The sequence below is a fragment of the Babylonia areolata genome, chromosome 10 (assembly GCF_041734735.1).
Source record: "Babylonia areolata isolate BAREFJ2019XMU chromosome 10, ASM4173473v1, whole genome shotgun sequence".
NCBI lineage: Eukaryota > Metazoa > Mollusca > Gastropoda > Neogastropoda > Buccinidae > Babylonia > Babylonia areolata.
In genome coordinates, this window is record NC_134885.1 from 5,970,542 (window position 1) to 6,033,234 (window position 62,693).

At 39.7% G+C, this 62,693-nt stretch overlaps 2 protein-coding genes across 6 annotated transcripts; both read right to left on the reverse strand.

The window, feature by feature from the left end:
- Positions 1-2,439: 2,439 nt before the first annotated feature.
- LOC143286745 (zinc finger CCHC domain-containing protein 17-like) lies at positions 2,440-18,039 on the reverse strand. Of its 2 annotated transcripts, XR_013055853.1 has the most exons (9): positions 17,862-18,039; positions 15,608-15,665; positions 15,227-15,327; positions 13,492-13,577; positions 12,068-12,168; positions 9,975-10,132; positions 8,500-8,661; positions 5,559-6,065; positions 2,440-5,504 (listed from the first exon to the last, which is right to left on the reverse strand). XR_013055853.1 is itself a non-coding variant. In XM_076594469.1 (8 exons), the coding sequence occupies exons 1-8, from the start codon at positions 17,949-17,951 to the stop codon at positions 6,036-6,038; spliced, it is 786 nt and encodes a 261-aa protein (XP_076450584.1). In that variant the 5' UTR covers positions 17,952-18,039; the 3' UTR covers positions 2,440-6,035. The 2 variants fall into 2 exon arrangements, 1 of the variants encoding a protein (XP_076450584.1); XM_076594469.1 differs by having other exon boundaries at positions 2,440-6,065.
- A 4,346-nt stretch (positions 18,040-22,385) lies between these two features.
- LOC143286746 (APOBEC1 complementation factor-like) lies at positions 22,386-57,997 on the reverse strand. Of its 4 annotated transcripts, none has more exons than XM_076594472.1 (10): positions 57,341-57,997; positions 53,772-53,949; positions 51,055-51,146; positions 47,910-47,998; positions 47,144-47,285; positions 45,518-45,601; positions 40,993-41,106; positions 40,031-40,160; positions 36,944-37,132; positions 22,386-31,887 (listed from the first exon to the last, which is right to left on the reverse strand). In XM_076594472.1, the coding sequence occupies exons 1-10, from the start codon at positions 57,932-57,934 to the stop codon at positions 31,805-31,807; spliced, it is 1,695 nt and encodes a 564-aa protein (XP_076450587.1). In that variant the 5' UTR covers positions 57,935-57,997; the 3' UTR covers positions 22,386-31,804. The 4 variants fall into 4 exon arrangements, with proteins under 4 accessions (XP_076450587.1, XP_076450588.1, XP_076450586.1 ...); XM_076594473.1 differs by having other exon boundaries at positions 37,013-37,132; positions 45,512-45,601; XM_076594471.1 differs by having other exon boundaries at positions 45,512-45,601.
- Positions 57,998-62,693: the final 4,696 nt, after the last annotated feature.

Here is a 62,693-nt window from a genome sequence, read left to right on the forward strand (position 1 = left end):
ATGGGGGAAACTCGATTGTATGGATGCATTTTCAGTAATTGGCTTAAATATTTAATGGGTCAACAGTGATGTTTTTTTTCTTTTTCTTTTCGTTGCTGGGTTCTGTGCAGTGATTGGCTGAGCAGTGAGATGAGTTAACTGACTCCACCACAAGTTGCCTTCGTTCAACATGTGTAAGCGGTCAATGTGTGTAGCGAGCGAGTATGAGTGAGTGAGTGAGTGTGTGTGTGTGTGTGTGTGTGTGTGTGTGTGTGTGTGTGTGTTTCCCTTTGTGTGTTTATTTGGCTGGTTGATTTGTTCTTTTCTTTCATTCTCTTTTCTAAAATAACGTTTCCATGTTCTGAATGTCTTCTATGAATCTGATCTATTTTCAGTGCAATCTTATATTCGAAAGGATGCTGACACAAACAGATGAACAAGTGAGCAAGCATGAAACGAACATTCTAAATAAATGTGACAGAAAAGGTTGCATCACAACAAACCTCTAAACTATTTGGTCAAGTTTTCATACACCTACGTGAGGATAAAGCATAGTGAAAGATCACATTTATGTAGAGAGTTGAATCATTTTGATGTTATTCCCATCATCCCTCGGGATTTGGTTGAAGTCGTATTATATCATATCATATCATATTACATTACCAATATTACTTTATATCATGCTATGTTATGTGATATATTTCTGTTTGAATACATGCCTTAATTTCGTTGTTTGCTATTGATTCCGAAGTTGAATTTGACTGAGGTCAACGCATAGCTGTGATCCATAATATGTGAAATGCAATAAATAGATGTGTTTCAGTGTCATTACTGTTGGCGTCTTCAATAACGCCACTGTCACTATTATTATCATCATTTCTAATTTCTTTTCTTCTCTATGATTTTTCTCTTAGATTTGCAGTAGGAAAAGACAAGAACCCAGCTCCGATGATAAAGGAAATTTTTTTTTTTTTTTAAATCAAAATAAGGGGGACTTCCCATGATTTCTCAAACACTGCGAGAAATTGTGGGCTTACAGAGTAGGGAGGATGGGGTGGGAGGGGGGATGAGGGGGGCGGGGAGGGGGGGGGGGCGAGGTAGGGGGAGGGGTTCCACAGGCCTACTTGACACTATCCACAAAAAAAAGAAGAAAATAATGATAATAATAATAATAATGCACCAATCTTTTCTCCTCCTATTGTGCACACACATATGCAAACACACACACACACACACACATATATATATATATATATACATGGATATATCTATATTTATATTATACACTTACAGTTACACACACACACACACACACACACACATATATATATATACATGGATATATCTATATTTATATTATACACTTACAGTTACACACACACACACACACACACACATATATATATATATATACATGGATATATCTATATTTATATTATACACTTACAGTTACACACACACACACACACACACACATATATATATATATATATATACATGGATATATCTATATTTATATTATACACTTACAGTTACACACACACACACACACACATATATATATAGTTTTGTTTCATTATCGTTGTCAGTCTATTTTGAATTCTCTCTCTTGTATGTATGTTTCAAAACATAGACACACACACACACATCTCCTGTGTTCCTAAGAAGCTTAAGTTAAAGGTGTGTTTTGGAGACATTCATATTCTTATTCATGTCTATATGTATGCGCATTTTATATGTGTGTGCGGATTAGCATGAGTACATGTATCGATGCGATGATGACAATGATAATGATGTGTTTGTGTGTGTGTGTGTGTGTGTGTGTGTGTGTACTTAGTATGTATGAGTATACATGCGTTTGTAAACAAGCTTGTGTATACATGCTTGTGTTCATACATAATTATGTATGTGTGTCTGTACACTCACAGGTTTGTTGGGGTGTAAGTGTACATGCATGCAAGAATAGTGCTTGTATCTGTGTGAAAGTGCTCCTTTGTCTGTTTAATGTATGCTCTTGTATGCGTGCACTCATGTTTGAGCGTATGTGAGCGCTTGTCTCTGTAGGCGTGCATGTGCGCATGCCAGTATGAGCATGTGAGTGTGTGTATGCAAGAGAAAGGAGGGAGAGAGAGTGTGTGTATGCGTGTGAGTGTGCATGTGTGTGAGTGTGTGCGCATGCGCATGTATACGTGTGTGAGTGTGTATACACGCGTACTGGAATTAAATCACTACAACAGTTAACTTTACAAGGAAGGATAAGGTTTATGTTCTTCTATACACAAGGACTGCAGCTATGTTTATTCCGAAGTGAGTGTAAGTGAATGGCCATTTTTGTCCCATTTTTCAGGCAACCATATTCCATTTTCCGGGACAAAATGTAAACCTTTTCACCTGACCAGTTCTATCAGGAATCAAGACTTGGAGTTTCTCAGCGAGCACACACACATCTAAACACACTGCGCATCCACTGGAAAATGGTGATTGGTCAAGATATCATATTCCATATTTAATTAGTTTTCAACATCTTTAACATAACACAACACAACAAATCTCATTACAAGTGACATGATGCTAAAAAATAATAGACATATCAAAAACATTCCTTTAATGAAGTTTTCTAACTGTGCAGATGAACAACTGCTCATGTCCGACTGAGCATTAAGTAAAAACCTGTCAGAATACTTTCAGTGTGAAAACTGCTAACACCAAGAATGAATAGTAAGTTATCATAACTCTGACAAAAACTATAACAGACAAGCACAGAACAGCATGCACACATTTCTCACTGCTAGAGATCAAAACTAAAAGCTTTTTAAAAAAAATGATATATATACATATATATTTTATTATTTATATATATATATAAAATGGAAGCCTGTCAAATCTAATGTTCAAAAACTTTTCAGATAAAAGAAAATTTGGGACAGACCACTACCCACTTACTGTCTGCTGCAAAAGAATTACTGATAAGATTTAGAATGGACTGTTACACAGAAGTAATGTCAATACCAGGGGGATGCTAGCTAAGACAGCACAAGACAGGCAACAGTGGAGACCTGCAGTGGCAGCCATTGTGTTCAACAATGCATGAAGACGATCAAGTCAGTAAAAAGTAAGCTACACAAAAGTGTATGGCAATAAAAACCAAAGTCACATTTGAAACATGGCAGCAGGTCCGATTCGCCTGTATTTCCTTTTCACCTACTCTGATGGTGCTGCCAACCTCAGTGGCCTCTTGAGAGTTCTGTTCTGTTTCACCTGCCTGCAGTTTTCATTTAGCCCATTCAGCCCTCCCCGCCTCTTTCTCTCACACACACAATCCATTGAAGAAAGTGGTATTTTTGTTTGTTTTTAAAACATACTCACACAGGCACATCTGCACACACACACATACACACACACACAGCAGTGTAATACATGAGCAAACTAGGAACAGCTGAATCAGGACCACCAAATAAGTGATAGGCGAACTGGGAATAGGCTATAGGGTAATCAGGAATAGTGGAACGGTGCTGACAACAGAAATCTGCAACCTAAATTCACTGCAGGTCAACATTACCCCAGTTCTCTCACGTTCATCATGCACCATGGAGAGTGGTCAGTGGTCATGGTCTTCAGCAGAAAAGGGAAAAACACAACTTTCACTTTCAGTTTCTCAAGAAGGCATCACTGCATTTGGGCAAATCCATAATTATACACGAACTTACAGCACATCTGCTAGACAACTAGATGCCTGACCAGCAGCATCACCCAATGCACTTGTCAGGCCTTCATTGCATGCATATGTATATTTGTGTACACGTCACAGCGGATTCCTTCTGCAGAATTTTGCTGGAGGACAACCCTTTTGTTGCCATGGGTTCTTTTTCAGTGCCCCAATGCGTGCTGCAAACGTGACCTCAGTGTATCGTTTCATCCGAACGACCAGATGCTCAGTTTGATTTTCCCGTCAAACTTGGAAGAAAGAATGAGACTGAGCTTCAAACTCAAGACTCTCATGGACGCTGTATTGGGGGATAATGGGTCTTAACCATCCTGCCACCTTCCTCTGAAAAAAATACAATAACATGGCTACGGCACTGTTACTTTTGTTTTAGACAAAGGCTACTTTGCCATTTTACATTTGAGCGTGATGTTACTGTGTGGAGTGATGGCCTAGAGGCAACGCGTCCGCCTAGGAAGCGAGCGAATCTGAGCGCGCTGGTTCGAATCACGGCTCAGCCGCCGATATTTTCTCCCCCTCCACTAGACCTTGAGTGGTGGTCTGGACGCTAGTCATTCGGATGAGATGATAAACCAAGGTCCCGTCTGCAGCATGCACCTAGCGCACGTAAAAGAACCCACGGCAACAAAAGGGTTGTTCCTGGCAAAATTCTGTAGAAAAGTCCACTTCGATAGGAAAAACAAATAAAACTGCACGCAGGAAAAAATACAAAAAAAATGGGTGGCGCTGTAGTGCAGTGACGCGCTCTCCCTGAGGAGGGCAGCCCGAATTTCACACAGAGAAATCTGTTGTGATAAAAAGAAATGCAAATACAACAAATACTGCAGTGAAGGTTAATTTTTGACTCACATGTAATGGTGTATGTGTAAACACAGTAAGTCTGTGTAATGAACAGGTGTCAGTGTGATAACTGTGATGTCAGCATTTTCTCAGCAACTACATGTGACATAGGATCCGAACCTGGTAGATGGTAGGTACGAATAAGACCTTGTAAAGATCCACTTTATGATGATATGTTAAGCAGGGTGAGGGGATCAAAGGTCAAGGTCATGTTCTATACTTCCTTTCATAATATACCCTGGTGACAACCAGGCCCAAGAGATACAGACACCAGCAGAGCGAGTCAGGAAATCTGAGCAACACTCCAAAAGACGCATCTGTGAAGTGCATAATTAAAACACAATCCTGCTGAAAAGGTTCATATACACAAGGATAATACACACCTACAGTGTAACGATCTTCAACAGCGCACCAATCAAACATCACTTTCTCACATTTCTGCAGATCTCTTGCTGCTTATGCCTTATACATTTCCTCCCAGAGAATTAACACTGATAGCAGTTCCACTTTAATTACACAGCAGTCGGAACATCAAAGTTCTTTGTGCACAGGTCACTGCCAACAGAACGCCTGCATCCCAGAAATGTATGCAGCAGAAAAAAACATGCATTCCTCTCCCCCAGGCCAACTCTGTGTACATGTGAGCTTTAACCCCTTGCCTGCTGCTAATCAGTATATCAACTGGTAAAGAGCTGTCACCTGACTGAGATAAGACAGAGCTTACAGGTCAGGATGTCAGTGAAGGGCTGTCACCTGACTGAGATAAGACAGAGCTTACAGGTCAGGATGTCAGTGAAGGGCTGTCACCTTACTGAGACAAGAGCTTACAGGTCAGGATGTCAGTGAAGGGCTGTCACCTCACTGAGATCAGAGTTAACAGGTCAGGGTGTCAGTGAAGGGCTGTCACCTCACATAGATTGGACAGAGCTTACAGGTAAGGGTGTCAGTGAAGGGCTGTCACCTTATGGAGACAGGACAGAGCTTACAGGTCAGGATGTCAGTGAAGGGCTGTCACGTAAATGAGATAAAACAGAGCTTACAGGTCAGGATGTCAGTGAAGGGCTGTCACCTGAATGAGATAAGACAGAGCTTACAGGTCAGGATGTCAGTGAAGGGCTGTCACCTCATGGAGATAAGACAGAGCTTACAGGTCAGGATGTCAGTCACCAGTCTTTATCTAGACTTCTTCCTCTTGGGGATTCTGTTCCCTTTGCTCAGCAAAATCACAATTACATCACTGAGAAGCACACACAATACAGGGCATGCAGATAAAACTCACACCACACTGATCTCATTATTTGACCAAGCTTCAGCAGTCAAGGGGTTAAGAACCCCCCACCCTCCCTCCCCTCCCCACACACACACACACAAAAGCTGACAAAGAATCATGAGAATGACGGTCCAAAGTGGGATAGTCACAACAAGCGCAGAGGGTGGTGATTCATACAGCTGACTGATGGGCAGTGTCAATGTCCTCATCTCCCGTGGCACCTCAGCTTCTGTGTTTGTGGCTTCCTTTTTTCTGCAATAACAACAGAAAAACAAATAAATAAATACATTAATAAACAAACGAATACATAAATAAATAAATACATGAATAAATAAACAAATTAATTAAAAAAATATATGATCATATGCTTGCAGATATAAACTGACACTGTCCATTTATCCATCAAGCGATCTGTAGATTTCATGCAGGAGAAATGGAGAGGGGAGAGAAGGGGAAGGCAGAGAGACAGAGAGAAAGAGGAAGGACTGAGAGGGGAGGACACAGAGAGTGGGAATGAATGAATGAATGGTTTATTCATTTATAGGCCACTGCCCCTTATGAAAGGGTGTCACAAATTCTTCATAGACAGCGGTATCGTGCATTGTAAAATGACATACGTTCGGCTAACATACATATATCATACCTTCTTTTAAGAAGTATACCCTTACCTAAGCAATACATAATACACATCATGAAACATACTGTATTCAACTGACATTTATACACCTAAATAATATATGATATACTCTCAATAATATATCTTACATGCTTGGTTAAGAGACACAGAGAGAGAGAAACAGTGAGGGAGACTTCTTATTCTTCTTCGTTCGTGGGCTGCAACTCCCATGTTCACTCGTATGCACACGAGTGGGCTTTTACGTGTATGACCATTTTTACCCCGTCATGTAGGCAGCCATTCTACGCTTTCGGGGGTGTGCATGCTGGGTATGTTCTTGTTTCCATAACCCACCCAACGCTGACATGGATTACAGGATCTTTAACGTGCGTATTTGATCTTCTGCTTGCATATACACACGAAGGGGGTTCAGGCACTAGCAGGTCTGCACATGTGTTGACCTGGGAGATAGTAAAAATCTCCACCCTTTACCCACCAGGCGCCGTCACCGTGATTCGAACCCGGGACCCTCAGATTGAAAGTCCAACGCTTTAACCACTCGGCTATTGCGCCCGTCAGTGAGGGAGACAAACTGACAAATTTTGGAAGGTGAAAGAACACTTTTTGCGAATTAACAGAACAGACACGGTGGACATTTTCACAGTTTCAGTGTGCTGTATGCAAAGCACTGTGTGGTGAAACAGTGGTCATGTTAACCATTAAAAAGGCCCCACAGTCTTTCATGGCTATCATGACAGAGAATTCATGTCCACTGTTTCAAACACTTGGCATAAGAAGGTGAAGCCCAATCCTCTACTACCTCTGCTGCTTTTAATTCACTCCGGACGATGGAACGCTACAGCGTTCTTGACGTAAGGTAGTGTTCCAGACGATGGAACGCTATAGCAGTTTCGAAGATTAAAAATTTTTCCACGTTTTCCCCATGGGGTAGCATAACAATCGCAGCTACACCGGGCATTACGAACGTGTCAAGGGTAGAATGGAAAGTTTCTTCATGCAATTCAGTAACAACACACTCCACAGCGAGTCAGTGAGTTCAGGACCCCACACGATAAGCTAATCTGCATACGTATTGAAAATGGCGTCGCAGACGATGCAAGTGGAAATTTTTGGAGTAAACTAGATCACAACAACGGCTTTTACCGCTGCTGAAGTGATTGAAATGCTTCAAACGAAAGGTTTCGACATCGACAAGGATGATGAAGACATTGAATAAAGTATCTGCAGTGAAGATAGCAACCAGCAAGAAGGTACTGAAAGTGACTCAGCTTCTGAGAGCAGTGAAGAGGGAGGGGGGTGGGCGTTCACACAACGTGAGGAGATGGGTCAGTGGGTCAAGTACAGTGAGTTTCATTCAGTTACTTTATGTTTTGCATTTTTTGTGATTTTTTTCCTAACCCGAACAAATGGGTCATCTGTAGGGAAAAGCAAGGGAGAGAACTAATCATCCGGAGTGAGTTAACCTTTCTCGACCCAAAGTCGGGCATCAATTCACACCTGTGTGGGGTGAGGAAAATCTGAGTAAAGTACCTTTCCCACTTTCCCCATCAACACAACACCATGATGAAAGGCAGACTTAAACTCTGATCACCAAAGAACACTGGATCTGAAGTCAATTGTGATAGAAGAGAGTTTTTGTTAGGTTCATGTGAGCATTGCTTCAGTGTTGTCAGCAATGAACTGCAATTTATTCTGAGTCAAACGTGTTGTCATCAATGAATTGTAATTCATTCTGAGTCAACCAGTTCTGAATGTCCGGGAAGCAGTCGGACGTGCCTTGCGAGAGAGGGGACAAATTTTCTGGGGCATTGCTTTTCTGGAGTTTAAGTGTCAGAATGTAAGAGTGTAACTGTGTTAAGACTGATGACTGACATTGTGGTGGTTAGTGATTTCAGCCAGGGGGGAGCAGTATATAGACTGAGAAGAACAGGACCTGAAACAGATCCTTATAAAACTCCTCGGCCACAATATTTTCTGACTAACATGGTTTCTTTTCTTCTTTTTTTCTCTTCTTCTTTTTTTCCCCTTTGCAGTGAAGGTTCTACTTACATGTTTTCTGTGTTTTTCATGAGTGCTGCTATCTGAGGAGTCTGAGTGGTGTCGTTTTCTTTTCTTTTTCTTCGCTGTCGGCCCACTGTCGCTGTCACTGTCGTCCGACGAAGAGGAGTGGCGTTTTCTTTTCTTCTTCTTCTCTTTTTTTACCTTTTTGTCCTGCAACACGTACACAGTCAACAAATCAGTTTCGCTGATAACTACGAACATGATGGGGAAAAACATTCATAAGACTTTTCACACAAAGTCAATCATTGATGGATTAATAAACAGGGCAAAAACATCCATGACTTTTCACAAAGTGAATAAGTGGGGGGTTGATAAACAGGGGGGGAAACATTTATCAGACTTTTTACAAAGTCAATAGTTGATAGATTGATAAATTACATAGTTTCTGTCATTTTCTGTGTACCAGAGTCTGTACAACTCAAAACAAAATGTGATTGGGTACTGGGCAGGGCATATGACTCAGTTTTGGACATTCAACCATGAACAGCAACTACATCCTGCCAACTGTATCAGACATACGAACAAATATACAGTCGAAAGCACTGAGAGAGGGAGAGAATGACAGAGAGAGAGAGAGAGAGAGAGAGGCATATGCCACATTTAAAACAAGAGAGGCATGGCCTTCAAGACTCACTTGTGATACACTTTTTAAAAAATCTAATCGTTAAAATGTGTTCTGTATTTGTTATTATAAAGCTTCGCATCAAAAAAATAAAAATAAAAAAATAAAAAATACTAACCAGATTCGAATTAAGTCCCCTAGCATTAATTACAGAGTACTTTCCTTTTTTTACTATCTGCACCAAAACGTTTGCAAAATAAATAAAACTTCCATGCTTAGCAAAAGAAGTTCCTGTTTGAACAAAAAATTATAATAATGACTGCTCTTGTTGTTGGGTCAGAATATCAGATCAAAGTGCCAAGTTTAGAGAATACAAAAAAATTAAAAAAAACAGTAAATGCAGTTTGCATATAATTAGGCTTCATTTTTTATTTTTTTGTGCCCATCCCAGAGGTGCAATATTGTTTTAAACAAGATGACTGGAAAGAACTGAATTTTTCCTATTTTTATGCCTAATTTGGTGTCAACTGACAAAGTATTTGCAGAGAAAATGTCAATGTTAAAGTTTACCACGGACACACAGACACACACACACACACACACACACACACACACAGAGACAACTGAACACCGGGTTAAAACATAGACTCACTTTGTTTACACAAGTGAGTCAAAAAATCATACTTCATATGCCATTTTTCATGTTATGTTATCAATCCTCGACACAGATCTAAACAGACAGAAAATTTGAACATCCACTTTTCTTCTTTTGTTCTTTTTTTTTTTTTTTAATCACATTTTGTGTGTGTGGGTGTGAGTGTGTTTATGCAAGTTTCTCATTCAAACATCATGATTTCTGTTTCAAAAACTTTCTTTTTTTTTTAAATCACACAAGTCGCACCTTCTTCTTTTTCTTCTTCCTGGCATGAGTGCTGGTGCCTGCAGAGGGGGGAGGTGGGGGAGGGGGCTCGGAGTCTGATGGAACCATGTCTTCAAGTTCTGGCACCAAGTCGTACTGCTTGGTCCCCTTGCCCACAAAACACTCCATCGCCAGGTGACCTGTTGGCAACAAACGTCACTTGTGTGTGTGTGTGTGTGTGTGTGTGTGTATGTGCGTGAGTGTGTGAGTGTGTGTGTGTGTGTGTGTGTGTGTGTGTGTGTGTGTGTGTGTGTATGTATGTGTGTGTGTGTGTGTGTGTGTGTGTGTGTATGTGCGTGAGTGTGTGAGTGTGTGTGTGTTTGTGTGTGTGTGTGTGTGCATGTGTGTATGTGTGTGAGTGTCTGTATGTATGTGTGTGAGAGTGTGTGTGTGTTTGTGTGTGCGTATGTGTGTGTGTGTGTGTGAGAGTGTGTGTGTGTGTGTGTGTGTGCATGCATGCATGCATGTGTGTGTGTGTGTGTGTGTGTGACTGACTTACCACGTCCCTCACAGTTCAAACAGCATGACTGACTTACCACATCCCTCACAGTTCAAACAGCATGACTCACTTACCACATCCCTCACAGTTCAAACAGCATGACTGACTTACCACGTCCCTCACAGTTCAAACAGCATGACTGACTTACCACATCCCTCACAGTTCAAACAGCATCACTGACTTTCCACATCCATCACAGTTCAAACAGCATCACTGACTTACCACGTCCCTCACAGTTCAAACAGCATGACTGAATTACCACGTCCCTCACAGTTCAAACAGCATGACTGAATTACCACATCCATCACAGTTCAAACAGCATCACTGACTTACCACGTCCCTCACAGTTCAAACAGCATGACTGAATTACCACGTCCCTCACAGTTCAAACAGCATGACTGAATTACCACGTCCCTCACAGTTCAAACAGCATGACTGACTTACCATGTCCCTCACAGTTCAAACAGCATGATTCACTTACCACGTCCCTCACAGTTCAAACAGCATGATTCACTTACCACGTCCCTCACAGTTCAGACAAACAGCATGACTGACTTACCACGTCCCTCACAGTTCAAACAACATGACTGACTTAACATATCTCTCACAGTTCAAACAGCATGACTCACTTACCAAATCCATCACAGTTCAAACAGCATCACTGACTTACCACGTCCCTCACAGTTCAAACAGCATGACTGACTTACCACGTCCCTCACAGTTCAAACAGCATGACTGACTTACCACATCCCTCACAGTTCAGACAAACAGCATGACTGACTTACCACGTCCCTCACAGTTCAAACAGCATGACTGACTTACCACATCCCTCACAGTTCAAACAGCATGACTGACTTACCACGTCCCTCACAGTTCAAACAGCATGATTCACTTACCACGTCCCTCACAGTTCAAACAGCATGATTCACTTACCACGTCCCTCACAGTTCAAACAGCATGACTGACTTACCACGTCCCTCACAGTTCAAACAGCATGATTCACTTACCACATCCCTCACAGTTCAAACAGCATGATTCACTTACCACATCCCTCACAGTTCAAACAGCATGACTGACTTACCACGTCCCTCACAGTTCAAACAGCATGACTGACTCACCACGTCCCTCACAGTTCAAACAGCATGACTCACTTACCACGTCCATCACAGTTCAAACAGCATGACTTCTTCTTCTTCTGCGTTCACTCGTATGCACACGAGTGGGCTTTTACGTGTATGACCGTTTTTACCCCGCCATGTAGGCAGCCATACTCCGTTTTTGGCGGTGTGCATGCTGGGTATGTTCTTGTTTCCATAACCCACCGAACGCTGACATGGATTACAGGATCTTTAACGTGCGTATTTGATCTTCTGCTTGCATATACACACGAAGGGGGTTCAGGCACTAGCAGGTCTGCACATATGTTGACCTGGGAGATCGTAAAAATCTCCACCCTTTACCCACCAGGCGCCATCACCGTGAAAACAGCATGACTGACTTACCACATCCCTCACAGTTCAAACAGCATGACTCACTTACCACGTCCCTCACAGTTCAAACAGCATGACTGACTTACCATGTCCCCCACAGTTGCGACATGTTGTGTCGTACACAGCACCCAGCTCTATGGGAGGCTTGTCACCAGCAAAGAATCGTTTTCTTTTCTTCTCATCTTGACTGCAAAGTAGTACAATATTGGATATATGAGTACACACACGCACGCACGCACACACACACACATATATATAAGTAGATATATAAACATAGATAGATATGTATAGATATATAGTATATACACACAATGGGATTTCACTTTGACAATCTACAAAAACGCACACACTTATTTATACACACACATATTCACACACACATACACAAACACACACATACATATATATGTCACACACACACACGCGCCGCGCGCGCACGCGCACGCACACACACACACGTACACACACACATTCACAGACACACATAATGAGTAAATGTCTGCATGACCAAGAAGACAGACAAAAGCAAGAAAACAGAGGGAGAGAAAAATATGTGACATTCTCTAAAATATATTGAGCGATATATTCAGTTTACAAATGTGACGGTCCTTCCTGTGTCATAGCCATTTTGTCTTGTTCCAAAAAAGCAGGTTATATTCACTTTTGATATAAATTTATTCAACATTCAAAGCATAGAATATTTACACAGATTTAGTAATTAATACATCTCTTTTCTCCAACTTTTATTTATATGCAAAAGCTGATTGGAAAAATATCATTTATTATAGAACTTCTGTTTCTCTTCTTTTTTTTATTTATTCAAAGATTACACAATACTAAGGAACAAAATACATTCAGCAAACTATCAAATTAACTCTTTAATCCATCTGTGTGTAAGCAAAGTGGCACAGTAGTCAAATGGTTAAAGCACTGGACTTTCTGTCTGAAGGTCCTGGGTTCTATCTTTGCATAGACACCTGGTAGATAAAAAGTGGAGATTTTTCCAGTCTCTCAGATCAATACTTGTGCAGACCCACTTTTGCTTTAATCCACTTCATTGTGTATACACATGAGGGTGATCAATTACACACAATACAGATGCCGTAATCCATGTCAGTGTACGGTGGGTTATGGATACATGACCATACCCAGTATGTACACACCTGATATGATGTCTGCCCACAGTAATGTGTAAACTGATACATTTTTTTTCCTGTCATTTACAATCAATGAGTTTGTTTGTATGCAAAACTCTTTGAGCTCAATGTCAGGGAAAAACACCCCACTGAAGAAGTGTTAATCATTATCATTCTTCTTATCACTATTACTATCATTATTCTCACTGTCAAAGAGTTATCACTCCTGACCTGATTTCATGACCCTGATAAACTCATGAATAAAATAAAAAATATCAATAACTTTGTCTTGTCTTCATGTCTTCACTAAGGACCAATGGCTAATTCCTAGCTAGTGTCAAAAAAACAACAACAAAAAACAACCCAAAACTGACCTGAGCTGAACATTGTTTGGGTCTAGATCCTGTCCTGTTGTCTGGTTGACCAACTTCATGGACAAGCCAATCTTGGATCCCTCCGTCTGAGTGCAACAAAAAGATTTCAGAAAAGGTTCACAAGCTCTAAACATGCTCCAGCCCAAAGGACTTTAAAGCAAAATGAACAACGTAACGAACACTACAAGAGCATGATGGTATCAAACACATAACGTACTAGCAATACACAGCAATTACAGTGCAGGCATACTTTTGACGAGATGTTTGACATAATACCGTAATAACAAATGTACAAACATTTATGTTTAACATTATACAGTCATAATAAATGTGCAAACATTTATGCTTGACATACAGTCATAACAAATGTGAAAACATTTATGCCTTCCCTTGTTAGTACTATATTTCTTAGAAACATTAAACATTAATTTATTGTAAACAAACTGGAACAAAGTGAACAGCAGTACTAGAAATAGAGATGGGTTCACTTTCTAGAAACTCCGCCTAAGCCGTTCCCAAGCCTGGTTGCAAAAGGAGGAGGGTTAGGCGTGGGGTTAGCGCACCCATCCCGTAAAAAAAAAAAAGCTGCTGCTACAGAAACCAGCACTACAAGAAGCTGGCCTTATGTTCCGACTGGAACGAAGAGGATTAGGTCAAGTCAAGTCACTTTCTAGATAGTAGATGTATTGTTAAACACAACATACATTTTGATGATGTTAGGAAACTGGGTTATGAAGCAATTCTTCCATCCATCAACATGTGAACAATCTATCTACAGTAAAACTAACAGACAATTAACTCTCTCCATACGAACGGCGAAAGAGACGACGTTAACAGCGTTTCATCCCAATTACCACCGTCAAAATATTGCAAGCGGAACACTCTTATACTGAAGAGGTGAATGTTGACAAAGAATACCACAATTCTGACGACGGAAGCTAAAGGTTGGGTCACTCAGACACCCACTGGACATCCGAGGGGTCTGTGTAGAGGAGAAGAGAGGACTGGCCATACTATGTGAGTTAAAAAGCTATGGCAAAAGGTCCCATAGCTTTTTGCAACCATTTGAGCAGTGAAATCATTATCCACTGTGTCCAGGGCTCAGCATGGGAAGGAGGGACCCAATCCTCCCCTTCAGCTGATTTGAATTTCCTGTACAGGCCAGGTACCTATTAAACCTGGGTAAAGTAAGGAAAGTGAGCGAGTAAAAAGTTCTACTGATTAACAAATAATAAAGAGTGGTAACTCTCTCCATTGACAAGGTACACAACTTCAAGTCAGTGCTGCTCACGCTACCGATTCAGCTAGCACACAGGTAAATAAAAGCTACATTGGAACAAACCCAGACACTTCCTCAAAAAAGGAAGAGCCGGGCCTGTCCTTGTACTGATCATTTGACATGTGCACACAGCAGTAAAAACAGAAGAAATGTGCAAACACAAATGAGCTTTTATTCAACACTGGCATAGCCTCTTTAATCCTGAACAAGCCACACAGAACACATGGACAATACAGAACAAACACACGGTTGCCTTGGCGGTTTTTCAACTGGAAATTAACAAACATTGAGGCCAGGAGATGAAATGATTAACAAATAGTAAAGAGTGGTAACTCTCTCCATTCACAAAGTTCTACTGGTTCAGACATCCATCATCTTACCCATTCTGCCATAGCGCCTAACTATAAATGCAATGAATTACTGTGTTGTGAAATTATGTATGAAACTGGCTCCCACCTCCACGCTGATCACTTTGCAGTAGACTTTTTCTCCCTTGGCCAACATCTCTGCAGGGTCCTCAATACGTGCTGAGGACATCTGGGATACATGGACCAGTCCTGCAAAATAAGGAACAGACACGACCATATCAGTTTCAAGGTGTCAAGCCTACTGACTGATCTCTTATTTTTATGCTACATTACATCCAATGAAAAAAATTTTTTTTTTTTTTTTTTTGCAATCAACCTTGGGAGAAAGGGTTAGAGCAGGATTCAAACCCACACCCTCAAACACTCTGTATTGGCAGATAAGCATCTTAACCATTCTGCCATTTTACAAATATTTACAACAAAAGGCATTCAAAATTATATTAATTAATAAATAAGAAAGGGAACTCACCATGTCTTTTATATCCAGGGATTGAGACGAACACACCATATTTCTGTACAGATGCTACCTTTAACACAAAAGCAAATGATTGTTATAATGTAACTGTTACACTGTTATCCATACACACACTCATACACTCATGTACAGACATGTGCTCATGCATGCACATACACTCTCACACACTTCTATCGAATTAATCAATTCCACATGTGAGCATAATCACCCCTAAAACAAAGAATTGGTCTCTAAATCTTGTAAACAAATGGCATGGAAAAATAATTATACATTTGTAAAATGCACTCATGGGTCTACACAAGTGACATAAATTGGAAATAACTTACATGGACTCGACAGTGAAACATATCACATTAGTATTGTCAACCAGTGTTGTTTAGTTTGCAATAAAGTACATCTTTCAACCGTTTTCTTTTTTAAATCCTTCCGAAGATATGCTTATACAGTTATAAATTGTTTCTGCAATAGTCCACTTTTTGTGTTATCAGTTGTCAGTCATTTCTAAACTACTTTCTGCTTAATCAACAAATTCCTATAGACACTAGAGTATTGTACACACACACACACACACACACACACACACACACATACATACCTACCCACCCCCACACACACGCATACATACATATATATATATATAATATATATATATATATATACATTGTGTGTGTGTGTGTGTGTGTGTGTGTGTGTGTGTGTGTGTGAACAACAAATAGCACATTAGTAGTCTAGATTAAACTGCCAAAATTAAAGTAAACCTTCTTTTCAAACTGATTTTTCCTTTCAAAATGATCTTCTGCTGAAGTCCCATGATCTAACTATTGATCATTCTGGCACTTATATTTAAAAGTATAACTGAGGGGTTTGCCATAAGATCATGTGACGGTGTGTCCATTCTGCTTTTGTTGTTCAATCATGCAGCCAGCAAGGGAAGTGGGAAGGAGGTGGTCGCTTTGGGTGTCTTCTTCTTCTTCTGCATTCGTGGGCTTCAACTCCCACGTTCACTTGTATATACACGAGTGGGCTTTTGTGTGTATGACTGTTTTTACCCCGCCATGTAGGCAGCCATACTCCGCTTTCAGGGGTGTGCATGCTGGGTATGTTCTTGTTTCCATAACCCACCGAACGCCGACATGGATTACAGGATCTTTAACATGCGTATTTCATCTTATGCTTGCATATACACACAAAGGGGGTTCAGGCACTGGCAGGTCTGCACATATGTTGACCTGGGAGATCATAAAAATCTCCACCCTTTACCCACCAGGCGCCGTCACCGTGATTCGAACCCAGGAACCTCAGATCAAAAGTCCAACGCTTTAACCATTCGGCTATGGCGCCCGTCGCTTTGGGTGTCAAATCAAACTTGGACTCTTGAGACATTTGTTTCAATTGACAGTACCAATACTAATAGCACTGTATTCAGTATTCTGCTGTGTTGTAATGTTGTGTTGTGTTGTTTTGCATAGTGTTGTGATAGTCCTTTTTTTTCACAGCAGATTTCTCTGAGTGAAAATCAAGCTGCTCCCTTCACGGAAAGTGCATTATTCACAGTGCAGTGCCATCAGTTCTTTTTTCCTGTCTAGAAGTGTATTTGTTTTACTATCAGAGTGAACTTTCTACAGAATATTGCCAGGGCCAACCTTTTGTTCCTGCACTTAGTGCATGCTGATTATGGGCCCTTGTTTCATCATTAATCCTGATGAGTAACACCTTGACGACCACTCACTGCCTAGATCGCTGAAGGAGCTAGAGATCAATGTACACAACACCCGTGTGTTGTACCCCTGACCAAAAAACGATGCGTGTCTATCTGTGCCCTGAAACCATTATGCTGCACCTTGCTATCATTGTTTATTAAATTATTTACTTGAACTTGAACTTGAACTGTACGATGTTTGAGGTCCAAAGACCTGTTCATCGCTCCGTGTGGGTCATCAGCTGTACATACTAGACTTTGCATGCGTGCCTTATTGGCAAGACGGATTGTACTTGTCTGGCTTGTTCTTCCAGTAGTAATAATTTATTATTACTTATTGTTATTCCTTCCATATACCCCTAACTTTTGTCTTCGTCTATGGCCTCCATACACTGAATCGCTAGAAGTTATTATACTTATTACTGATGCAACTACAATGTCAAAATGTGTGCACAACCTGGCAAAACAAAAGTTGGTAACACAAGGCAAAGCGACAACTTGTCAAGCACGCTCTCTCCAAGTTTGAGAAGTTTAACTTCGTTTCTTTACCTGTCCATGAAAGATTAAATGCAAAGCGGGCAGTCCTTCGTCAGCACTAAACCCACCACTCTTCTTATCATCATTTCCTTGCCTGTTCATCCTATACCGAAACAACAGCACAACAAACACTTGTCACACGAGTGTATCTGTCCAATCTGTCAGACTTGGTCCATTTTCGATTTTTCAGCTTTAGCAACACAATTTGTTTCAGGCCCGAAAGAGGTCGCAAAAAGTAAATGGTTATCTCCCTTGACGGGTAAAATAAGAAAAATACACTCCCCTCGAGTGTGGTTGAATCAAACAATAGAATAGAATAATGATAATGACAGTCTTTGGTGTAAATTCCTGAACAAGGATTTCCCCCCTTTCCGAAAATACTAGTAATCCATTACAAGTCGATGTTGGCTACCCATCCAAAAGAAGAAGAAGATGAGAAAAGCAATTCATATAAGAAACTTACGTCATTATGTATCAAGATGTACGGATTCAAATTACAAATAGAATGCATCGAACCTTCTTGAACTTGACCCACGAACCTATATACACGTACATGTGTGTGTGTGTGTGTGTGTGTGTGTGTGTGTTGTTGTTGTTGTTGTTGTTGTCCGCGTAATAGCTGGAGGCGAGCGTGTGGCGCGCGCGGCAGCCATTGCACTCCCCAACTTCAGTTTCAGTTTCAGTAGCTCAAGGAGGCGTCACTGCGTTCGGACAAAACCATATACGCTACACCACATCTGCCAAGCAGATGCCTGACCAGCAGCGTAACCCAACGCGCTTAGTCAGGCCTTGGGAAAAAAAACAAAAACAAAAAAAACAAAAAAAAAAAACAACAAAAAAAAAAAAACACACACACACAACAGCAAAAAAAACAAAAACAAAAAAAACAAAAACACAAAAAAAACGGGGGAATAAATAATAGATAAGCTTGCATAAATAAATAAATAAATAAATAAATAAATAAATAATAATTATAATATAGAAAAAGGTAGTAGTAATAATATTAGTAATACTAATAAAATGATAATAATAAAACATAAATAAATAAATAAATAAGACAACAATGGTGATAAATAAGCAAATAAATGTAAAAAATGAAGACACACATTCACACATACACCCACACATGCATAACAGAAATGCGCCAGACATGCAGTTTCACATATATGAAAGCACAGTCAAATACATATAAACGTACATGAGCTCCAACACACACACACACACACGCATTACCGTGCACCTCCTCTACCCCCCTCCTCCACACACTCATTTCTAGTCTAAGTATCGCAGCTTCCACGGCACACACACACACACAAACACAAACACACACTCACAGAGATGAACACGTACTTGTACAAGCACATATGAAAGCACAGTCAAATACATATAAACGTACATGAGCTCCAACACACACACACACACACACACATTACCTTGCACCTCCTCTACCCCCTCCTCCACACACTCCCAACTTCAGTGAACGAGAACTTAAGTCGAAAGAGTATCATGTTGTATTAGCAGGACTGTTATAAGCCCTGCATCTCTCCTTGATACACCCGTTAGAAAGTTTTGATGCATTCACACCATACATACTGTCGAATCATCCAGCTACAAACCCTTGAAAAGAAATTTGATTGAAGGGGGCGGGGAAGCCGGGGCCGGGATGCACAAACGGGCCTCAACTGGCTGGGTGTCAACTTGTTGAGGAACTGATTTCTGGACTGCTGGATACTGCTTTTTGCTCTGGCATGTAGAAAATCCCACAGTGCAGGTTCCTGCAGTTCTGGAGGTTGACTTTGACCCCGATCGTCAGCCGTTCACAGTATGAGGTCACTATTTCAGTTTGTTCTCAGTTTCTGCTGTTAGGCGGGATTTGTGGATCATGACAAAGACTCCCCCTCCAAGCGTCGTATAGTCATTGCCGGTGATATACTAGTATTGTACTTATCAGGGGAAAACCTTTGTTGACTTCCCCACTGCACGTCCACACCGAGGAACTGGCACACACACACTGACACACACACACACACACACACACACTCGGACACTGCATACACACAGTGACACCGGCACACTGTGACCGCTGACGCACGCACGCATGCGCCCGCGCGCGCGCGCGCACACACACACACACACGATGGTGACAGGATAAGTAACTTTGTGAGTTTTATAAATTGCACTTTTATGATATTAACGATTGCGCTTTTATGACTCTTATATGTTTATCTTCAGCTCAAGTTGCCCAGCACTGCCGGCTGTCAGCGCTTCCTCGCTCAGTTTACTTATGATTATATTCATTTACAGAGATTGCTTCTGTCAGCATCCATACCCAGACTATCGCAAGTTCAGTTCAGTGCAGTTACTCAGAGGCATCACAGCTTTAGGACAAATCCACACACGCTACATTACATTTGCTAAACATGCCGTGACCAGCAGGGTAACTTAATGTGCTTAGTCAGCCCGTGTTGACGTTGAGAGGAAAAAAAGGATACAAAACAAATCAATGGACATGTCATCGAGTCAAATTGATGAACTTATAAATCAATCAAAATGAATATATCTAAAAAATCAAATCAAAATAAGTAGGCAAACAGATAAAGAAATGAAATGAAATGCAGAACAAAAGAGAATAACAATGACAACACAGACACACACACATTCACTGACACACACACACACACATGAAACACAGACAGCCGATAGACACAAACACATACGCACACACACAGCACGCACACACACTCACACACCATGCAGCACAACAGATATGCAACACGGATATGAAAGCACAAACAAATGTACACTGGCCCATCACAACATGCAAAGCACACGAGTTCCAACGAGTAACTATTATAGTTTAACATAAATGCTGATGATGGCGATGAAGATGATGACATTCTTAGATGTTTTTTATCTAAAGAATTCTTGTTTCTGGCCCACTTTCCCCCACATCATTTCTAGACCAACCCAACTGGGATCAGCCGGTCCGATGTACCCACTAAATCCAGCCCTACTGTCTGTAGTGGCGAGTTTTACGTCCTGTTGGCAATTTGCCCTGAAGGTCAAGTTGTTCATGGCTGTGGTCTTTTCCGTGGTGGGTGGTGTGGTCGAGGCGTTGGTCCTGAAAGTCCAAACCAATAGGTTTGATAAATACTTGACGGTGGCCAGTGTTTGGCCAGTCTCATTGGGCAGTGGGCACTAATATCTAGTGTCTAAGGCCGTGTACAAATGCTCTCGTGTGTGGAACTGCTTGTTTGATGGTTTTAGTGCGTGTGGTTTGGTACGGTCTTTTCCGGATGTATTGTTATTTTATCTTGAAGGCCAAGCATGTCGGGAAATGGTAAAAAGACACATATTTGAAACTAAAGAATTTTGCCTCGTCTAGTCTCTTGGCAGGTTTCCATCTTCTCCAATGACACCATTTTGACGAGTCACTTTCACCTAACCTGTCCAGTTCGATTTCCATCTAGTAACTCTTCATTCTTAGAGTAAAATGCTCTTGAAACCACATCATTGAATAAAGACAGTTGGGGAATGGGATTTTTTCCCCTGTACCCAAGCTTTGGAACTTACCGCCTGTCTGTGCAACACTCCCAAGTTTAAAATCTCTTTCCAAGACCCTTATATGGGCAAGCATTCCTTTGGCTGTGAGCGTGGTGGTGGTACTGGGACATCGTGCAAAAATTACATGAATGGAGGGTTGTGTGGTGTCAGTATTACACTTGAATTGTGTGACTGTGACAGTGTACAGCTCACCGAGCAGCATTATGAAAGATGATGCATTACATAAAAATATTCATTTTATTTTTTACCTTTTTTTGTTCGTTTTGTTCATGTAGTCATGACTTAACAGATTTTATGGTTCAGTTTCTGCCAACTGCCTGACCCAACACAGTTCACACAGAAAAAATGCTCCAAAAACAACACACACAAAGTTGATTCACATATTGTTTTTATTGCAGCTATTATTGTAACTGATAAGCACTTCTGATAGTTATCATAATCCATTTTTCAAAGTATCTTAGTTTCCCATGCAGTGTGACCATATGACAAAGATATGGAGGGAATTTAGATGGCTATCGTCCAAGGAACATCCAGGGGGTGGGAGGAGGGGAGGGAGATGGTGGCAGGGATGTGGGGTTGTCTTCTTCTTCTTCGTTTGTGGGCTGCAACCCCCAAGTTCACTCGTATGCACAAGAGTGGGCTTTTACGTGTATGACCGTTTTTACCCCGCCATGTAGGCAGCCATACTCCGCTTTCGGGGGTGATGTGGGGTCAGTCATTGTTAACATGCTTTGGTGTATGCTGCATCAATTATGTCTTCAAAATAGTGAAATTAGTTGAGAAAATATGTATGCATGTAAATGCAAGAGTGTGGATGTGTGCATGCCCAAATGTATGCGAGTGTGTATGGTGCGCATCTGACTGTAGGAAGTTTGATAATTTTTCTAATTTTTTATACGATACTGAAACAATCAAACTGGAATTTCAACATGACTGGAAATTCAACATCACAACTCTTCTCAAACCACAGAGAAAACTTCAAGAACAATGCAACAGTCCTGAGGATCTGAGCTTTGTACCAATACATAAAACTGGCAAAGGCCTTAAAACGGTAACAACCAATATTTTCTTCAAAACTGACCAGAATATGAAATACCTCAAGGCACAACATCTTGTTGAACATAAGAGATCTGATACATAACGTTGACACAAATTTGCTATTTTATTCAGAATCTCTGACTTGACTAGCCAATACTTGGAAAGGATCAACAAAGGTTAGCTCTGCATCCAATCACTTCGGCCATCAAAATGCAGTCCAGCAATGCAATGGATTACTTCCCCCGTTCATCTGAAGCAACATCATCTAAATTCGTTATTTCCTGATTCAAAACCAGCATTTCAAAAACAATCATTAGATGCTATGAATTAGTTAGATACATATTTGCTTTGCAAAATGAAAAGATGTGCTTTAGTCATGTTCATTTCTAGTTTTGTTTTACAAAATTCCATCTTTGAAAATTGCCATTTTACTAATTCTTATTGGAAGCACTGCTGATTATCTAAAGAGTCTGTAATTAGTTGACTTGAACATTGATTTCACTGTATGATTCTGAATATTAACGATTCATGTGGCAGTGTGAAAAATCACTTCCATGTGAAAGTGTGAAAATACATTATTCACATTAAACCTTGCTAATTAAAAAAAAAAAAAAAAAAAAAAAAAATCAAATCATTCTATCCTTGAAAAGGCTCTGCAAGCAGAAGGAAGTGTAAAGCAAAGAGTGCACAAGAGACAAGTCAAGTGAAAATGATGTAACTACCAGACATCACTTTCCAGTGACTAACACCAATATAGACTAATGCCAACTAATGCTAACTACTAACGCCAACATCAAGAACTATCACAGAACTATCTGAGGCCTCTCCTTAATTAAACATAACAGAATCATGCTTTATAAAGAACATTTCTTACATGGAAACAATTTGTAACAACATTATCTTGCAAAATCTTAGGTTTTAGGTTCTTATTTTTCTGATTTCTTCATGAAGCCTTTTTGCTCCTGTCAAAAGATCTGAAATCTTGAAACCTTCAACTGATAAGTGTACTTTCTTGGGGACTGACTTGGTTTTGCTTAGTATGGAGGTCAAGTATCTGTCAGTACCCCGTATCTAAATCATAAGTGGGAGCATAAGTTTTAACAACAGGCCAGAGTGGGGTAGTCAATTTCCTGTGTCTACCCCCATGTTGGCTAAATGATGAGCGAGAGCACACATTTTTTGATGCACTGAAAACTCCCAACAAAAGCATGGTCTGTGAAAGAATCGGGTCCAGTGAATGCATCACATGATCCCAGAGAAAAAGAAATAAACAGAAATACTGAAACCCTGCCCAAGAAATAAAAAATCCAGAAATACTGAACCTCCTGCCCAAGAAATAATTTTCAGTACATGTGATGGGCACAAGGCCATATCAAAAACTCTGTCAAATGTAATCCTACAGATTATGAAACACTTTATTTCAAATTCATCACAAAAGAACCTGAAATAATCCACAAATTCACAGATGTCCAACATTCCAGCAGCCTTTTCAAAATGCAGTATCATTAAAAAAAAAAAAAAAAACAAAAAAAAAATCATCAACTAATGTCCTAAAACTAACACAGCTATTTCTAAATAAAATTTGTACTTTAATGTTATTTTGACAACAACAAAAAAAAAAGAAAAAAAAAGGTAATAGAGACAAGGGTAGAATAAAACTGATCAAAATCTGAGGAGTTTTTAAATCAGAATTATTGAGCTATCATTTAGAATCACCACCACACAAAAGTTTTTTGAACATGATCCCAGCAATTTCCTCAGAAACAATCTGCAGACACTGTAACATCACACTGATGATTGCTTCAGAAAAATGATCATGTCAATTTCAAAGAACAATATTACTGTTATCAGGGAAAACAGAAATGAAAATCTTTCACAAAGAAAGTTGCAATAATACATGTTGGTTGACAGCTGTCATTTTGCCGATCACTTCAATTTATTAATTTAGCAGAGTGTGTAAATTCTCTCTCTTCATATCACGTCTTAAGCAGTTTCAACAGAGATGCCTACAAAAGATCCTCGACATGAAGTGGCAAGACAGGGTCTCCAACCTCCAGGTCCTAGATAGGAGTGGCCTTCCCAGCATCAAAAGCCTGCTGATCCAGTGCCAGCTACGCTGGACAGGACACGCTGTCCGCATGACAGACAGCAGGATCCCGAAGATCCTTTTGTATGACCAGCTGAAGGAAGGCCACCGTGAACTTGGAAGACCATGCAAGCACTTCAAGGACACCTTGAAGACAAACCTCAAAGCCTGTGACATAGAAATCGCTTCCTGGGAAACTGATGCCCTTGACCGCTCTCGCTGGAGGATGCTGTGCTCTAGTGGCATAAAGACGTTTGAAAACAAGAGAACGCTGGCCATTAAGAAGAAGCGTGAGCAAAGGAAGCAGGGCTCAACTTCTGGAGACGTTTTCCCTTGCAACACCTGTGGGAAGTGCTGCGTATCCAGAATCGGCCTCTTCTCCCATATGAGGACACACACTGACAGATAAGCCTGCCTGCCTACTCATCCGTCAGACCGACAGGAGACTCAATATATATATATATTAGTGTTTTTACCCCTGGTTGATGAGAAGTTTGCATGCAGACAACAAAAATCCTTTAAAAGTATAATAATGATTTAAACCTGCAGAATGCCACTACCTTTGTGGCAAAGTCATGCACAAAACTGTCACCTTCAATGAATGACCCAAAATATCTTCCCCATGCTTTCAAAGAAGTCTGGATGGCTCACTGATGGTCTATGCAACATGCGACATGCATATAACTGTGCATCTAAATTGTTTCTACAACCTGCATTTCAGCATAAATAGTATTAGTAATAACTTCACAATGAATCCTTAGTTATGAGTGTTGTGCATGTACAGGGTAGTAATGGATGGGATTGGTGAACTGAAGAAAATCAAAACAAGCTACTGAAAACAAGCAGATATTCATTCTTGACAGCAGTACATCTCTGGCTGACTAGCAATGTAAAAATCAAGCACCACAACCAAACACATAAAAATAACTTGCGATTTACATGTAAATGAATCTGGATTAATATAAACCATATCATGGCTAACGATCAACAGTAACCAAAAAAAAAAAAAAAAAAAAAAAGAAGAAAAAAAAAAGTACACAGAAATGGGTTTGAATCCAAACTGCAAACTCAAAGGTTGGTAAGATTTTTAAAAAACAAAAACCAAAACATTTTATGTTTAAAAATCTGATTAACTTATACAGATTGACCAACACCAAGCAAGCAACTAAAATCTCCAACTACTCAAAAATCACACAAGCTATCCGGTAAAAGAAAGAAAACGGTAAATTCAGTGCAACAATCAAAACAAAAGCCACGAAAAAGGAATTAAAAATCTGCAGTGAAAGCAATTCAAGAATACACAATCATGGGCAAAGATATGATGGGGGAAAAACAAATCAACAAAAAACAAAACAAATACACATTACTATATTAAGAGGGGGATACACAAATCCAGGCGCATCTTATTTATTGACAATGCAATTCAAGCACATATATAAATCACAAACTAATGGGGCAACAGATAGATAGACAGAGCACAAGAGAGAGAGAGAGAGAGAGAGAGAGAGAGAGATAGGCAAAGAAGAGGGAGACTACAAGTTTGCCACTACTATCAAAATAAATTCAGCATTAAAGATAGTAGCATCAGGTTCCTGATAGCTAAATCATGGTGTCTCTATTAGTACTTACTATTTACCAGGTACATCTGATGTCAACTTTTGCGATCAAGTAATACTTTCCTTTTTCAAATGTCAGTCACAACATCACAGAGCCAACACTTAAATAATATTTTCATTCTTTTTTTTATTAGCCAACCCCTTACCTAACAATACCTTCACTTTTTGCCAACTCCTTATCAAATAATACTTACAGTTTTGGAATTGTCAAGCTTCATATAAAAACATACTTTCACTTTTTGAATTAACAAGTGACTCCTTATCCAAAAATACTTTCAGTTTTTAATTGTCGAGTTACTCTTTGTCAAACAATACTTTCACTTAAAATACTGAGGAGCGATTCCTATCAAACAACACTATTGATTGCTTGTTACTTTTTACCTTATCCAAAAATCCTTTCAGTTTTATATTGTTGAGCTACTCTTTATCAAAAAATACTTTGTCTTTATTTCATATGACAATGAGACTCACTGAGCAAACTCGTAGTGAAAAAAACCCAACCTTTCAATTTTTGAAAGTTAAGACAAAAACCGCTGTGCAGTGCTTATAACCCTTTCTGTTTTATTTCTCATGTGCAGCAGTCTCTGAAACCAAATCAGAAAGTTAAAATCTAAAATAAACATATCTTTACTTTTATCTTTTGCTTTTGTGAACAGCCAGACTCCTTGAAAGGACTGAAAGTGTGGTTTTCAGATTAAAGGTGGAGGAAAAAAATCACTGTAGCTGTGAATGATGTTTGCAAATTTATCTTCCATCTCAACCCTTTTGTCCCAACCATTTCAGCTGTGCAGCAAAAACTGGATCAAGCTGAAGATAGAATCTTTAAAAATCTTCATTTAGAAATTTTACAAATCCCACAAAATATGCCAATCACTTTTAAGTTCATGAGGTGAAACTGAATACCCTTCAATCAGTTAAATATCTTTTGTTGTGCAAAATTTACATTACATATATTATCTTTCATGTCATGTTTATTTGCATAAAACTTTTCCATGTGTTATAGTAAGAGAAAGTGAAAAATGCACATGTAAGATTCAACGATGTAGTTCTCTTGAGACTCACTGAAAACAAAATGCAAATAAACAAAAGTACAAAAAACATAAGATGCTGAAACAGCGTCACATGATTGTGAATCTTGTTCTCTGCACTGTGGTTTGCCGTCATAAATATTCATCGACACTTCTGCTTCCATTGCACCACAACTTGAAAGGGCACAGAGAAACACAATGTACAGATGAAAGTACCAAAGGCAGTACTTGACTCCAAACAACTGTACCACTATGGGAAAAAACCCATACAATACAAATAAAAAAGAAATTGGGGTGGGTGGGGAAAATGGCAGAATACCAAAACAATAATGAACCAGCTTGAAAAACTGCCAGTAAACAACTGTCAACAAGTCCATAGCACCAAACGTTTCCCCCCACGGTGGGGATGGCAAAACAACTCATCAGAACCGATAATCATTCTGCGTCATGCATCACTGATCAACACCATACTCAATACCGCAGCAATCAAGACTGGTCATCAACATGTCGATTTACTGGAAACCATATCGTTGTCCATTTTTGGATGATCATCTACTTTTCAACAAAACTGAAATTCTTCCACTGTACACTGTCATGATAAAAGCTTTGATCATTTTGAACTGGTACCCACACAAAAGCTAATGGTGTGCAAGTGACTAGGTGGCCAAAATCTGATTAGCGATTCAATGAATGTCTTAACATCCAAGTAAATCTTACGATTATCTGTAACAGTTGCAACCTATCCCTTTATTTATTTATTTTTTTTAAAGATATTTTACACCCAACTCCAAATGCCCATGAAACTACAACAAAACCAAACCCTACCAAAAGGCAACTGGCCAATGAAAAGCCATAAACTGTTTTAGTTTTGTAAATGAAGAAGTCAGAGGTCAAGACTCTCATTTTGAAGTTAACAAGCAATGAGCGTAATCCAAAGTGTAGACAAGGAGGAATCTGTGTCGGAAATCTGGGTTTCCATTTTCCCTCATGACTGCATTCCCACAGCTGTGACCCAACAAAATTCCACTCTTTTTTTCAGGCCTTTTCTAATTCAGACTGAAAACTTTCCATTCCAAAGCCATACTGAATCAAAAGACTGCCTTCAACAATGCCAAAAACAGGTTGGGGGATATCCCAGTAAGAGTATCAATGTCCAATTTTCATCACTTCTGGGTTTGTTTGGTTGTTGTTTTTTTAAATCTATTTTTAATTCATTAACTAAAATCTAGCTGTTTGCTGAATGGCACTGGTCAAGGACTTTATGGAAATTCCTAGTCTGTTTCCAGACCCTCGCAAGCAAAACATACTTTCCCAGACTTTTCCCAACCTGGAAATGGTTCTCTCATTTTCCCAAGACTTTTCCAGACTTTCAGGACTGTACAAACCCAACCCCCTTTCAATGCACATAACACTAGTGGTTGACTGATCAATCACAGCAACTTAAAACTGCAATGAAAACATATTTTACACAAAATTGGCCATTTAAGTCTCCCCTATTGTTTCCCCTACCCAGGACCAATTTGACACACGTTTTCAAAAACCAGATTTCTTGAATACCCAGATGCACTTGCACACCCGTAGCTATCATTTTTGAGCAGCAATAATAAGACACTCAACATTTCTGTAACCGTAATTTATTTGTCTCTTCTAATCATATTATTTTCTAAGGATCATATGTATTTCAATCAAAAGTAATTATCTAAATTTATGATTACAAAATAATTGTTGGGATTTGTTTTCATTCATTCATTATCTCCTTTAAGTGGCATCTTCTGTAACTTTTTTTTTAATTGGGTCTGATATCAACCTTGAATGTTTCCTAATTTGACAGATTTTTTTTCGATTATCTTAATAAAATGTCATTGCATAATTTTACAAAATCTATCACTTGCAAAACACTGGTCAAGTAAGATGGCACTTTTGTCTCAGGTAATAATAACTTTCTTTACATAGAAACGTATGCCCCAACAACCCACAGAACAAATTATAGTGACCATGAAAAAGTCGGGGTGAGAGAAAAAAGGAACACAGACAGGTAAGACAGGTAAACAGGAGAGCAGTGGAGTGGGAGCGCAAGGCAAAAAGAGCAGGCCCAAGACAGACAGAAGAGGGAGCGAGAGGGTACGAAAAGGTTTTCTGGTCCCTAACAGCAAAAACCAAACAAGATGTACATGCACAGCTCTGATATGGAATAAAACAAAAACAGGGGGAAATAAAATAAGAGGAGCTGGGGTGGGGGGGTGGAGGAACCAAAAACATAAACACATTTTTGTTGTGTTCAGCTTTGCAAATGACATAATATGCCAAGAAAAAATATACAGAAAGAGAGGAGACAATGTCAAATAACCTAGGACCCACATCGGGGGGAGAGAAAAAAGGGGGAAACGTAAAGTGAGCTTCAAACTTAACACAAAATTACTGAGCAAATAATGGGGCATAACTGCCTGCCCTTCCAGCGAAAAATACTGTTTTGTTGTCATTCAGCCGAACAATACAGTGAGCAAACAGGAATGCTCATTCGTGCCCTCATTCATGCCTACGAACATCTGAACATAGTGGACAAAAAAAGGAAAAAAAAAGAAAGAAAAAAAAAATCACCTCAAACATACAAAAGACAACCACCTCCAACATGACTGTGATATCTTTGGCACAAAACAAGAGATGGGAGCGAAAGAGAGTTGTTGCAGGTGTAACTGGGGCAAGAGATAAATTATACGCATAACAAGCAATGTATCATATATATCTCAGCACAGCACTTGCGGAGAACAAGACAAGCCCCAAGAGACAAGAGAAAAAAAAGCAAGACAGACAGGCAAGGCGAAAAAACAAGATGCATCAAATAATAATATACAAGATGGCACCAATCCTCACTTTTAACCATACCAAGCTCCTTACAAACTCATCGTGGAAAAAGGTTTGATGCATCAAACCATCACCAGCAATACATATGACTGTGATTGACCACAAGTCCTCACACTGACATTTTTTGGCATCATGCTGTACGATCCCTCCTCAAGCAAACAGGAATAAATTGTGCACTTTTTACACAGTAACGAGAGGACTGTGGCTCACAATGATGCAGCAATGGTGCAAATTATCTATGCTGGAGATTTTTCCTTCTCACACAAAGCATAAAGCAAAATGTCAAGATAAAAATCTTGAATGTCACAAAGGTGGCTTTTAAAATATCTGCCTTTCTCATGGTGTCTAGAAAAAGCAATTCTCTCTCTCTTGTGTGTTAATGTGCACACACCTTTATGTGCACACTAATTTGGGTGTACATGTTTGCACTCACATGCATGTGCACATTGCTGCATGTATGTATGCCCCAGTATTTGTGTGATTCTCAGAAAGAAACTTCAAGTGCTGTTTATATAACCTGGTTTAAATGTGGGCATCCACATCACTAATATGTCAGTAGGTTAAAACCAAGTTTAAAACATGAAACCTCATAAAAAAACATCAAATCTGGAATGTGCAACAGTTTTAAGTGAAACAATCCCACATGCTTTACAGCATCACAATGTAGCCTTGCTACGCAACATACACGAATAAGACTGGAGTATATATACGTATACTTTTTAAAATGTCCAAGTCCTTCAGTAACCTTTTTAAATACACATATGTATATAGTTCAACAGACACACTTTATGGTACTTCATAAGAGCGTAGTTCTAAGATAATTACATCATCTGGGAAGCTTGGATAAAAACTGGAATGACAACAGAACAAAAGAAGAACTGAAAGATGAAACTGGCATGCTCTAAAGAAGACCAGACCAGAAACCATGGATATTTGTCTAGAATAAAATTATCAACAGCCATCAAAACGTGTTTGTATGTATCAAAATATAAGAAAGCAGTTTGAAACAAAAGGAAGAAATCAAAATGAAAGTACTATTGATAAAAAGAAAAAAAATCAAATTATAAAAGCATAGTATCATATTTAAATTGCTTAAATCAACCTCCTTTACAACAGAAAGGAAAAAAAATGAAAGAAATTCTGCTGATTGTGCACACTTACTCAAGTTCAGCAAACCAACAGTTCATAATTTATCTCCTTTGTCCCACTCAAACAACAGGTGGACATCAAAAGCTATATAAAGTTCATCATTTACCTCCCTTGCCTTACGCATCACAACTTCAAAGAACTGAAATGCTGAAAAATCATGCTGGTAATTTTTGTCAAATCTGCTTTCAAAATGTGGTGATGGCATCAGCCAAACGATGATGGCTTCTAAAAGTTCAAACTATTCCCATTTCTACAGCCCCCTGAACCTACCAATGGTGGGGGAGATGATGGTTTCCTAGTTCAAATTCCCCCCCCCCCCCCCCCCCCCAACACTTTCTCACTGCCCCTTTTAACAGAAAAATATTACATGCAGTTCAGGTCAAAACAAACAAACTAGAAGTCAATAATAAACAGAAAATAACAAAACAATGGCTGAAATGTCGTAGATTTTTTTCCTTGTTGGTTCAGAATGGCGTAGCTTGTGGCTGGCAATGCTGCCTGGTACAAAAAAACAAAAACAAAAAGAAAGAAAAAAAAGGATAGAGAGAGAGAGACAAAGAAACCCTGTCCATCTGGTGGGTAGAATCTCATGGTGTCAGGCAGTCAGCAACTTCAGTATGACTGGTGGTAAACAGCTGGTCCTGTGGCCTGGGACGGTGGGGGGAAGTTCGCTGCCTGGCTGTAGTCAAACCCTCCTGAAAACAAATCATCTTCATCATCAACTGCACACGAAAACAAGACTGAAAAGCCACTACAGTGCAATACATCTTTTTATCAATCTGATTGGAAATAGGCAATGGAACATTGGATCATACATTCGAAAGGTGAGGGAACATCCAAGCATGGATTGGTGAAGCAATGCAATGTTCAATGCAATGGAACAAACATACACGGGAAAGGTGATGGAACAATCAATCACAGACTGGAAAGACAATGCAACAGTCAATCATTCAAGACTGGAAGGGTGATGGAACATTCACTCAAACAAGACTAGAAAGCCAATGCAACATTCAAGGCAATGGAACATTCAATCATACTCTGGAAAGGCGACTGAATATTCAATAATACACTGGAAAGGTGGCTGAACATCCAATCATACTCTGGAGAGGCAATGCACATTCAATCAAAGACTAGAAAGACAATGCAACACTCAATCATATATAAGACTGGAAAGTTGATGGAACACCCAATTATACACTGCAAAGATTATGGAACATTTAGTCTTACAAGACTGGAAGGGCAATGAGATATGAAATCATTCACTGGAAAGGCGATGGAATTCAATCATACAAGACTGGAAAGGCAATGGAATATTCAATCATACAATGGAAAGACGACTAAACATCCAATCATATTCCAGAAAGGGGACTGAACATTCAATCATAGACTGGACAGGCAATGCAACATTCAATAATTCAAGACTGGAAAGGTGATGGAATATTCAATCCTACAAGACTGGAAAGGTGGTTGAACATCCAATCATAGGCTGTAAAGGCAATGCAACATTCAATGATTCAAAAATGGAAAGGTGATGGAACATTCAATGATTCAAGAATGGAAAGGTGATGGAATATTTAATCACACAAGACTAGAAAGGCAATGCAACATTCAATCATTCATGACTGGAATGGCGATGGACCATTCAATCATGCACTGGAAAGGTGATGGAACATTCAACCACACACTGGAAAGGCAATGCAACATTCAATCATTCAAGACTGGAAAGGTGGTGGAACTAACATTAAATTAGACTGGAAAGGCAATGCAACATTCATTCATACAAGACTGGAAATGTGGTGGAACATTCAATCATACAAGACTGGAAAGACAATGCAACATTATTTCATTCAAGACTGGAAAGGTAATGGAACACTCAGTCATACAAGACTGGAAGGGTGATGGAAAATTCATTCATAGACTGGGAAGGCTATGTAATATTCAATCATACAAGACTGGAAGGGTGATGGACATTCAATTATAGTCTGGAAATGCGATAGAACTTCCAATCATAGACTGAAAAAGCAATGGAACATCAAACTACAAACAGGAAAGGTGACTGAACATTTACTCTCAGACTAAACAAAAGACAGAATATTCAAACCAGATTCTTGAATTTAGCAACAGACCACAGACAAGGAAAGACCCAGGCCCTCCTGATAACTAATATCTCTGGCTGAGTATCTTTGCGAAATTTGGCCAAGCAGAGCAAACCAATAGGCCTAGTTTGCATCAGTTTGACATGGTACAGTATATGACACCAAATATCTTTGCCATGTCAAACTGTGTCCAGCTGTGGCAGTCTGGTCAAATTTTGTGCCCAAAATAATACTAAAATAACTCCCAAGGCTTCTCCTCACCTCAGACAATCAGTGATTTTTCACCTCAGACAATCAGTGGTTTTTATACAGCTATAAATATATTGGCAGTTTTTACATGCCAGCCTTTAAATACAAAAAAAAATTCTTCGAATTTATAAATCCACCCAAATAACTTGTATTTTGCTAGCTATTTCCAAGTCATAGAAAAATCTGTCAGAATCAAAATCCACACAATCAGAAAACTCAAGTGAATCAATACAGTGTATACTCTTGTCACAATGACACCTGAATGGTTTAAAGATATTTCAGCAGCACTTAGACAACAGCTCTTCACCTCCTTACATTGTCAATGCAGGTGGGTTGACTGTTGACCCCACACATATTTGAGTTTCCATCTATTCCAGTCATTTACAGCACTGTAAAATGGAATGCAAGTCCCCACTGTCCTAGGCTGAATCAAAATGTAAACATATTTTCAGTAAACCATGGCTGTTGCATATGATGTTATCTTTCCTTCATGTCAATACTGGCAAATGAAAGGCGAAAGTGAAAAAAGGTGAAAATTCTCCAGTGTTCATGCAGTATAATCTCCAGAAAAGAAAATATTCACTGAAGAATATATATATTCAAAAAATCTTCCAATTTTTTTTTCTCTTGGAAAAGAAACACTCTCATTAAAGAATATATATTCAAATCATCTTTCCATTTCTCTTAATCTATGCTTTACCATTGCCTTCTTATCAGCAATATCTTTTTTCTTTTAAAGCACACACAGCCTGAAAAGTAGTACAAAGTGTGCTCTTCTCACATGGTTTAAAACTTAGTGATAGCAGTGCCTCCAAACAGCATTCCTTATTCCCTTCCCTCCCAGTGAGGACAGAGCCGTGTGTGCTTTACCCCGAGATAAGTTTTAGGGCCACTCTGTCACAACATGATAAACTATCCCCGCTGATAAGACCATGAGCAAACACAATGATCAAACACACCCTGCACTGACAACCTCAAGTGGCCATAGGGGAACAGGCCCCTGTGTGTGGAGTACAGACACATGACCTAATGGTCTTCTCGCTCTGATAGCTCACTGAACTCAACGTGAAGGATATACAGCATACATGGAAGGACGCATGAAAATGTACACAGTGGACACCGACAACCAAGCAAAGTCATAATAGCATAATTCATGACTGAGAAAAGCTGCTCATTTTTAACTGCGCAAGGACGAATTCAGCCTTAAATCATGGAGCCAACCTGTGGCCACCAGAAATTTAAGCAAGGTCAAACATACATTAACTATCTTGTGCAATACACTGTTAATGATAATTAATAATAAAGGCAAGACTTTTACTACATGTGGGATAACTATCCACGATACATTAAAACTAAATTAAGGTAGGCTGCTGTTCAAGGTGTGACTTTTTCCAGATAATTTTTTTCTTCGTGGAAAAGGACAAACATATGATTGCTGATCCCTACCTCAGGTTAGGTTTGACTAAATTTCTGCTTTGTCATTATGTACAATTAAGGGTTGTGCCTTCACTGAGGAAGACCAACATTGAAATCATTCAACAGTTAGTTAACAGACAAAAGCAGACAAGAGTTCAGCTCTTGCTGTAGTTCCTAATTCATATAATAATGGTTATTTCCAATTCAATAAAAAGGTTTTCCTCTTTCTGTTCTGTTTGAGAGGCAACCACAGGCTCTTTGTTGCATGCAGACACTGACACACATTTATATAAAAAAACGTATTCACTGTGAAATGAGAAAATGGCAGCTTCACTATCATCTGTGAGGTGTGCTGACAGCTAACAGTTAACAAGACAGTCCTCTAAAACCTAGAATACATCAATACTGTTTTCTGTCCCCAAAGTCTGCCCTCAGAACCCAAACAGGAACACGGATGGATGAAACAAACACATCAGCCAAGTCCATGGAAGAAGACGACCCATGTGACCCAGTGACCTATATCTCACTATCTGTGTACGCTTTCTGAGTGCTGTACATACACATAAAGGACTTCAAGATATGAACTATCCACCACAGTGAACAATGAACAGGGTAAGACAGGTGGGTGAGGAGGTGAGAGCTGGGATAGAGAGAGAACAACAGGCAGAGAAAGAAAGAAAGCTCTTTGTTTCTTAGATAAACATTAAACTGCAAATCGAAAAATCATAATTAAGTTGTAAAATCATCAGTATCTCTTTGAATCTTAGATAAACATTAAACTGCAAATTGAAAAATAATAATTCAGTTGTACAATCATCAGTATCCAATCTCTTTTTCTTTTGTTCTTTCTGTGTCAATACTCCCTTGTTCCTAATGTCTATGTCTACCAAATGGCTTTTAATATGAAGTTTTATGTGACAATTTTTACCCCATCATGTAGGCCATTCTCTGTTTTGGGGATGCAGTCTTGCAACAATGGGTTAAATGTTTAATTCTATATATTTCATACTTTACATTGTGCCAACTCTGATCTAAAGCTGAGCAGTGATATTTTACAAGCCTGTATTTTGATTATTCTTATCAAACAGTAATTGAAGAATTTTTAACCTTGACTGTAACTATGGATTTCATTATTGCTTAACATATTTTCGTCCCTCTTCTTACCTTTCAAGTTGCGATTCACAAAATAAGGAAGCAAACTAAATGAACAGAACAACTTTTTATTTATAATTTTACCCGAAGCAAACCCAATGATAATGTTTAAGATCTGACATACTCTTAAAAGTGGCAATAGTACAAGACAAGTATACCCTTTAGGGTATCAAAAAAAAAAAAAAAAAAAATTGGTTTGTTACTTGGAGTTGTCTTGTGATCAGTTTCCATTTCATTCAACAGCTTGTGAAAGAGAATAGACACTCAGCGTAAGTGAAAGAGCTGAACAGTATGTGAAGGAGCATAAATCACAATGGTCATTAACAGTATCAGTTGTCTTTCCACAAAAAGTATGGCATGAGCGGTAGACATAGGATACAATGCAGCAGAGAAAGCTAACCATACTTTGAGTATATTGTTAAAAAGTAAGCTCCCCCCCCCCATTTTCCCCCAGCCAATTTGCATTAATTTTCAAGAAAACTCAGTGCAGCTAACAATGAAAGCAGAAACTGACTTCAAAGATAATCAAAACCATTTCAATATCAATCAGAGTATCCATAAGAGAAACGAATGCTTACAGTGACTGAAAAAACTAAAGCAAACAAAACATTTTCACAAAGGAAGCAAAATCAACCACATAACAAAACATAATCACAGACCAGAAAATAACACAACACCCAAGACAAAAAAGCAAGCAAAACATTTTCACAAATAAAGCAAAATCAACCACAAAACATGATCGCAGATGAGAGAATAATACAACACCAAACATTTGATTTTTCACAACAATAAGCCACAAAAAGCGGTGAGAGTTAGGGTTACAAAAGAAGCAGCTTACTGGGCAATACATTCCCCGTGACAACATAGGAAGCAGTGGTCACAATAGGCATGGAGGTAGAGTACAGACTTCGAGAGGTGCTGGCGAAAGTGAGTGGGGCCAAGGGGCCTCCATGAAAAGCCCCCACAGCAGCAGCAGCAGCAGCAGAAGGGGTGGAACTGGATTGTGTCACTGTGGACACCTCAGAACCTACACAGACAAGACAGCATGGCTATGCACACCACTACCAGACCGACACACACAGCAAGCCTGTACACTCAGGATTCCCACAAGTCTAAGCAAAAAAAACACACCCCACCCTCCTTTTTGTGTGTGTGTGTATGTGTGTGTGTGTGTGTGTGTGTGTGTGTGTGTATGCTTCTTCCAAAACCCGGTGGAGCATTTTCCAAAACCTCAAAACAAAGTCACACACAAACATACAAGAATGCACAAACACATGCGCCAATGGTTATGCACACCACTACTAGACCCAACACACACAATACAGCAAGCCAGTACACAGACCAATACACACAATACTCAGGGTTCCCGGAAATCTAAGCAAAGAGAAACCCAAACTTTTTTTTGGGGGGGGTGAGGGGTGGGGTGGGGTGAATTTTCCAAACCTAAAACAAAGTTACACACACACATACAAGAACGCCCAGACAGTGCATTTTCCAAAACCCCAAAACAAAGTCACAGACAAACATACAAGAACGTACAAACACATGCACAACATTATTACCAAATATCCTTAAAAACTGGAAGTGATCAGCTTTTGTACTGATCAGAAGTAGAAAGTAATTCAGTTTGGCATAACATTTACTTTTTTTTGTGTTTTTCAAGGATCCATGAACAATATCAAAACTGAATATATTCTATTTTGCTGCAACACTATTGCTGAAAGAAAGATCTCTTGATATCAACGCTTAATTGTAACCATCTCCACTTCCTTTGCTGTTTTTGTTTGGTTTTCTTTTTGGTTTTGTTTTGTTTTGTTTGTTTGTTTTTTTTCCCAGAAAAACATTCCCCAATACTGCAGATGTGGTGAAAGGTATCATGAAAACTCCTAGATTCTTTCCAGACCTTGCAAGGTAAAACATTTATTTTAGAGACTGTCCAAGCCCTGGATATGGCCTTTCCATTTTTCCAATAGTTATTTTGACTTCCACAACTGTGGGGACCCTGATTATGTATACCTAAACCTTCAAATTTTGTTAATGCAGACTATTCCCCAACGACACTTCAGTTCTTCATGACAGATTCCCAATCCAAAGGAGAAAATGAAGAAAATATGACAGAGAGAGACGACATGTTTTTTAAGTGGTGAAAGGTTTATTTCAAGAATTATCTTCAGGGTTTTCTCTCTTTTCTTGTTTTGCAAGTTTACACACATTTCACTATTATTTCAGAAGATTCTGGATTATTTTCAAAAGTAAAAAAGGCAGTACTGGTAGTCTACTGAGAAAAAAACAACAACAAGAGGCAGAGCCTTCACAGCTCACATGTGATTCCTGCCGATGCAAAATGGAAAGTATATACAATAATGCTGCTTCCTCAACATTAGCATGCATATGGACACATGATCTGTATCAACTGCCTAGATTTGATTTGTCTGGACACTTCGAAACTAGAGGCAAAACCATGAGTGTTTGCTCAGAGTGTAACAATGCCATTTGATTACCCATCAATTTCTAACTCGCACCATACACAATAGCTGAACACAAAAAGAAGCCAACAATACTGTGACTAAAGGAGTATATGCAGTACAAGCAAACAAGCCAAAGAGAAGGCTTTGCAGACATCTAACCTGGATTGTACACAAACCAATTTTCATGCTTGATATTCATGAACAAAAAGCACATTTAACATCGTCTTACTAATGTACTGACTAGATATTCATGCAAAAGCAAGAACTATGGACAGTCATGCATATATTCATATATTATATGTCAACAAACAGCCAACAGGATACCACATCATAACTATGAAGTTTAACATTAAGCAGCGAAGACTTGAGAACATATTATAAAAGCTGAAGTACTTGTTGAAAACTGCAAATAAGCCTACAAAACAAACTGATTGTGAAAGTTTAAACACAAAGTGACAAAATAATGCACAATTCAAGCGAGCACTAATAGCACTAATCTAACACACTGCAAAACACACAGCATGACTACAAGGCAAGCAGAACAATAAACTACCAAACCGGAGTCACAACACTGTAAGAAGCAGACTATCATACTGGACATCCAATAAGAGTTCCTCCTTATCAGGTCAAAGAACTGTTTCCTATCATATCCTGATCCCTTTTAATCAGATTCCATTTCCTTTCTTTTTTTCCCTTCTGTTTTTATTAAAATGTGAAAAATTTGAAACAAAAGAAAATAAAATGCTTGTAGTTTTCATAGTTTTTATGCAATATATTGTATCCAGCCATCACTTCAAGAAGATCTTTTTGTTTTTCAATCAGTACTAATTGACCAGGAGTGAGTGTAAAAAGTCATGTTTCTTTGTGGTATTTTTCATCTCCATCAAAGAGACAAGCCTGGCGAATCTTACATAGACAAAATAGCTTCGAACAGCCCTGCACTTTGGATACACTTTGGGTAGAGCTGATCATTTGAGCTGGATAACGCTCCTCTGATCTTTTTTATGCTAATAAACATTAGTACAACAGACACTTCGAAAAACTTTCTTTTGTTTGTTTGAAGACATTTATTGTCTGTGGCTAGTCTTTAGCTGGAAAGTTGAGTTTACAACAGTGACCAGGAATCACAATCTTCGAACTTGCAACGTTCTGAATTGCCTTTGGAACAGGTCAGGTAGTCAGCAATTATACAATTCACAATATTTCATTAGATTGACAGAGATCAATAGATCTATGAAGTACATGGGTCTAGCAAGGCACAGTCAGTTCAAGCAGAATTTTAGTCTTCAAGGCTTTGCCTCTAGTTTCCCATTGAAATTTTAAGGGGTGTTGGGTTGGAACCTATGTTATCAAGACACACACAGTACTATTAACAATATCAATAATATACTTAACACAAATAGACACAAATCACATGACACAAAAAGTAGCACAGAAATGGAAAGCCAGCAACTCACTTTCAAAGGGCACACCCATCTGCAGCATGGCGTACTCTGCAGCATACACTTTGGCCTCATCAACAGTGCGACACAGTTTGTCTGGCTGGAACGGACCAGCATTCTGGGTCATCAGAGCTGGGATGGACACCTGTCAGGGTGAAAGGTAAAATAAGTTAATGCAGCTTCTCTTCCTGTATGTAGGATGGAGGGAGGGGTGGAGAGAAGGAGGGAGAGAAAGTGAGTGAATGAGAGAGAGGGGGGGGGGTGGAGAGGAGGGAGGGAGAGAAAGAGAGAGAGAGAGAGAGAGAGAGAGAGAGAGAGAGAGAGAGAGAGAGAGAGATTCTTATCTCTCTTCAGTCATCAGCAGAGCACTGAAGTAGGCAACCAGTTGGCAGCCGAAAAGCATTTAAGTTAGCATTACTATTTCTTTCTCGAGTGCACAGTTTAAATTTCTTTTGTCACAGCGAGAATAACAGAGAATGGCAACCTTTAACTAAAAAGAGCAATTCTGCTGGCTACAGCTTGCATCAGCTTTAACACAGTACAGTACATAAACAGGACAATGCTGAATCCTCATTTAAGTGGAGATATCTACACACTAGCGATTCCTTTAATTTTGCCTGGAGTCATTCCTGAGGGTCATCATTTCCACAATTTTAATTCAACCCACATGACACCGCTGCTTCTGCCAAAATTTGATGCCTCCATCAGTCTAAGTTGAACATGAAGTTACATCATTGACACTGCACTGGCTGGATGTTTGGTTGTCTGATTACAGCTACTACTATTTCTACAAACATGAAAGACAAGAATGTCACCTGCAAAAGTAACAATGGCTGTTCGACTACTACTACTGCCATTCCTATTATTATAAAAACGAAAGACAAGAATGTCAACAGCGAAAGTAACAAAAGCACAACAAAAGGGCCAACAAAATCAGTTTTCAGTCTGAATGATGAAGTTGAAATAAAAGACGTCACCTTAAAGAGAAAGAGCTGAAGTTCCTCCTGAGTGGGTGGTGTTCTCTGTACTGTGGAGTGCAGCTGGTACACAGGAGAGCCCAGTCCGTTCTTCTGACAGAACTCTTCTAGAACCTGTTTCAACAGCCCTCACATTTTCACTATGCTTCACTGGGTCATAAACTCTTGTCGCCAAGTTTCTGTGTGAAAAACACTCTCTAGCACTATTTTAAATCTGATGCTCTCAGTCACATATTTTATTAATGTCAAAACAACACAACAGACTTGTCCATTCAAACTCTAGGGGAGAAGGTTAGTCAGTTTCCTACTGCATGAGATAGTTGGCTGCAGTTGTAAAGCTTTGTTACAATGTGAAAAATGGTCCGTTATAACATGATCCCTTGATGTCAACTAAAGCTGCCTATGGTGGTGAACCGTCCAGTTGACTAAAGCTGCTTACAGTGGTGAAAGAGTTTACTACAAGAAACAAACTTGAACAAGTGGATAATCAACAACCGAAGAAATGAACAGCCACTTTCTATCATGTAATTCCAGTCATGTTTCATACATTCCTTGACCAGCTACTATTTTCTTTGGAGACTGCAATGTGTGTTGCCAGTTAAATGTTTGTGAGAACTGTGTATATTTTCGCAACTGAAAATAACATGTTCTGTTCTATTTGTCATTGGGTAAAAAATACCTCAATTCATTTTTTCATAATTGCATGTGTTGACCACATAAAAGCACAAAATGCAAACACTTTTCAGTTGAAACATCAATAGGAATGAATAGAACATAGCCCAGATATGTATAAATGAATGAACACAACTAAATGAAAGGACCGCCCCCAAAAAACAACAACAAAAAAAACCCCAAAAAAAACAAAAAAAACCCCCACCAAAACAAAGAAACACACACACACACACACACAAACAAAAACAAAACAAAAAAAACCCAAACATAATTATCAGCAAAGTCTGTTCCTGTTAGTGATCAACAACATTTCTCAGTGACCATCACCCACTATGAACCTATCTCAACTGGTTAGTATAACTGGAGCAGCCTCTGCTGTAGAGAGTTTTTTTGTGTTTGGTTACTGGGAAAGGAGAAGCACTGCAGTCTTTGTACAGTTGACACTAAAATTGTCTGAAGCATGCCTCCCAACATTTTTTTTTTACAATTGTCAAATTTATTACCAGCTATCTGTAATCACTACCAAGGCCAAAAACAAGGCACTGGATAGGAAAATGTATTTGAACGATGGCAACAGTTCTGCCAGAAATTGAACAAGAAATTGATTTTCTAAAGTTAGTTGAAAATTATCCATTTCTTGATTTAAAAACGACTCAAACCTGCATCCACCTGCTCGATGAGGTTTAGAACTATCTCTTTTTTGGAAAAACATCGATCTCCTTACATTCACCAACTATTACTTTTTTTCGGCCTATTCATGACAATGACTCAATATTTCATCATCTTAAAAAGACTTCCCACATTGCTACATAGTAAATAAATGATCAAATAATATACTCTGTCTTTTCTCTTTATTTCAGCTAGAATATTATGTAAACAAACTGATTTAGTTTAATCATATCACAAAAATGTAACATTCTAATAATAATGATGAATAAATTAAACATTCTTAAAGTGTAACGACATAAAATTAGAATTTCTGCACAATTGCGCAATGGCTTACACATATGGGCATTTGCATTACTCTCTCTTCTACCAAGCTTTGTATCATGCATTGCATTGTAATCTGTATTGTGTTGTATTGTAATGTATTCTGTTGTATTCTATTATGCTGTACTGTACTCTATTGTAATTTCCTATAACAGTGTAAATCTTCAATGCAAAGAAGGCAAAAAGACAGAATGAAAGAGTAAAAAAACAGGATATGGACACAGTTTTGAGGGAAGGATGCATAAATAATCAAGAAGATACAGTCAGCAAATAGAAGAATGAGTGTGAATGACTTTTTCAAATGAGTAAATGATCACTGGGGAAAAAAGGAAGAAAAAAAGAGAGATGGTGGAGGGAGAGCGAGGTGGGGATTGGGGCAGGAGAGAAGGAAAAGGTAGAGGTTAATGAGAAAAGGCTGGAAGAAAACACACAGCATGCAATTCTGGGTGTATATCATGACAGTATTAACATAATGCAAGTTATTCCATTTCACCATCTCACAGCAAAGCCATCTGAATGGACAGTTCTCAAAGCCAAAACCAGCACTAAACAAAGCATATTATATACATCAGAACTCAGAAACACCAGGAGAATCATGATACATGATGATAACAGGAGAAGAGATAGGGAGAAACTAGCACACTACCGGCTGGTCTGTTCCAATACACACAAATCACTAAGTAAAACCAGGTCTAGCGTAGATTTACAAAACAAAAACAAATGCACAAGACCCACCTGCATCGGTTCACCCTTAAGCATGTAATGCCATCTAAAGTTACATCTGTATAATATCTCACCGACTTTGTTTCAAAATAATTTCTCTCTGCAGAGCTAACTAGTAGTTTGGACAGGACAGGAATCAAGACCCCCAGTGGAGTAATCCAGACTGCTGCCAGAGTCTGCACCAGTGGGTCACGGTAAAGTAGTGTCATTTGACTTTCTTTACATACACATACATAAAACTTGTGTGCAATTACACACGTGCTTTTGCCTAAGTGTGAAGAGATTCCACATTCAGTCCCTACCCCTTCCAATGCGTTCAGGACACACAAGACAAATTTTATCATCCTGTTCATGAATTCCTTGACTGCTGCGGAGAAGTATGCTTGTCAGTATAGGCTGTCATCTCACTGTGGTTATCGTGAGCTTACAGGTCAGAACATCAGTCACCAGTCTATATTTGAACTCCTTCCTCTTGAGACTTTAATTCCAGTTCAGCCAAATGACCATCATTAAATGGACACATCTCAATGCTGACTGTCCTGAAACCCTCTTGGCCTAGAGAGTGGGGATGTAACTTGGGCAAGATACTGTCCACTAAAATCATGTAGCAATATATCTCATATATATATATATATATATATATATATATATATATGTGTGTGTGTGTGTGTGTGTGTGTGTGTGTGCGCGTGTGTGTGTGTGTATATGTGTGTGTGTGTGTGTGTGCGTGTGTGTGTGTGTGTATTTTTTGTTTTTTTGTATATATATATATATTTTTTTTTTTATTTTTTTTTTTGTGGTTGTTGATTTTGATTAAAAAAAAATCAAAAATAATAGAAGGGGAAATATTGTGATTTATTTCCTGTTATTGTGTATAACAAGAAGAGAAAGGTAATAGGGCTGGTTGCCTGCATAGGGCTGTGTGCCTGTGTGGGGGGATGAAGAACCCAGAAGTTCAGTCGCCAATAGCCTGAGAAACACCAAGAAAGGTGCAGTTGCTGTGCAAAGTTGTGTAAAGTCCATGAAAGGGCATCAGGACCCAATGAGAAACCGAAGAAACATCGTTGGTGGACAGCACGGGGGGGCAGGAGTGACGTGTCTTTAGAGCACATATCCCCTGGTATGACGTTTCCTTGCTGTAGAAGGAGGAGTGTCATGCTGCATGTGAGAGGTGATCGACTCGGGTGTCCTGCCGACTGGCAGGGCCGAGAAACACAGATCGCGTCAAGTTCGTTCGCGAATTGAAATGAATAGCATCAATGGCACCACTGACCCGAGTATGGGGTAACGTACCCCTAGAAGTCGCCGGAGAAGGTGCAGGAGGTGGTGGAGGTCTGGAGTCGACCGGAAGGAGCGAAGAAAGTGGAGGAGGCGATGGGTTGGCGTTGCTGAGAGGGCCAGAAATAGAGGGCCCAGAGTGTCCGCGAATCGATTGCGATCGCGCCTTAATTTTAGACCGATCTCCCAATCGAACCATATAATTATGTGACCTGGTTGAAGACAAAATTTGACAAAAAACAAGAACGCCAGAAAATCGACAGACAGACAGAAAATATGAAAAAACTTAGCCGTACGGAGAGCACAGGAACAGGAGTCATAATGGCTGCCAGAAAAAGAGGGCACTAGCCAGCGGGACAAAGGGGAGGTTACCTACTTCCGGGAGGTTATCGGCAGTAGTTTCATTTTCTCCGCATAGGCGGATAGTAGTTTGCACAGGACAGGAATGTCAGACCCCTGCCGGAGTCGGCACTAGTTGGGTCACGGTTAAGTATGTGTAGTTAAAATCAAATTCAAGCCCAGATAGTTGGGACAGCAGTTGCCTCCTATACTGTTCTGATGGTCATTGTCGGACATGACTTACTACCATACAAATGGACACAAAAAGTTGGAACTGCTTTTAATAAGCATGCCACACTCATCTTATTTCATAAACTAAGGTTCAGAAGTTGCTCTGAAATGGTCGAAATCATCACCACAGTCAATTATAAGTAATTATTCTCTCAACTAGTGTTGTGATAGCTGTATACCATACCAGACAGCTGGGAAACCAAGCACTGTCAGCAGAAGCAATGGGAAGAGAGGATATAGAATACACGGTGAAGCAAAGAGTACACTACTACAGCCACTTCTATACCTGTACCGCAGATTTGATGGATTGTGGTTTTAGTGTGATGGGGTTAGTGGGAATCAATTCCATGCCAGGAAGCACGTCATACAGCCGACCCTGGGATGCACACACCACACAGTTTGACTGCACATGCTGATCTGATAACACCACCTGCATTGTGTCTTATCATTATACCTGCTTTATATCTGTCATCTCTTATCATACTTATCAGTAACCATTCTATACCTGTCATTCCTGTAATACGTAAAACCATTTTTTGGAACAGTATCCACTATGTTTAAGGCTCCACGTAGGAAGGCGGGGCCCCAACCCTCCCCTGCAGTTTTAACATTCCCCAACTAAAGTCAAATACCCATTCTCACACCTGGGTGGAGTAAGGAATATCACAGTGCTTTCCCCAAAGATAATGCCATGCTGAAACTGAACCTCAAACTCAGATCATACTTGCTGCTTTACATGTCATCTCTTATCATACTTCTCTGCTATTTCCTTCACTCACTACAATAACTCCAAATAAGTCCCAAATCCAGCTTCACATAACAAGGTCTGGTTTGCATCCTTTGCAGGCTGATGGGCACATTCCACTACTGCTATACTGGACAATGCCTCAAAGGCGTTTTTTGTCCATGAGCTAGCTGATTCTTGGTTTCAGCTGAAGACAGTTTGTGTCTGTATCATCTCTTTTGTACATCTTGTTAGTGTCTTACATTCTGCTCAAAAGGTCTGATCCTTTTCTTTTTATATGAATTTCCTCAGACTTCTGTCGCCAACAATACCTGGACTTTTCACGCAAGATTTCCATTATTAAACAACTTTCATATACACTTGCAGCATGTCAAGCACAGGCAAGTATGATTTTTTAAATTCTGTAATTCATACATATAAAAACAAATGGACAACATTTGTATAACAACCACTACTGAAATATACACTGTTACCCAAAACGTGCTGCAACTATTCCTTATCAGGCAATGCTAATGATGCTTGTGACTGAATAATACAATAAAAACTCTTTTTTTCCCCTTTTTTTGCTTGGCAAATGAAAATGATGAAATCAGGAATTTTCATGCTATCTTACAGTGTCATATTGCCCAACAGTTATTTGTCAGAGCAATGACACGGACAGAAGACAATACCCAGCATCAATCACAAAAGAAGCACCATTTTAAATGCCAGTGTAATCCCTATCTTTCATCTTTGTGTATTCGCACCTCTGAAAATTCAGCTGTCTGCCAAAACAGAGAATTCTTGCATTTGATATAAATTGGCAACATGTTTGGTAAACAACATTTCTAACTGAAGAATTTGTGCAAACAACTTGCATTATTTTGTATCAGAGTTTTCATTCTACAAAAATTTAGCAAATCAATAAATAATGCCAATTTTTGGAAAATGTGTTTTGTTCTCCAAGCATTTAGCATATTAGTAAAACAGGCCAATTTCTCACGCTGAATAAGCAACACTTAGCATATGAATAAAACAGTGCCAATTCTCATAATGAAAAATCAAATCAACATCGAGTATATCAGTAAAACATGCCAATTTCTCACATGAAAAATCAACATGTAGCTTAATAAACATAAAACGAGCCAATTAATTACACTGAAAAAACAACAACAAAACAAGGGTGACACTCACTGCAACAGGATGTCGACGGAATCCAGCACCACAACTGCTGGGCATGTACATCCTTGACCCCCCTGCTCCCCGTGACCCTGCCGCTCCACGACCCCGACCTCGCACCATGCCTCGCAGTGCCAGTGCCCCTCGCTGAATCCCTCTGTAATTACAATCAATTACAGCAGGGATTTCATGTGAAATGAAATCTGTTCTTAACTTACCTTAAGGTGAAGGTGAAAGGTCCCATAGCCTTTTATGGCCATCGGGGCAGTGAATTTATATCCACTGTGTCTATGACTCAGCATAGGAAGGTGGGGGCCCACTCCTCTCCTTCTGCCATTTTAACTTTCCCAAACTGATTCAGGTACCCATTCAAACATGGGTGGACTGAGGAAAATCAGAGTAAAGTGCCTTTCTTCAGGACACAACACCATGCCGAAATGGGGCCTCAATCCCTGATCACTGGATCAGAAGTCCAAATGAAATCTGTTCTTTGAAGCATGGAAACCACATGAAATGAATTCTGGTCTTCACAGCACAGAAAGCATGTAAAATCATTTGAAATGACTTATGGTGGATAATGAATATGACTACAATGAGAAAGTGTCCAGTTTGAGAAAAATGCATCCCCACTATCCCCCCAATTAAAAAAAAAAAAAAAATTCTCGTCTGGTTCGACTTACTCTTAAGCGCTGCAAATGAAATTACCTCTGAAAGTGTATGAATAAAGCCTGTTAAATTTTCAAAGCTAAAACATTAGAACTAGGTAGATATATGGGAATACCTTCCAGCTTGTGGAATCATCTGTCCATAGTTGAAGGCCTGTGGTGCAAAAGGTGCTGCTGCTGCCTCATAGCTGTCAAAACCATAGACCTGAGAGGGGAAAAAATTAAACAAGTTTTGACGTTCTATTCAAATAACCACAGCAACTGGTACAAATAAGTACACAATGATAAGGTAGTGAGAAGGGAGGTAAACAGCAAATTATAATTAAGCTACAAGTAAGTTATAATTAAGCAAAGATTTTACGTTCCCTTACAATGGAAAAACTGTAATTTTTTTGTTGCAAACTTTCAAAAGTAAAAATATCCATCAACCAAACTAAGAAAAAAAGACAAAACATGAGAATTAGTGTCCTGATGTCTTCAATTTGTCCTGGATCTTTGACAAATCCAGTCTCGAACTAACTGTATTTTATACACTCAGACTTAATAATCGAAAATTACACAAAAAATTCATTTGTATTAACATTATTACTTTAGTTCTACAATCCTGATTTCGTTTATCATACTTGTGCTACATCTGAGAAGCTATTTTCACAGTCACAGAGGGCTTTCCTTTAACCAAAATACTGAATGCATGCACATTAACAAGAAAACAAGAAAAAGAAAAAATGCCTGCACATTGTGAACAAGTGCTAAACAAAGCATCTGTAGTGAAAGTCAAACCTCTCCATGCTTTTCTTCTTTTGAATTATTGCAGTATATCAAATATATAACAATGTCTGAACAGTACTTCAATGTCACAGATATTATACAAACTGACATGTCCAAAAATGAGACAGATCACCAGCTAAAGCACAGACGGAAAACATAATGCAGAATCCATCAATTTAAAAAAAAAAATATATCCAGCATATCTAGTTAATTTTAAAGCTTTCTTTGCTTTGCAAAAAAAAAAGATGCATAGGAAACAAGAAAAGAGGGTTGGTTTACAAAATTTTGCAAAGAACCCCCACCAAATCTAACAGACATACACAATCCTCCACCCCTCCCCAACCCCCTGGAAACTAAAAACAGACAGATCTACTTCCACAGCAACAGCATGCGTCACACACATGCATACATGTACATGCATTCCTACCTTAAACTTTGTCTTTATCCCTGAACCACACACAAACATGCATAAAAAAACATACACGCATGCACACTCACACAAACACAATCTAAGTAATTTTCAAATGGAAACTCGTGCAGATCTATTCAAGTACAAATGCATGCTAGAGTTATATTCTGACACTCTACTGTAGTCTACATCTTATTCACAGGCCCGTGCCTGCACATTCAAGGAGATAAATTTCCTTTATGTGCTTATCATATACAGCTGGTGCCCAGTAATGGCAACAGCCAGTCATCAAAATAAATACAGAACACAGCAAGAAAATCCAAGCAGAAAAGAGCAACATCAAATAAAACATCAAAATGAACTGAAATCATTAACACCTCCCTCCCCTTGCTACCTGTAAAAAACATTAAAAAAGGAAAAGAAAGTAGAACATGCTGTGAGAATACCATCATTGTGCACTGGAATCTGGTCATACTGCAGAGCTCTTGGAGTTAGTCTTTTATGTGTTACAAGATTATGATTGTCAACTCAGCAAACAACAGATCTCTCCACTCCTGTCAATCCTTGCCACAACCAAATTTCAGCCAAACCAATCCTGCCATGTCAATTTAATGCCAAACACATGGTCCAAATTGGCAAGTCGGCGAGAGAGAGAGAGAGAGAGAGAGAGACAGAGAGAAATCATGAGCACAACTAACAGTTGTCATGATCGGTTCCAAATCTGACCAGTGTTTTTTCCAAAAGAAATGAAGACTCTCTTTTTTCTTTTTTTTCTTTTTAATTTTCAAAGCCAAAAACAAGGCTAGAAGTAGAACTAGAAGTCTACATGTGACAACAGTGTGTGACTAACCCCACAATCAGCTGAACTCGGACGCTGTTTTCTCTTTGCTTACTGGGCAGGCAGAGGAGCCAACTGTTAAGCTTGGCGCTTCCAGTGGACTGTCTATTCCAGACAACTTTATTCTGTGATGGTGAGCTTAGTGTTATATTCATTTGACCTGCCTCCATAAACAATCATAATCTCACACCAGTGACCAAGCATTAGTAGAACACCGATCAGCAGCTGCTGCCTATGAACTAAGAACTGGAGAACAATATGTTATTTAATTGGAGGCTGTTTTTTAAGTCCCAGATCCAATACTTTCCAGGTCTGATGTCCCACCATTTGCCCTCAAAGAATCCCCTTGAATTCAGGACATATTGAACCTGAGATGTATCAGACCTCGAGTGTTTTGTAGCAAAACCATTTCACTGTACTACTGAACTGACAACCACAATAACTACCTTTTTGGGTCAAACCATGGTGCAAAAGTCTTAAAAATTTGTAAAGACTTTATATATTTCAAAGTAGTGTGCAATGATGGTTTCTCACAGCAGCTTCTACTGACTGTACAGATGCTGGATACCATAGCTTGCTGGACTGCCAGTGCCTCTAACAGCTGCATCTTTACATTATCTTCCACATCCTGAGAACACCAACACAACAGTGATAGTTGGTAGTCGACGAACCAACCAAACCACATAACAGTACCACCATACACACACATACATACAGACAGAACAAAATCAGTAAAAGCTACCATCACTGATAACATGATACTGATACAACTGCACGCACCATCATTAGCAAGATAGATAAAACTGTCAATTGGAGACAATACAATATATCACTGATAATGCTGGTAAGTTGATAGTATACTGACACATGTTGCTCACCAAATACTGTTGCTTTAAAAAACCTAAATTGTTAATATTCTTGAGGTGAAAACTGCCTTGGTGGGAAGCCAATAACAATAAATCAAATCACAGAGAACAAATAACCAGTGATAACCTGCATAATTATAACTACAATAGATGGTAGTGTCCCTTTCCATCTGACAAAATATCTTCTTGTCCAGATTTGGTTTCATGTGGCAATTTGATGACTCGTGCAAATCCATGAATTATTATTTTTAGTATTTGTATTTTTAGAATTAGTTTTTCGAAACATGTCTGACAAAACTGAAAAAAGCACAAAATCTGAAAGTTCTTATCTGTCAGGGATAAGTAATAGAGAAAGTAATGGGTGACATTACACAACATACCTGACAGCCCCTGGTCTTGGCCAGTCGAATATCACTCTTGTCAACAGGCTTGGCCAAGACTACTTCGACCTCAGACCCTTCAATACTGCTCCCTGAAAAAACAGTCCAGTTCATCTATGTTTGTGGCTCATACTTTATTAAGTTTATACATACTTGTTTGTGATTAATCTGAGTACATTTGTATGTGATAACACTAAATACTTGAATTTGGTTTGTGCACATTTACATGAGGTTGATCTGTGTACTCCCATATGAGGATAATCTATTTACATATATAGATGCACACATGTATGTGGTCAATCTAGGAACATTTGCAGGTGGTTAATCTATGTGCACTATATATGTGCTTTGCACACATTTGCATGTGGTTAACCTATGTACTCTTGTACGAGGTTAATCTACACATATACATTTGAATACATATGGTTGATCTATATTTGTAGATTTACATGAATGTACACTTGCATACCTGTGGTTTAAGCACATTTGCATGTAGTTAATGTACGCTTGGGTCATGCACTGATGCAGAATAATATACATTATTATCAGAAAACTGTGCAGTTGTATATATTTACATGTGGTCAGTTTACACATGTAAAGTTGTGTGTGAAAAACACTACAGCAGGACAACAGGGTCACAACAATGAAAAGACAGAGCAAGGGTGAGGAAGGTGAGTGGTGTGACTGAAGGAAAAACAAAAACAAGCATACAGAAATCAAGTGTGCCAACATTTATTTTAAAACTTACGTTGCAACAGTTTCAAACAATCTGAATTCCAAAACAAAAAAATTTCAAACAATCTGAATTCCAGTTTCATCTTTTGTTTCCTTTCCAACTTCATCATCTCATCATGACTGCTCAGTCATTCAAACTATTTATGAAAATCAGTTAACCATGTGATCTGATGATTGTGATTACAATATTTTTTGCTTGTTACTGTCTAAAAATGAGATTACTTTTCTGAATTGATGCACTGATTGTCCCCTTTACCACTTCTCAATTTATTTTTATATGACAATCTTGAATCTTCTTAAGTTTATTTCCCTTCAAGGAATTTACTTGTTGAACAAAATCATCATACTTCAATTTTTATTCCTTTACTGGGTGTAATGGAATTTTTGTTTTAAAAACTTTATGAACTGCTAAAATTATTTCCTTACCTGCTGAAATTGGTTAATATAATACACTATACAGTGTCTACAAATAATCACTTTTTAAATATCAGCTTGTCTAAAACAATTTACTTTTTATCTTCATTATCGGTCACCTTTCTATAACAATCGCTTCTTTACTATCACTATCAGCCATGTCCATATGGGTCAACGTGTTCTGACATGAACCACAGCAAAATGTGCAGATCATGTCCTGGTTTTGCAAGGTACAGACAGCTATCTAATTTGGACAAAACTTGATGCAGTTATACAATACATGTACATGTATCAGCTTGTGTTCTCTTGGCCCATGGTCTCTCCAACTGTGCAGTACAGGACAAGGGAACACAGTGGCAGCCTGTGTGCTGGTCCTGTTATCAGTTGGCAAATATTTGAGAACTCCCAGCCAATGTCAAGGTGATTTGTCAGCCAAGTCAGTTCTGAAGCCAACATTCCCAGTTTGATTTTATACGCCCGTACACACTTGGCCACTAATGTGCAGGGTGACCCAGTTTGATGTGTAGTCTCAGGTACTTGCAGTACGAGATAAAGAAATGCTTTTGTCTTCTGGTTATGATGTATTTTAAGTATGTAACTTATAACACAGTGTTTCTTTCAGTGAACATGACCTGCACAATTTTTCAGTTAATTCTATTACAGTGACATTGACATGAACAAGCATGTGGCCAATGCCTTCAAGAAATTATTCACGCACATGGTGTGACACCATCATGCACACTCATAATAAAGACAATGACTTCAGAATGCTTCAAATTTACTCCACACATGCACACTCCCCCCACCCATGCCCCCATATCCCCTAGCCCCCTGTCAGGTACACACATAATGTTCAAGATAGCTCTTGCCCAAAGTTTCCTTGCTATCCATGTAGTGATGTACAGCTGTCCTCAAACCACACAATCCTCCTTTCTCCCTGTCTTGTAAAATTCTTTCACTATTCCCCTTTACATTTTCCCTTTGTACTACTTCAGTGTCATAACATGTACAATTATGATTATTCAAAGTTAAAACTTAAATTAAGCTTGATAGATGAAAAGGGTCATGAAAAAATACCAGATGCTACTTTCTCTGTTCCAGCAATGAGGTTTTATATTCTAACTTGTAACGAGGACATGAACATAATCACTGTGTTATCACTGTTTGGCAGCCATTTCACTGTTTCAACTAATTCCATGACATTTGGCAGCCAGTTCAATTCTTTTCATGGCAACTAATCGTCTAATGACACTAGCAAGTTCACGACTCAAGAGAGGGATTAATTTTCTTAGCCCTAGAGCAAGACACTGAGTACAACGAAGATTCCAAAAGAGATGGAAAGGGAAAATGGTACTTACTATCATATTAGTATCCATACACACACACACACACACACACATGTATATACAACATATACTGCAGTCTCTAGAGTCTGTCCTAAGGAAGACTGGTCTGCAAGTACTGGTATTCAGATATAAACAACAATTGGATATTTTATCAATTTATGTTGAAAAAAAACCCAAAAGAAACACACACACAAAATTTCCAGGAAACAAACATGTACTCACCATTTGTTTCATTCATGGCCGTCAAAGCATCTTCACGGCACCTGAAGTGTACAAAGGCATAGTCCCTGATCTTTTTCACTCTCTCAATTTCACAACCGCCAGCAGCTCGTGAAAAAAACTCCTTGAGAGTCTCCTCTGTTGTTGAAAGCATTAAATTTCTGACATACAAGATTTTAACCTGTAACAAAAAAAGGAGAAAAAAAAGAGGGTTAATTGCAAATGACTGGTCATCATAATGTACAAACATATATTCAAGTGTTTTTCAATCATTTTTATAACTGGTTGAATAAAACATGTTATGAACTATAAAAACAAAAATGATTCTGTGTATATAATATAATTCACTTTTTTTCATGACAAGGGCAAGGCAAGACAGATTCAAACAGCCTTCTTCGTTTGTGGGCTGAGATTCCCACATTCACGCTAGTGAGCTTTTACGAGAATGACCCGTTTTTATCCCCACGATGTAGGCAGTCATACTCCGTTTTCAGGAGGGGGGGTGTGCATGCTGTGCATGTTCTTGTTTCCACAACCCACTGAATGCTGACATGGAATAACTCAATAATGGAACTATAACATGCCTATTTGATCTTGAGCATGCATACATTCACATGAAGGGGACTCGGGCACTTGCAGGTCTGCACATCTACTGACCTAAAACAAGGAGATCCAAAATCTCCACCCTTTATCCACAAGCACTGTGGAAGGGATTTGAACACAGGACCCTCAGAATGAAAGTGCCCATCAGAAAAGGCTGATTCTGTGTAAAAAATCATTTAATACTTGACTTTAAAAGTAACTGTTTCGGAGCAGAAACAGTTTTCGTCTTAACCAAACTCATTGCAATAATCGTGGTCTTCAATTCCCCAATCAATCTTACATAAGACATACACAATTTCCATTTCTTTTCTGTGTCCATTCAAAATCAGTGCTTCAGGCATTGGAGCTTCAGATATAACAATCTCCAAATTAACAGTCAGATAAGGTTTCAATAACTTAATCAGCCACTTGACAATCAATGCATAATATTTGCGAGGTACCACAATCAATTCCTGCTAGATCCTCTGCCCCCTTCCCCACAAAGAAAACCTCGTTCTGTTTTTCCGCAAACATTTCTTTGTGAAAAAACATAAAATTGATTATATCAGCAAACACACAATCTACGAAAGACAAATAGAAAACCTGTTCTAAGATAATGGAGGAAAAACAGAAAATGTGTACACACAAATGTCATGCGAGTCAAATGTGTTATAGAAGCTAAGAGAGAGGAATAAGGGACCCAATAGACCCAGAAAATTGCAGCCCCCACATTGTGGAATACTAGCTGTGCTTCCTTACAGTGGTATTACCCTTATGCTGCTCATCCTGATGTCGCTCATACCCAGCCATATCCGGCTGGTTCACAATTAGTCCCACCACAAGCAAACCCAATGGGAAAGTTCTAACCTATGAGAGAGCGCCATGTCTGAATTTCAGCGAGTATGATCAACAAAATGACCCCACAAACAAGTGTGAAGAAAGTTACAACACAGGCGAGTCATCTCTTGCATCCCTCTGTTGATTTCAGTCATTTTGCTGTGCTCATTGAATATGTTTACCATCCCTCGTGGGACCACAGTTGTTGAACTTTTCTTCAGTGATCATGTCTGTGCTATCACCTGTTTCCTTGGATACCCTGGATTTTTCTCAACTGTGTCTGAACAGCTCTGCCATCTTACTCAGGGCAGAAACTATTATGCTGGCCCCGATCTGGCTTCTGTCTGACAAGGATGGTTCAGCCCTAAAACCAATACCACTGTCAAGGAGGCTGTTCAACAATGACAGCTGAACACCAAGAACTATAAAGGAGGTTTCCTTTCTGAAGCATTTAAGACTGGCTGATCAGTACAGTGCAAGCATGGAGTGTTTTCACAGTATTACTAACAATAACACTTTCACTTGCCCCACAGCAGGGCCTTCATTAGTTCATATCTCAATCTTTCACTGTTCCCAGTACTCACTTAATAATAATGGCAAACATGCAAAAGGAACTATGGTCTAGAACAAGCCACTTTCAGTAGAAATACCTACTCCATCCCCTTGTATCCTATCCAAGACACAACATCCATCCTCTGGCAGCACTAGTTCTTTTCATGATTCTGACATATATTGATATGACATGGCACCTACGACAGACCAATGTCATGCAGAAAGACTAGCCCCTCTTCCCCATGACAAGACCACAGGTCCTACTGCTGAAGCAACTGGCCTCTGCTCATGATACCAACAGACAGGAGCAAAAGAGATCCAGCAATCCACTATATAAGTCGTATCAATGGTTTGGCCACCATAAGGTCTCTGACACAAGGACACCCCCCCCCCCCCCTTCCCCTCTGCTGCAGTCCATTTCCCTGATCGTGTAGCATCTTACATAATCCAACACAACCCTACCACCAACCAAATATTGCATGTGACGGTAATTGCTTAATGACCACATCTAAGTGATCGCCTATCCCGGAGTAGAGAATGCCACTACATCCCTCAGTCCAGCAACCAGTGGGTCAGGTTTGGTTCGGGATGAGCCATCTTTAGGGCCGGCGAGACGACACCCCGGCCTGGCACGTGATGTCAGAGCAATTGACTTTTTATTTAATTTATTTTATATTAATCAGCCAGGGGAATCTTCCGGCTTCTGGGATTTAATCGAGGAATCAGGGGCAGCCTAAAAGGAAATGAAATCGTGACTTTTGACATTTTCCGTACTGTATTAAAACGCGGAACACGTAAACCCGAACTCAACATGAGTCTTAAGGAAATGTTATCTCCTTGGTGAGCCGGCTCCACAACACTGATCTGCCCACCCTCTGTTCACCAACTTGACAAGTAACGACTGATAAAAACTGTTCAAGTGACTTGTTTATTCAGCAGAACGACGAACTCAGTGACGGCTATCCCGGCACAATTTATTTCTTCCCATCCACTCTTCCGTATGACTGGCGGAGTAAACGTAGAACAGGCTCATACAGTAAGAGGGGCCTTAGGCGTCGATGGTAAATCTATTAGTTTTATTGAGCTAATCTTTTAAACAGTGAAAATATGCATAAAAGCAGCGTTGTATATAGAAAGAGAAATATTTTATTGTTAACGTGACTCGGCACAATGAACAAATAATCTAGTGTGCTTTCGTTTTTCCAGGAAAAACTAGGTCGAAGTTATGGGGCTCATTCTTTTCTATTTTCTTTTTTATCTTCACTTTCCGCCACCCCTATCCCACGGTTTCCTGTTTGTTTGTGTGTTTTTTGTTTGTTTGTTTTGTTTTTTTTTTCAAGTTGGGGGTGGGGGGGTGGTTGGTGAGCGGAGTGGGATGGCGGTAACTCAGTGCGTGCCATATCTTGTGTGCCACCGCATATCACAAGAACATTTTTTTTTTTATAAGTACAATGCTTACACAGGCTACCCACCAGCGAAAACCAGCCGCTTGACAAAAGAAATTATGCTGGGTCAGTCAGATAGATCCCCAGACAAGTGGTTTTTTTTCTTTTGTTTCTAGTAAGATAACAACTAACCTAGATAAAACGTGTACAACTCACCTGTGACATTGTGTCTTCATCAACATCTTGCTCGGGTTCCGCCCAGTCTACGGCAATCTGATGGCCCCAGAGTTGAATACGTCCAGGAATCAGTTTTCGTCGAGCCATTGCGGCCGCCCGATGACTTTCGTACTCCACAAAAGCAAAACCACGATTTTTTGTTTTGTCAACAGCGCTCGGGTAAACTATAACATCCACCACTCCTTCGGTAACTTTGGACATTTCAGCAAGAATGTCTTCTCTGTTTTTATTTTTGGGTATTCCTCCAACAAAAAGTCTACAGTTGTCAACTGAACTGCAGACTCCAAGCAGACGACCTTTTTTAATTTCGTAATTGTTCAATTCTTTGATAGCTCGCTTCGCATCTGTGCGTGTGGTGTACATGCAGAAGGCATACCCACGGTTCGACCCACTAAAATCCATCATGAGCCGAAATTCATAAATAGGTCCCACCTTTTCGAAAACTGGAACCAACTCGTCTTCGTAAATGTCTCTGGGAATCTTGCCGATAAAAATTTCAGACCCTCTTGGTGGCGGTGGTCCTTTCCACGTGGGCGGAGGTCCAAATTTTCTTTGACCATTTTCTTGCACCATAGGAAATCCCGTCCTTTCTATCAAGGCAAGAAGCCCGCTCTCGCTCGGTGCTCCCTTTAGCGAGTCCATGTCTGCTTCTCCGATAGCTGGCGTGAAACGGATCATTTCAAGCTTATCGTCTTCCAATCGAGTAAAGTTGTCTTCTGCGCTTTGAGAAATTGCGCATGCGTGCTTTTGCTCCAATGAAATTTCCAGTTGATATGCAAATCAGCAGCATGACCACACCTCCGTGTTCTCATTGACAAACAGTTATCTGGACTCAGTGTTTTTAGATCAGTGGGACTGCGCCTGTCCCACGCTTCCAGCAAGAGTTGCGCCCCATGGATTCCTGTACTGGACGGGGAAACTGATGTCAATAGCACATGGATGGTGATGTCATGCTGGATCTCTATTTAAAAAAAGAAAAGAAAAAAAAGGGGTATGTGATGACATGCACCGAAACTAGGTAATTAGAGCATTGGGTTTTCGACCTGAGTGTGTGTATGACAATGTGTATGCGACAATGTGTAAGTGTGTGTGTGTAAGGGTTGTGACAGACTGGAACGGTAAGAAGGATGACAGCGATTTTTCCGATCTTTGTAATGGAACAGATCTGCCACTGACGGAATCCTCTTTGTGCGTTTACATGCCAGATCAAAAATTAAATGCACACATGAAAGTTGGCCTCATAATGCTTGTCTCAGTAAAACTGTGTGTGTGTGTCGCACACACACACACACACACGGCACACCACTTTTCTTTTCTCCAGCTAGCTCATGTTATAGAATCTGTAAATCAGTCAAACAAGGATCTATCAAATTACCTCGATTTTCCTGCAAGTTGTGTAATGAATCAGCCTGTCAAAACAACATGAATAATGTCATGTATAGATTTTCCGTCTTCAAGAATAGCAATAATCTCATCAATCCTGATATAAGTCCGTGGGTTTGTACTGGTGTATTTGTCATGGCATGCAAGTAGCAGGGATATACAGGCAGTGATGCTTCAGTTCTCACACCTGCCCTTTTTATAAACTTATTTACATTCGTATCACTATCATGGCAGGTGTTCCATTCCCAATTTATATCTGTAGCACGTTATATCGAAGCCGGACAACAGAATACGGCAAGACTGACATTGAACATTGATCCTTTTGGTTTCATTGTAGTCACTGACTATCGAACAGTGAGCACGACATGGCTTGAAATAGATCATCCGATCTACACACCCCTGTAACACAGCCTCAGACACATCAGCAGACTGTTCAAAGGTTGCTTGTATGTCCAGCTAGCGTGACGCCACTGACAATCAAGTTACGTCACCCCAACGTTTGCTCAATGTCTTAGTCCACTCATTGGTTTGAGTCACTAGTCCCCGGTGTAGTATCCCAGATTGTCCCCCACCCGGAAACGTCCCCGGGGGACCGTGAAATTGACTGCTGGAAATGTCCCCCGTGCACTTTCTGACCGTTCAAAATGTCCCCCGCGGACATTGTTAGCGGCCAAAATGTCCCCTTTCTTGGGTTTTAGCGTCGTTCTGAAATGTCCCCTTTATATATTACTGACCCTTGAAAATGCCCCACCCGCACCCCCCACGCCCGCCATGTATCCTATAACGTCCCCTTTGCCAAAAATGACCCCCCCCCCCTCCCAGTCCCCTCAATGAGTGGGTGGAGAAGTGTGTGTTGTGTGTGTGTTTGTGTATATAATTGTGCGTGTGCGTGTGTGTGTGAATGTGTGTGTGTGTGTGTGTGTGTGTGTGTGTGTCAGTGTGTGTGTGTGTTTGTGTAGTTGTAAGTGTAGGAAGTGTGTGCGGGGGGTGGGGGTGGGGGGTGACGGGGGATGTCTGTGAGTCTATTTATATATTTCTGTGTCCGTGTCTGTTTTCTTGTTTAAAGCCAGCATGTAAGCCGGTGTATAAGTGTATACATCCAGTTGTATGCCGTACAAGCATTGGGTTCATGCTTATGAATATAGCAAGTATTTTTGCACCTAAGCTCATGTGTGTGTGTGTGTGTGTGTGTGTAATAATCTTTGATGTGTGTGTTTGTGTGTGTGTGTGTGTAATAATCTTTGATATGTGTGCATGTGTGTGTGTGTGTGTGTGTGTGTGTGTGTGTGTGAGTGAGTGTGTGTGTGTGGAAGGGTGGCCGATGAGCGTGCGAATGTGTGTCTGTATGCATATACGCACGCGCATGCAGGAATATGTGAAAGTTATTAAGTGATAAAAACCATTTTTCTTTTCAATGCAAAATCTTTAGTATATATTCCCTGAGTTTTCCTTGTCTTTCTGTCAGCGTGATAATGCCACTGGGTAAAATATCTGAACATGCCTCAGTTGACACAACTGAAGAGATTATTATATGGGAGAGACTGAGACAGAGACAGACAGGGAGAGGGACAGACAGAAAGACATGTGTGTATATGTGTTAGTGACTTGAACAGTTTGAAAACAAATAAATGACATACCGCGGACATAAACTTTTTACTAAGAGAGAATCAAACATGTGTAACACAATTTTCATGTCCTCAATAAAACAATAAACAATCGAAATTTTGCCACGTCGGACCACAAAATGAAATAACATTAACAACTGTAAAAACAAAAACAGAAACATACAATAACTAAAAAAAATATGAATTGCCTCTGTGGTGCAAAATATCTCTTTGTATTGTGTAGAGGCCAGCATTTCCGCGAAATACTCTTCGACATTTCTTCTTTGTTCTGCATCCCTGAGTGCACTTAGGTAAATATACCGACTTTTTTTCAAGTATGAAACCACATGGGCACAGTTTTCATCACCCACGCATTTTCGGCGGAGGGGACGTTACTGAATACAAGAGGGTCAGTGACATTTTCAGGGTAAGGGGGATATTTCAAAACGTGCAAAAAAAATAAAAAAAATAAAAAAAATAAAATAAAATAATTAAAAAAAGGGGGGGGGGGGGGGGGGGGGGGGGGGGGGACATTTTGGCTGCTGAAAATGTCCGCGTGGGACATTATGAACGATGAGAAAGTCCCCGGGCATAGACACTAGAGAGATACTAGTGTCTTTGTCCCCGGGGGACATTTCCAGCGGTCAAACTTTCAGTTGTTCAGAAATAAAGTTAACTCTGAATGAATATATATATCCTGTGATATTAGTAGGTCTGTCTGCCTCAGAGGATATACACGTTTTAACTTAACCTTTGTCTCGTTGGTAAACAACATGATCAGTAGGATGCGAAAAATAAAAGAAGTAACCGTCAGGTTTGGACATTTTCAAAGGGAGACTATTTTATTGAAGTCAAAAGTCCTCGTTTATCAGTTATATCCCTTTGACTGCCCCGCACAGCCTGAAGTTCTCTGCCAACATTGTCGACAACCAGTTTCAGTTTCAGTAGCTCAAGGAGGCGTCACTGCGTTCGGACAAATCCATATACGCTACACCACACCAAGGATGGGACACTACTTAAAACTTGAAACCAACATCCATCAATTACAGCGCACAGTAATTCCCAATATTATTGGCACTTGTGTCCACCAAACATGTTATGACGAGCATGTGATCAAAATCTGATGTCACAGTCTTGAAATCAAGGAGATTTTAAGTCAGTGCCTCTGAACAGTACCACTTGAGGGTCCCCGCTGTGGCAACCACTGTTCTAAGTTCTGATTGGCGTGAGGATACTTTTTTGTTTTCCAATGTAGCTTCCCTTACATAAGTGTGTGTGTGTGTGTGTGTGTGTGTGTGTGTGTGTGTGTGTGTGTGAAGCCGGCCTTACTGAAAGACACAGGAAACGAATGGTGATCGCCTAGTGTACTGAAAGCACAGACACTAGAATCCCTAGAACTGAGATGTCAGTGTCTATGTGCCAAGGCAGATTTCAGTCCAGCAGCTCTACCCAGGTGGACAGCCTGTTGTGCAATTCAGTGACTCCGTGCTTGTAAAGTGCTTGGAGCTTGGACCGAGCCTGGGACAGGCGCTATTATTATTATAAGTACGATGTCTCAATCATAAACTTGTGCAGGAATACACCATGCATAAATCACTGGTACGACACATGGATACTTAATCGACACATGCATTGCATGAACAATCACGTGAGACACAGGAACGGACACATAATAGCAATGGGAACATAGGTGCGGGTGAGAACTTTTTGAGACCAACGAGGTATCAAACGTTAATACACATGAAGAAAAACTTCGAGACTCGTCCATTATACTGTCCAATCACACCTACCCGCCATATAGCCCCCTCACTACAACTAACTCCACCCCCTTCCCGCCACCATTCTCCCCTTTCTTCCATCAACGCGGTCACCCCCTCCCCCCAATCACCCACCCCCCCACCGCCACCCCTCCCCCGCCCCAACCTCCTCCACCCTCCCGTCTAGCTTGACCGTGTAGTGGAGACATCCTCTAACGGGTTTGCGGCCTTCCCCCTCCCTCTCCCACCAGCCGGACTTCAAAGGAGAACGCACGTGCTCGTGCTTTTCTGCTTTAGCTTTCCATGGTCATTTCCTGGTGACAAAACTGTTAACATTATGAAAACTATGTCGCTTTTTTTTCGTTTTCTTTTTTTTTCTTCTTCTTCTTCTTCTTTTTTCTGTTTCTTCTTCTTTAAAATTTTCTTTTATAGATAAATAATAATAATAATAATAATGCAGGTTCATATAGCGCAGTACCCCCATCTCAGATGGGGCTCACCGCGCTTTACAATAGAATATGCAAATTTTACTGACGACCACGTGACGTCAGTAAAATCTGCACAAAGCCAACATAGTTTCACATGACA

What these genes read in the sequence shown, in the direction of transcription:
- LOC143286745 (XM_076594469.1), bottom strand. Translation starts at nt 17,951, where the DNA reads ATGAACAGGCAAGGAAATGATGATAAGAAGAGTGGTGGGTTTAGTGCT. An exon ending in GGAAGAAGAAAAAGAAGAAG is followed by an intron (nt 8,662 to 9,974) that starts GTGCGACTTGTG and finishes TACGTGTTGCAG; the next exon opens with GACAAAAAGGTAAAAAAAGA. An exon ending in ATGAAAAACACAGAAAACAT is followed by an intron (nt 6,066 to 8,499) that starts GTAAGTAGAACC and finishes TTGTTATTGCAG; the next exon opens with AAAAAAGGAAGCCACAAACA.
- LOC143286746 (XM_076594471.1), bottom strand. Translation starts at nt 57,934, where the DNA reads ATGGTGCAAGAAAATGGTCAAAGAAAATTTGGACCTCCGCCCACGTGG. An exon ending in ATGATTCCACAAGCTGGAAG is followed by an intron (nt 47,286 to 47,909) that starts GTATTCCCATAT and finishes TTGTAATTACAG; the next exon opens with AGGGATTCAGCGAGGGGCAC. An exon ending in GATGGGTGTGCCCTTTGAAA is followed by an intron (nt 37,133 to 40,030) that starts GTGAGTTGCTGG and finishes TTGTCTGTGTAG; the next exon opens with GTTCTGAGGTGTCCACAGTG.